The 71,559-nt window shown below is 46.8% G+C and overlaps 1 protein-coding gene across 2 annotated transcripts; it reads left to right on the forward strand.

Annotated features, from left to right (window-relative positions):
• Positions 1-11,596: 11,596 nt before the first annotated feature.
• Positions 11,597-37,078, forward strand: DNAJA3 (DnaJ heat shock protein family (Hsp40) member A3). Of its 2 annotated transcripts, XM_024215099.3 has the most exons (12): positions 11,597-11,787; positions 14,353-14,489; positions 16,181-16,264; positions 17,441-17,641; positions 17,965-18,117; positions 20,193-20,340; positions 21,557-21,621; positions 23,019-23,147; positions 25,671-25,786; positions 28,131-28,228; positions 34,565-34,687; positions 35,826-37,078. In XM_024215099.3, exons 1-11 carry the CDS (start codon positions 11,601-11,603, stop codon positions 34,672-34,674), a joined length of 1,428 nt encoding a protein of 475 aa, XP_024070867.1. In that variant the 5' UTR covers positions 11,597-11,600; the 3' UTR covers positions 34,675-34,687; positions 35,826-37,078. The 2 variants fall into 2 exon arrangements, with proteins under 2 accessions (XP_024070867.1, XP_024070868.1); XM_024215100.3 differs by lacking the exon at positions 34,565-34,687.
• Positions 37,079-71,559: the final 34,481 nt, after the last annotated feature.

Here is a 71,559-nt window from a genome sequence, read left to right on the forward strand (position 1 = left end):
CTGATGAGGTTCAACAAGGACAAGTGCAGAGTCCTGCACTTAGGACGGAAGAATCCCATGCACTGCTACAGACTAGGGACCGAATGGCTAGGTAGCAGTTCTGCAGAAAAGGACCTAGGGGTCACAGTGGACGAGAAGCTGGATATGAGTCAACAGTGTGCTCTTGTTGCCAAGAAGGCTAACGGCATTTTGGGCTGTATAAGTAGGGGCATTGCCAGCAGATCGAGGAACGTGATCGTTCCCCTTTATTCGACATTGGTGAGGCCTCATCTGGAATACTGTGTCCAGTTTTGGGCCCCACACTACAAGAAGGATGTGGAAAAATTGGAAAGAGTCCAGCAGAGGGCAACAAAAATGATTAGGGGTCTGGAGCACATGACTTATGAGGAGAGGCTGAGGGAACTGGGATTGTTTAGTCTCCAGAAGAGAAGAATGAGGGGGGATTTGATAGCTGCTTTCAACTACCTGAGGGGGGGTTCCAAAGAGGATGGAACTCAGCTGTTCTCAGTGGTGGCAGATGACAGAACAAGGAGCAATGGTCTCAAGTTGCAGTGGGGGTGGTCTAGGTTGGATATTAGGAAACACTATTTCACTAGGAGGGTGGTGAAGCACTGGAATGCGTTACCTAGGGAGGTGGTGGAGTCTCCTTCCTTGGAGGTTTTTAAGGCCCGGCTTGACAAAGCCCTGGCTGGGATGATTTAGTTGGGAATTGGTCCTGCTTTGAGCAGGGGGTTGGACTAGATGACCTCCTGAGGTCCCTTCCAACCCTGATATTCTATGATTCTATGATTCTATGAATTCTTCCTTTGACCTAGTCTCCATCTCATGGAGAGGTGGATTAATGACATCAATGGACATACCCCTTTCTGTCACTCTATGAAGCGCCTACACTACGGCGCAGTACTGCCGTAGTGTAGACAGACCCATAGATGCTTAATGTGCCTCCACAGGGCTCAGCTGGTTCTGAGTATGAAACGTGTACACGCAGTGTGCAGAGCTGGGTCCAGGTGAATTTGAGACTGAAGAGTGGTCTTTAAAGGGCACCTGTGCAGCAATGGGCAGAGGTGGAAGGAGACTGAGGAATGGGCAGGTACCCTCCCATCTTGTTCTCTCCTGGGGTGTCTCCATTTCCGTGAGAGTAACTGTTCCATATGGGGCCTTCGGCTCTTTCTTCCTGCCATCCATATCTCTGCCAGTGCCCAAGCCACAGGAGAGCGCATCCTGTAGAGATTCTGAGCTCCACTAAAGAGGGCAGCCTCAGGGATGGTCCAGGGCCAGCTCTGGCTTTTTTGCCGCCCCAGCCTCCGGCCGCGGGGGCCGGGGGGAGGGCGCCGGGGGGGAGGGCCGGAGCCCCGGGACGAGTGCGGCGAGCCCTGGCGGGGGCTCGGCTCTCCCCCCCCCGGCGGCCAGAGCGCCGGGGGCAGGGCGGCGAGAGGGTGGCGAGCCCTGGCTGGGGCTCGGCTCTCCCCCCGGCGGCCAGAGCGCAGGGCGGCAAGCCCCGGCAGGGGCTCGCCACTCTCCCCCCGGCGGCCGGGGGGAAGGCGCGGGGGGGGAGGGTGGCGAGCCCGGCTGTGGCCCCGCTCTCCCCGGCGGCCGGAACGCCGCGCCGCCCCCCTCCAGGTGCCGCCCCAAGCACCAGCTTGGGTGCCTGGTGCCTGGAGCCGGCCCTGGGATGGTCAGAGAGCAAGAATGGAGATCCCCCACTGACCAGAGTTACGCTGTAGCCCTGACATCAAGTGGCTCCTCCCTGAAACGGGCTGAGGTGTTCTGGGGCTTTTTGCATTTAAAAAAAAAAATCTAATTTTTGGCTGTGACAAACAGCCAGCCACACTGATGGGCAATTGGCTCTTCACATCACGAAAAGGAAGTGTGGTTCATGTATCCCTCATAGGCTGACGTTTGGGATCTTGGGGTCCTCTTGGGGACCCCAGTTCTGTCATCTCTCCTGCTGCCCCAAATCCCTTAACTACCTCCTTGTCCCAGTCCCTAGCCCCCATACTCACTCCCTTCCTAGTCAGGATGATGGGAATGAAGGCTGCTCTTAGCCCTCACAACCCCCAAATGATGGGTAGGGCAAAAGAGGAGGCCTGCAAGCCAGATTTTTCCTCAGAATAAGACAGCAAAAGCACACTGGTTTTCCTTTGATTGCTGGGTCTAACAATGTGTCTACACTACAGGGGCAATACCAGCACAGCTACGCACTATACTTTTGCCAGCATAATCCTGTAGCATAGATGCAACCCACAGTGACGGAAGGGGTTTTTCACTGGTGTAGGAACATCCCCTACTTGAACAATGGTAGCTGGTTCAACGGAAGCGTCAACCTAGCTGTGTCTACACCCGGGCTTAGGTCGGCATAGCTATGGCGCTCGGAGGATGTTGCTATGTCGACCTAACTTTTAAGCATAGACCAGGCCTCCCACTTGACAGTACTAGTGCAGCATCCATCAATGCATTCATCCAGTGGCAGGTCCCACAATGCTATGAGAGAGGCAGTGCAGGCTGGTATCTAAAGTGCTGAAGACTGAGGCCTGCTCCACACTTAACTTTGAAATGAACATAGCTGGGTGTGAAAATATCCACTCCCCTGATGCTGTAGCTTTGTCGACCTAACTCCCACCATAGACTCAGCTGGATCAACCGGAAAATTCTTTCATTTGACTTAGCTACTATTGCATGGAGAGTGAATTAACTACATTAATGGAAAAACCCCTTCGGTCATTGTAGGAAATACCTACACTACAGCACTATGGAAGCGTAACTGCAGCGCTGTAGTGTGTATAGTGTAGACATGGCCTATGGGTACCTGAATTCTAGTCCCAGCTCTGCCTCTGACTGGATAAACTACTTAGGGTTAAACTATTAAAGGGACCTCAACCCAGCCTCCATTGAAGTGAACACAGGATTAATATTTAAACATCTAAATACCTGCTTTGTGGAGTCTATTGGATAATTAGAAGCCAGCTATCTTTTGCATCTACATTGCAGGCAAAAAGTTGCAGTTAAAAAATTGGAGGCTGTTTTAATAAAATTAGGCCCTAAGTCGCTTTGTGCCTCAATTTCCCTATCTGTAAAGTGGGGATCAGCCTACTGCATGGGGATGCTAGGATACATGTACAGTGCTTTGAGATCCTTGCAGGGGGAAGGTGCTATTGGAATGCAAAGTATTCTTATATTTGACTCAGGAGTCCTACCCCACTTATCCCCATGAAGCATTGAACCATTCAGCTGTGCCTGTCATGAGTTCCAAAGTCAGCTCTTTGGCACAACCCACATACAATAGGTGACAGGATCTCACTCATGCTCCCTCCACCATCTGCCAGCTCTTCTCTGCAGTACGCTTTCCATGGATGATGTTCATTGCTAAATGTATGTTCTCTGCTCTCCCAACTAGTAATAGTTTCATTCTGAGTTCTTAATAAATCCATTTTGCTTTCAGAAGATCCTAAATTGTGGCCTGTGTTTGGCAACATTTCACTAACGGAGGCTAAAGAATAGGCCTTTATCCTGGGAACCTCTCATTTAGCCTGGAGTCTGGAACTGGTCGGAACAAACAGCTGCATTGCAAGTTCCTACAAGTGCCTGGCAGTGACCTCGCCCTTCCCCTGAAGGGGCAGCTGCTTCAGAAGGGAAAAATTAGTCTGGGCACTTCTCCAAGGAAGAGCCTGTCACATTTGTGTGGGTGCCTGCGGAGCAGGATCTGTTTAGGGTACGTTATTATTATTTGTATTGTGACCCTGCTGTGCTAAGTGCTGTGAAAACCTAGAACATAATGACCGTCCCTGCCCTATACAACAAGGATTGATCCTGAACCTTGTGATAAACTCTTCTAAACTGGGCTTCTACTTCCCTGGACTCCAAGGACCAGCAATGCAGTCTCGTGGCAAACCATTTAATTATAGGTGGGAATGGATACTTCCCATTATAAGACCCTGTTTTCAGTTGCTTATAACTTTGTCAATCGTTAGCTGTCTCTGCTGAAATTTTACATGCTGGGTGTCTGCCGCAGGCTGGGTATTTCTGGAAACTTTTAGCCAAAATGGTTCAGCCATTTCTGAGAACAATGCAAAGGAAAAATATGTTTTAACAGAGAAACTGTGACTGGCTGGCAAGGACTTTGCGACTGGAGCCAGGGAGTAGGGAGGCTGGAACTGATTGGGCACAGAGACTGGGACTAGAATGGGGGACTGGGAGACTGGTTCTAGGAACTTGTGAGGGAAATGTGTGTGCTAGGAACCAGTTGGTGGTGAGGGAAAACACTGAAATTAGATAAAGAGCTGGAGGGAGACTGGGACTGACTGGATAAGGAGATTGGGACTAGGAGCCAGTGCGGGGGGGGGGGGGGGGGACATATCTGGGGGCAGAGAGAGACCAATCTGACAAGGAGCTTGGGTGTAGGGGAGAACTGTGACTGACTGGACAAAGAGACTGGGGCAAGGAGCTTGAGAGCAGGTTGGGGTGAGACCTAGATTGGATGAGGGTCCTGGGGAGGGGGATTGGAAGCTAGTGGGTGGGGAAGAGAGAGATTGGACCAGGAGACAGGGTGGAACAGCAACTGGCTGGGCAAGGAGACTGGGACCAAGTGGGCAAGGAGACTGGGACTAGGACAAGGAGTTGGTGGTGGGCAAGGGAAGGTTGGAGGGGACAGGACAGAAGGGGTCAACCATGCAGGGAGGGGAATGGGCAGAAGAGTCTGTGCCCACGAGAGCACACTCCCTCCAGAGGCTGGACTGGAGCCCAAGATCCCTGAATCTCAGCATTCTTTTGCTGTCGGCAAGTATCTGTGAAACCCACCGGCAAAGTCCCTCTAGGGCTGGTCCATATAGAGGAAGACAACCTACTACTGCTATCAGCTACTCCTTCTGGCTCAAGTGGCAGAGGTCTGTGCCTGGCTCTAAAGGTTCTAATCCTCCTGATGGCCCAGGTGGGTGTCAATACGATGTTACATGATGGAATTTCTCTTTTATCAGTTTGCTTTTTTTCCTAACATGTAGAAAATCATCCACTCAAAAATGGCATTAAAAGAAGGTTGCAAAGTTGAGCACTCCAAAGTCAGGAAATGCTAGACTTAAGGATGCTAGCAGGTGAGTTCCTATCTGGCTCTCATTTCTTCCCATTGGCTCCTTCTTTTAAGTTTCTTTCTCTTCCATTCTTCAACTCGCCTTCACCTCCCTGACACAGTCCTTCTGACACCCTTTACTGTGGTCCCTTTCCTTGCTACATGCTCTCTCTCCTTTTCTGCTGCCGCCATGCGTTCTTCAGCCCCGTCCCTGCTTCCATCACTCCAGCAGTTTGGCATTAAAACTTCTCTCTCTATATATGAATTGTAATGCCTGTTCCCCCGGGCACTGCCAACTGTCACTTCCCAACACTCACTACCAGCCATCACTAAAAACTTCCCAGTGGCAACTGTTATTCCCAAGTGCCCAGTTTCAATTGCCCAGCCCCAGCTGTCAGACACCTAAACCCAGCTGTCACTCACAACTTCCTAGTTCCAAGTGTTCAATTTCACCTGCCACTCCCAACTCCCCCACTCTGACTTCCAACTCTACTGAAAACCACCCAACCAGGTCAGGAACCCCCCAGGGCCAGCTGTCACCCCACTCATAGACAGTTGGAGTTCCAATATACCATCTTTTCTCTTGGTAAGGGATCATCACCCAAAACCCATCTGCGCACCGTTTGAATAGCAAGGGAGAAAAAAGAATCACCCATGTGTCCCCTGTTGTACATACACTTACAGATAGATTCTGTAATAAATGACTCCTCCTTAGTTGTAAGATACAGAGGCTTATGGCTACAAGTTCTTTCCTTCTACCTTTTTCAGGCTCCTATTTCATGTGCTTTTTGTCTGTATACAATATACTCGCTCGCACAACAGATTGTAAACGTAGGGCCTGTATTAAGGAATGTAAAATAAAGGCGTTTCATCAGACATACTAGTGCAGTGTGTATTCAGTGTTTTAAAAAGGAAATTGACAGACAGCAAGAGCTTTTTCACCATACTAACAAGGGTCTTTGGAAGCTAACAACCCTAGATTAAGGATGGGAAAATGCTGTGTCCACTAGACACATCATGCATCTCATTTGCCAACAGCAAATTCACCCCTGCCCAGATGGCCAGTACACCGCCAAAATAGATCTTAAATTTGACTTAAGTTGAGCACCCCTAGAGGGAAAAGGCATCAAAGGAGGATTAACTGCCTGGAAGCCCTTATGGCACTCAGTGCTACTGGTCCCTCAAAATAACCACTCCCTATAATGGGTGCTGTATGTGTGAGACCTTAGGGCTACTTGGTAGCCCTGTGCTGTCACTTTTGGCTCCTTTTGATCCCCATACACTGTCCAAACCACGACCCCTGTGCACCATGTTGCAACACCACTCACTCAATTTTGGCCCCACCGTTCCCTCCCATCATGATGGAGGGGCTGTGCGGCCATCCCTGCATGGGCCATGGGGTGGCTTGCACTGATCCTTCACGCTGCTGCCATGGGGGTGGGCTCCCCCCACAAGGGTAATGTCCCATAGGTGCCGACTTCCTCTCTACCCGGGGGATGCTTGACCCTTCTCTGCTCCAGGCCTGCCCCCACTCCACTCCTTCCGCCACTCCACTCCTTCCGCCAAGGCCCCACCCCTGTCCCGCCTCTTCCTGCCCTGCTCCTCCCCCTCTCTCCCTCCCAGCACCTCCAGCACTCCATAGAACAGCTGATCTGCAGCTGGCAGGAGGTGCTGAGAGGGACAGGGAAGAGTTGATTACAGTGCAAATGAATACTTGTAATTAGGGCTGTCAAGTGATTAAAAATATTAACCGTGATTAATTGTGCAATTAATCGGACTGTTAAACAATAATAGAATACCATTTATTTAAATATTTTTGGATGTTTTCTACATTTTCAAATATATTGATTTCAATTACAACACAGAATACAAAGTGTACAGTGCTCACTTTATATTTAGTTTTGATTACAAGTATTAGCAATGTAAAAAAACAAAAGAAATAGTATTTTCAATTCACCTAACACAAGAACTGTAATGCAATCTCTTTATCATGAAAGTTGAATTTACAAATGTAGAATTTTGTACAAAAAAATAACTGCATTCAAAAATAAAATAATGTAAAATTTTAGAGCCTGCAAGTCCACTCAGTCCTACTTCTTGTTCAGCCAATCGCTCAGACAAACAAGTTAGTTTACATTTGCAGGAGATAATGCTGCCCGCTTCTTGTTTACAATGTCACCTGAAAGTGAGAACAGGCATTCTTGTGGCACTGTTGTAGCCGGTGTCACAAGATATTTACGTGCCAGATGTGCTAAAGATTCATATGTCCCTTCATGCTTGAACCACCATTCCAGGGGACATGCATCTGTAACCCACACACCTCCTGGGTGTGGTGTTCTGTCCCATCTAATGGCACTGAGACCACTTGAGAGAGAGAGAGAGAGAGAGAGAGAGAGAGAGAGAGAGAGAGAGAGAGCAATAAAATGACTCTGCTCTACAGCCTTAGCTAACTGCCAGTTGGCTTTTAGCTCATGCTGTAGAGGCTCATGCACTAAGCTCCAGAGATCCCCGGTTTGATCCCACCCAACAACGACGGGGGTCTGTTGGAGTTACAAGTGGGAGCTCATCTGCGATTTCAACTGGGAAATCTCTGAAGCTTGGGACGCCCTTCCTCAACTAGGGAAAGTACTGTCTATAACCCACACACCTCTTGGGTGTGGTGTTCTGTCCCATCTAGTGGCACCAAGACCACTTGAGAGAGAGAGAGAGAGAGAGAATGAGTCTGCTCTACAGCCTTAGCTAACAACCAGTTGGCTTTTAGGTCATGCTGTAGAGCAGTGGTTCTCAAACTTTTGTACTGGTGACCCCTTTCACATAGCAAGCCTCTGAGTGTGACCCCCCTTATGAATTAAAAACACTTTTTTATATATTTAACACCATTATAAATGCTGGATGCAAAGCAAGGTTTGGGGAGGAGGCTGACAGCTTGCCACCCCCCATATAACAGCCTTGTGACCCCCCCCGAGGGGCACGATCCCCAGTTTGAGAACCCCTGCTGTAGAGGCTCATGCACTAAGCTCCAGAGTTCCCCAGTTCTATCCTGCCCGCCAACAACTGGGGTCTGTCAGCATTACACATCCATGCTGATGACCGGTTCTGCTCGATAACAATCCAAAGCAGTGCGGACCGACACATGTTCATTTTCATCATTTGAATCAGATCCCACCAGCAGAAAGTTGATTATCTTTTCTGGTGGTTCAGGTTCTGTAGTTTCTGCATCTGAGTGTTGCTCTTTTAAGACTTCTGTACGCATGCTCCACACCTCGCTCCTCTCAGATTTTAGAAGGCACTTCAGATTCTTTAAACGTTGGGTCGAGTGCTATAGCTATCTTTAGAAATCTCAAATTGGTATCTTTTTTTGCGTTTTGTCAAATCTGCTGTGAAAGTGTTCTTAAAATGAACAATATGTGCTGGGTCATCATCCGAAACTGCATGTCCTCTGGAATTGTGGCCGAAGCACGAAGGGGCATACGAATGTTTAGCATATCTGGCACGTAAATACCTTGCAATGCCGGCTACAAAAGTGCCATGCAAATGCCTGTTCTCACTTTCTGGTGACACTGTAAATAAGAAGAGGGCAGCATTATCTCCTGTAAATGTAAACAAACTTGTTTGTCTTAGAAATTGGCTGAACAAGAAGTAGGACTGAGTGGACTTGTAGTAGGGTGACCAGACGTCCCGATTTTATTGGGACTGTCCCGATATTTGCTTGTTTGTCCCGCGTCCCGACCAATGTTAGGTCGGGACACTGGACAAACAAGCAAAGGCTCCGGAGCCCGGAAGGGCTCGCGCCCCCCGACTCCGCCCCCCCTTCCCCCATGGGCTCCCTCCCCAAATCCCTGCCTCTTCCCAAAGCACGCCATTCCTCCTCCCTCCGCAAGCACTGGAGGGAGGCCCGGGAGACGCAGGGGGAGCGCGGGGCCGGGGTGAGTGAGTCCGGCCTGGCCCCAAGCGCAGGCAGGACTCGGGCGCTACCTGGAGGGAGAGTAGGGGGGCAGCCCGTGGTGCCAGGCGGCGGCTGTTCTCCTCACCTGGGCAGCAGGAGTCGGGAGCAGCCGCTGCTGCAGCTCCCACTGCGGCTGCGGGAGGAAGCGGCCAAGCACGTGATGCTCGGTGGCTGCGGCTCTGGCGCCCGGGCCCGAACCCCCCGAGCTCGGGCCTGCTGCGGGGACCCAGCGCGCACGCTGCGCGTGCCCAGCCCCTGGCCAGTCGCATCTGGGCTGGCTGCCCAGCTGATGCAATCCCGTTCCCCTGCAGGACCGGAGCAGGATGGGGGGGCTGGGGCCTGCTGCCCCCACTCCGGGGCCGCCCATGAGATTGCACCAAAAAGGCACCCAAAAATTGGAGAAATGAAAATTAGGGGCCACTTTTGAAAACCTGGCTATGATTAACTTGCTGAAAGCCACATACTGAGCCAGTAGCAAAGCTAGGAACAGAATCTATGAATCATGAGCCAACTCCCAATACCTTGCTATAAACTCTAGGCCATGCTGTTGTCCATTAGTAAAGAACTCTGGGTCATAAATCCAGTTTTTAATTGGCCTATATCCGTGGTTTGACATGCATCCAAAACATCAGATGAACTCTGCAATAATATATGTACATTTTTGGTTTCACTGGAAATATTTCCTCCAGTTGGTATGCCTGTAAACCATTTATCTGAACAAATTACATAGCAGGTTAATAGACACTTTATGGCTCACACATAAAATTGAAATGGTTTAATTGCAAATTACAATTTGTTATATATAAGCAGGTGAGGAAAAGAGTCCTGTTTTAAGAACCATATTTACCATAACTGAAAAAGGACAAAATATGCTGCTTCTCATGAAACCATCTGTGGGGAAACATCTTCATAACCCCAGAAATTCCTTCCCCAGGCACTTAAATGCACATGTTGTTTTCAATTAATATAAATGTCTAATCTGGTGGTTTTCAACCTATGGTTTGCACTACAGACTACTGGAGGGCTGCAGACTATGTCTACGATTTCCAAACGGGTCTGCACCTCAATCTGAAATTTTTTAGGGGTCCCCAAATGAAAAAAGATTGGAAACCACTGATCTAATCTTTATTTTTACTAAGTTTTACATCTCAGTAATGAGAATACTCAGAGCTAGTCTACACCAGAACTGCTACAGTGGCACAGCTGCACTGTTGTAGCATGTCTGATAAAGATGCTCTATGCTCATGGGAGAGAGCTCTGTCTCAGCATAGTATCAGAGGGGTAGCCGTGTTAGTCTGAGTCTGTAAAAAGCAACAGAGGGTCCTGTGGCACCTTTAAGACTAACAGAAGTATAGGGAGCATAAGCTTTCGTGGGTAAGAACCTCACTTCTTCAGATGCAAGTAATGGAAATCTCCAGAGGCAGGTATAAATCAGTGTGGAGATAACGAGGTTAGTTCAATCAGGGAGGAAGAGGTGCTCTGCTAGCAGTAGAGGTGTGAACACCAAGGGAGAAGAAACTGCTTCTGTAGTTGGATAGCCATTCACAGTCTTTGTTTAATCCTGATCTGATGGTGTCAAATTTGCAAATGAACTGGAGCTCAGCAGTTTCTCTTTGGAGTCTGGTCCTGAAGTTTTTTTGCTGTAAGATGGCTACCTTAACATCTGCTATTGTGTGGCCAGGGAGGTTAAAGTGTTCTCCTACCGGTTTTTGTATATTGCCATTGACTGTCTCAGTATAGTAACTCCACCTCCATGAGCGGTGGTAGTAGCCATGTTAGTGAGAGAAACTCTCCCACCGCCATAGTGCTGTCCACACAGGCACTTAAATTAGTGTAATTTACGTCGCTCAGGGGTGTGGATTATTCACACCTCTGCGTGACGCAAGCTATACTGAAGTAAGTGGTAGTGTAGACAAGATCTCAGTCTTGTCCAAGTGACATTTGCAGGAGCGCTGCCAGCTTTTCTGCCGCCCTAGGCGGCGGAAGGTCCCGCCCCGAAATGCCGCCCCCCACAGAGGCAGCGGAAGGTCCCGCCGCTGAAATACCGCCGCGGTTGCCGCCCCCCAAATTGTAGCGCCCTAGGCGACCGCCTAGGACATTTGAGTGCTGATCAGCAGGCTACAATCTGGTTAATTAGGAAACACCTTCAGTGAGGGTTACACAGCGCTGCATAGGGGAGAATAACCAGGGATATCCAGCAGGTGAGGACCCATTTGATGTGCCAGCCCCCTGGCGCCAGGGTAGCCCCACATGGAAGTTAAGGAATCTACAGCCAGCTGGTATCTTAGACGCAAGGCAGGGCTCCCCAGCCACGTGTCCTGGCTGCGCAGCTGGCCCCCCACTGCAGTGGGGACGGACCCTGCTGGCTGCAGACTGCCCCGACCACGCCCCTAGGGAGCCCAGCTGAGCTTTGCCAGCTGACTCGACAGGGCACCCCGAGGGAGGGCTAAGGCATGCGCACTAAAATCTCTGTCTCGGGGGCATGGAGCTACTGCGCATGCGCAATGCTCCTGCTCGGCTCGGGCATACGCCTGCGCACTGGGCGTCCTTTGGCCGGCCGGGTTGCGCAGCCGCTCTGTGCCTCGGCATCCCAAGATGGCGGCCAGGTGCTCCTCACGCTGGCTGAGCGCGGCGGCCGGGAGGAGCCGGGGCCTCGGCGGGGACACGCGGTTGCTGGTGGTGTGGCTGGGCCGGCGGCTAAGCGCGGCCCCCGCCGCCTTCCCGCCCCGCGCCGGGTCAGGGAGCCGCTTCCTGACATTGAACGGCGCGCTGAGCCCCGCGGGTGAGCGGCTATGAGTGGGGGGCGGGGAGTTGGGAACCCCGTGCCTGGGCGGCGAGGCCCGGGCGATGAGAGGGGCGAGGGTGAGGGGTCAGGGAACCCGCGGTGGGGGGGGCTGTGCCTGGGGGCTGGGGGAGAGGAGTGAAAGGTCCCGGCCCTGGGGCGTGTCTCACAGAGCGGGGTTTTTGTGACCCAGCGATGCTGGGGACAGGTGGGAGGTGTTGGAGGAAAGGGGATTCCCTTGTCTGTGTGCCGGGATGGGGTGGGGGTACTTGATGGCCATGGCCCTGGAGGCGTGCTCGGGTTGCCAGCCCTGCGACCGGACCCTGTCATGCTGCTTTCCTTGAAAGAGCTGTGACACTTCTATTCCTTACATACGGGTTCTGGGGTGCCCATCACCCTGGCCCTTGGGCTGTGTTCTGTGAGGTGCAGGGCTGGCTCCAGGCCCCAGTGCAGCAAGCAGGTGCTTGGGGTGGCCAAGGGGAAGGGGCGGCACATCCAGCTCTTCGGCAGCAATTCGGCGGTGGGTCCCTTGGTCCCTCGCTTGGGGCGGCAAAAACACTGGGTCTAAAGGTAGAGTTATTAGCTTTCCAACAAGGGAAGCAGATTTGGTTCCCTCTCTAGTGAGGGGAAAGCTGGCCATTGTACTGAGCACTCAGCTTTCACCTTCATCCCAAGTCTGGCAATTCGCTGTATCTTCCAATGGCATAAATTCCATAGGCCTGGTCTAGCCACAGCAAGGGAGAACTCTGCTTCCAGCTTGTCTAACAACACTCCTCTAAGCATTTGGAAGGAAACTGTTTTAGCTTGAGGATAAAATAATTCTCAAAGGAGAGTAGTATCTCACTGCAGGCCCATAGCCTGTTGAAGGGGTGCCCAATCTGTCATACTCTGCATGATGGGTTTAAATAACCAAATTGCAACAGTGACCAGAAATGTTTCTCTGTTTCCAACTGGCAAGAAGATTGTGCTTGTCCCATTCAGACAATCTTCTAGTGGTGATACATGCCTCTGGGGTGCACTACTGTAACCTGTTCTACTGTGAGACTCATGTGGGACCTCAGAAAGTTGCAGTGCAGTTGCCCATATCCTGAGTGGAATAGATACATGAGAACCATTTGCACTCATGCTCTGCACCAGCTCCCATGCAGTCCCAGATCATTTTTAAGGCCTTGGTTGTCCTCAAATCCCTCTGTGACCTTCAGTATGTTTTGGGGAGCACCTTTCTCAGCAGCCTATGAAGTATACAATGCAGATGATGCAATTGGCATAGTCCAGTTTAGCGTTCTCAGGAGTCAAGTAAAGGAATCCTGCCAGTGGAATTCTTTCACAGGAGAGCGGGTTGAGTTTATATCTTGCTTATTTTAAAACACAGTGCACGGCATGTCTCTTTGCAGAGGTTTTCCTCTCAATAGAAGCAGACACAAATGTCCAGGGAATTTACTTCCTTCCCCTAGATCTCCTATGAAGATTTATAGTATCAGGGGGTAGCCGTGTTAGTCTACATCCACAAAAACAACAAGGAGTCTGGTGGCACCTTAAAGACTAACAGATTTATTTGGGCATAAGCTTTCGTGGGTAAAACCCTCACTTCTTCAGATGCATCTGAAAGCTTATGCCCAAATAAATCTGGTAGACTTTAAGGTGCCACTGGACTCCTTGTTGTTTTTATGAAGATTAATGGAATTAAGACTCCTTCAAGGAAGGAGCAGCAGAGAAGTTGATGGTTACTTGGGCAACACTAAGGCACTTTTCATAGTTCGTGTCTAGATACCCTGCTGTTAGGCTTAGTAGAATTATGTAGGTTCTCAATTTTTTTCTAGGGTGCACCATGTGTTACGTATCTCTTGGGCTACCCCTCCCATTTACAGTCACACACAACTTTCCTCCTGTTTGGAATTGCAGAAACATCCATGTGACAATTAAAGCTGTTGCTATTGGCTGACTAGCTGTTGCTACCACCCATTATTATTCTAAAGACTTAGGCCAGGTCTATACTACATACCTATAGCAGTATAACTGCTGTTACTCAGAGGTTTGAAAAATCCATACTCCTAAGTGACATAGTTATACTGACCTACCCCTCTGTGTAGTCAGCTCTATGTTGACAGGAGAGCTTCTTCCGTTGACATAGCTCCCACCTCTCGCAAAGGTGGATTAACTACGCTGATGAGACAAGCTTTCCTGTCAGTGTAGTAGTGTCTTCACTAAAGCGCTACAGCAGTGCAACTGCTGTACAAGAAGACAAGCCCTTAGTCTAAATTTCAGTATGTCTTGGGATCGTCATCGGTTCAGTAACATCTTTTACAGCGCATTCGTTAATGCAGTTTAGTAACATTGAAGGTCAAAATCAAAGTAATGAAATGGTTTTTAATAAATCTGCACCTTATTTACCTCTTACAGCTAAGGTGGCCATACGTGGCCTGTGCAATTCCATGACACAGCTGGCTTGATCCTTCATACAGAATAGTAGGCTGTGATCAATGGGAAACGGTCTTGGGAACATCAGGGGGAGTTATGTGTTCCTTTACAATTCTTCCTGACTCCTTTTTTTCTGATTTTTCTTAGGAACTAAATGCTCTCCTTTAATATGTGCTGCCTCATTTCATACCAGTTCTGCTTTCTACGCCAAAGAAGATTACTACCAGATTTTGGGAGTGCCTCGAAATGCCACCCAGAAGGAGATCAAGAAAGCCTACTACCAGGCATGTATACCTAAGAAAAACAAACAAATGGTGTCTCTTGGAATTCAAACTCACCATTGTGATGATGGTGGTGTTGGGGAGACGGAATTATGACCCATTTATCTTATTCTGATCTGTAATGCACGTGAATCAAAATTCCAAAAGGAACTCTTATGCTAAAGACAACATGGCAGGGTGGGGGCAGAGGGTTGTCAAAGGAACATAAATGTGGCGGAGCAGATTCAGAAGAATGGTCTATCTCAGGGGTCTCAAACTCAAATGACCACGAGGGCCACATGAGGACTAGTGCATTGGCCCGAGGGCCGCATCACTGACACCCTCCCCCTTGCTGCCCTTGGCCCCGCCCCCACTCCACCCCTTCCATGAGGCCCCGCCCCTGTCCCATCTCTTCTCCACCTCCTCCTCCTCCAAGCGGTTTTAATAAAATATATACACTCAGTAAAGCCCCCCCACTGCACTGGGCTGCACCACCACTCCACCCCTGCTCTGCCTCTTCCAGGGGTGGCAGGTTTGTAGAAATTTTGGTGGTGCCCAGAACCTGCCCCCCCCAAAACTCCGCCCCCACCTGCATAAGGCTCTGGGAGGGAGTTTGGATGGGAGAGGAGGTCTGGGATGGAATTTGGGTGCTGGGTGCAGACTCCGGGCTGGGGCAGGGGGTGGGGGGTGCAGGCTCTGGGATGGAGTTTAGGGATAGGATGGGGTGAGGGCTGTGGGGCTGGGGGTGAGGGGGTTGGGGCATTGGAGAGGCTCAGGACTAGGGCGGAAGGGCAGCCTGCCCTGGCCCTAGTGAAGGGGGGCACTAGGACCCTGCGGCAGCAGGTGATGCCGGAAGCTAGCAGAGCGGAGCCAGCCTGAGCTGCAGGCTCTGGGGGGCGGTGAGGGGGCAGCAACTGAGCTCGGGGGACACTCGGGGGAGGTGCGTGGGGACGGCAGACGGGGCCAGGGGAGAGACCTGGCCCCAAACATTGGGGAGCAGGGAGCTTAGCTGCCACATAAAATAACTCGGGGGGGGGGCAGGGGTGAAGGGAGTTTGGCAGCGACAGCAAGTAACTGGGGCGGGGTGTGGGGAGCTTGGCGGGCTGCGTGTTTGAGACCCCTGGTCTGTCTAGTCCTGTGCTGTCTTGGGCAGTGGCCAATGCCAACTCTTTCAGAGGAGGGCAAAAAGCTGTAAAACTCTTAGACATTTGTGAAATACTGTATGAATTTTTTTGGCTGATTGGCAGGAGGGAAGAGTCCTTTCTTGGACTGTTAAAATAAATAAACATGGCTTCCCCCCACCTATTAGAAAGCTTCTGGAAGCAAATTTTCAGTGTTAGCGGAGTAAGATCATAACTGTCATTGATCTGACATTATCGCATATGTCCAGGACCTTCTTGGAGAAAAAGGGTGTTCTCACCTGTATGTACGAGATAGCTGATCAGTCCACATCGATGCTTATGTGGAAAAGCTTTGCAGTACCATTTGTGAGAGGCTTTAATACCAATATAACAGGAAACTGCTTTTTTATGTCCCTTATATGGGAATGATATGGAGAGAGAATTACTTAGGAAATACTTTTGGTCTCCTCTGAATGTAAATGTTGAATGCTAGGGTCTGGCTACATTTTTTTCCCCTGACATGGAAGGTATACTAAGTAGCAGTGCTAACAGTGGACTTATTTCCCTCCTGTTTCTAATCATTCTTTTGCTTAGCTTGCCAAGAAATACCATCCCGACACAAATAAGGATGACCCTAAAGCTAAGGAGAAGTTCTCTCAGCTGGCAGAAGCCTATGAGGTAATGTGACTGATGTGTACTCAGTTACCCACTGTGGTAGGAAGGGAACAACAGAACTACAGCCTAGAAAAATTATACCTCCCCTCATCTCAGCATTTCTGTAAAAGAGCTGCTATTACTTCATTGGTAACAAAGTATTGTTTTCTAGACCTGTGTATGTATGTGCCAAAAATGATTTGGATATTCTTCAGTAAATGAACTAGTCAGAATACCTGACTGATTTATTCTAGGCATTTTTTTTGGGCCACTCATGGGCCATTGTGCTGTTCCTCAATACAAAATGGACTGGTTGAAAAGCTGGGTACTGGAGTGGACTTGTTAGTTAATAGAAGGACATCATAAGTGGCATCAATAATTGGCCTTTTGAGGACAGGGGATTAGTAGAATCCTGCTCCCTTCCCCCAATTTTACTCATCTTGACTGTCAGGCTTATTTAATTTGCTAGCTCCCATCCCACTAGTCTTTCACACTACAAGGTAAGAGATAATTGAAAGTCACTTTTGCTTACCTTCAAATAGTATAGAAACCCAGAGCTCCTGATCTCTTTGCCTGTAACTAATGTACTTATTTGGAAGCATCACAAGCTTATGAGCTTAACTGTGCCATCCAATATGCATTAGAGAAACAGAATGCTTTTCTTCCATGGTGTTCATTTCACCTTTTGGCATTATTGAAGGTATCTAGCTGTCCTAATACAAAGGAATTGAAGTTGGGATTCTGTAGTAGTTTCTAGTATTTTGCTGGTGATGGATGTAAACTCTGATTCACTTTGGAATGAGCAGATGTCTGAATACTTTGATCTAGTGCAGGGGTCAGCAACCTTTCAGAAGTGCTGTGCCGAGTCTTCATTTATTCACGCTGATTTAAGGTTTCGTGTGCCAGTCATACATTTTAACGTTTTTAGAAGGTCTCTTTCTATAAGTCTATAATATATAACTAAACTATTGTTGTATGTAAAGTAAATAAGGTTTTAAAAATGTTTAAGAAGCTTCATTTAAAATTAAATTAAAATGCAGAGCCCCCCCCTGGACCGGTGGCCAGGACCTGGGCAGTGTGAGTGCCACTGCAAATCAGCTCGTGTGCCGCAGGTTGCCTACCCCTGATCTAGTGGCAGCCAGGCTGCTCCAGTTCTGTACTGTGAGAGTCCTGATGGTACTGTGCTTTCCTCCCCCATAGGTGTTAAGTGATGAAGTGAAGAGAAAACAATATGATACTTATGGTACAGCTGGCTTTGACACCGGATCAGCGGGTGCGGGACGTCAGTATTGGGGTGGTGGTCCCACCATTGACCCAGAGGAACTTTTCAGGAAAATCTTTGGGGAGTTTTCAGGATCCCCTTTTGGAGATTTTCAGGGTGTCTTTGACCAGCCACAGGAGGTAAGGATAATACATGTATACATTGTGTTGCAAAGACCTCTGGGTGTATATAATGAAGATGTTAGTGCTTCGTAAACTGAAATCTGCTAATGTCTGGTTAATGAGTTAATTGAGTTAATGAGGCAAACTGGTTAATATAGATGGTTAATGAGTCAGGTGGGCCCCCTCCTTCTCCAGTACTGTGTCTGTTAGCATTTTAAATGATGTTCCAATCACAGTCTGAGTGGAGACCACTGGGGCTCTTAATTACAGCTATTTCAGTTTAGTGTCAGCCTATCAGCATATAGATTACAGCTGGGATTCCATTTCTTTCTCTTATCTAGTACATCATGGAGCTGACATTCAATCAAGCTGCAAAAGGTGTTAACAAGGAGATTGTTGTGAATATCAATGACTCTTGTCAGCGGTGTGATGGCAAGGGGCATGAGCCTGGTACTAAAGTGCAGCACTGTCACTACTGCAATGGCACTGGCATGGTAAGTGCTGTTTTAGAGTGTAACCCCGGTTTTCTAATGTTCTTTGACATTCTTGTTTCAGGACAGGTTAGTTTTTTCCTTACTCAAAAATGCCTTAAGTCATCAGTAAATAAGGAGGTGATTAAATGTAGGCTTTGATTTCAATTTCTGTGTATTTAAACATGTGCTGCTAGAAAGGGCCAGCTCACCAGCCTTGGAGAGCCAGAAACAGATCCACAGAACAGAGGCCACTAGGGAAAGGCTTGCATTGACACTGCCCATGCTGTTTCTCTGTGTGCTTCAATCCTTGAGGGATCACCTATAGGGTTGATAGGGTAGTTCAGTCTCCAGGACTTTTTCTAAGATTTGAAACAACTGGACCAAGTAGAAAGTCTGATGTAGATATTTGTCCTTATGACTGAGACCTAAGTACTACTTTTCCACAGAGACCAGTAACAAATGTGAACAACTTTTGGTCTCTCTGCGCAGAAGCCAGCCTGTGTTCTGCAGGTACTCTAAGAAACTCATTCATTGCTTTATTTATTAATGGTGACCTCCAAAGAAAAACTGGAGAAATTGTGATGAGGATTAAATATACTCAGTCAATTGAATTTTATTCCTAACCAATTCGTGCTTTTTTCTCCGAAACTTAAAATAGCCATGTGACGGTGCTGGATGCTATCTAATCACTAGTAAACAAGGTGTTAAGTCCAGCTCAGTTTTTCCCCCTCTTCTTGCAAAATGGTCAGGGGAAGGAATATTATTAATTGACTGCTTGGGAAACTGGGAGGAGAGGGGAGGTGGGGGAACCATCCATTTGGAAAGGCTGAGTTTCACACCGAGGGGTCATAAAACTGAATTGATCCCCAACCTGGGGGCAGTTTTTTGTTCTTGGTTTTTGAATGTTATCTTGTGTTGTTATAAACCTGGTCTTTTGAGAGACCTTGTTGACTCTAGTTTTTTTATGCTGAATCATTTCTGTAGTTTACAACAAGCTGGATTCAAACGTTTCCTTTACATTTTAAGGCACTGTTCATCTGTATAGTCTGCCACATTTATGTATTCAGTGTTAGTCTCTCCATGATGAAATCATATTTAGGGCTTTATTGCAGATTGGCATCCTCTGCCTTCTCATTACAAGGGTGAGGTTTGGTAGGAGAATTACAGAGATTTGGGCTTATTTGTGAAACAGATTTTTAAGGCTGTGTGGAGATACACATTGTGTGTCTTGGATTGGAATTAGGTGGTTGAGATGCATATGGTCTTCCTAGCTCCTGTTACTGAATTGCAGCTGAATTCTTGAAGTGAAAACTCTCCAGGCTCTTGCAGTCAGAGTGTACTAGTGAAATAAAATGCAACCTTTCCACATAACTCTGCTTTGTATCCTAAACTGCACCTTTTAATAGGTTATTGAGGTTGTGCAGGAATGATATTGGAAAGAGGTCACAGTTAAGTTAGGACTTCTGTTATCACAAAACTTCTGATTGACCAGAGATCTCTATCCACTTTAAGCTGTTAAGAGTAGTGGTTTCTTTCACTGAATAAGAGATTTTGGGTATGCTTCTCCATTGCCTTGCATCTTGGGTAGTGATTTTATGCCTGTGTATTGAGCGCCTGAAAGGGTACCAGTTAAAGAATGGAGAGTTTTGCACCCACTCTTCACAGGTGTACATTACTCCAGAAGGTGCAAAGCAGTGGAGAATCAGGCCTTCAGATAGGAAGGGCTTCTCTTCCCCAATCTTTTCTCAAGACTTCCTTTGTTCACCCACTTTCTCTGACACCCGGATGCTGATACTGACAGCATGAGCTCCTTCAACTGGCAATCTGGAAATAAAAGGAGACTGACATTTCTTGGTGGGTTAGACCTGGTTGAGGCACCTAAACTAGCTCCTCAGGCCATATTTTGACCCACCACTGTTACCCATATCCCACAATAAGGTAGAATACATTTCCTTGGAGCAGGTCATGCTGTGCATGTGTTGGACCATTGACTTAACAGGGATTGGATTTGTCATTGGGGATGTTTTACAGAAATTAGTAATACTTGTACACTATCAAAGGATTCCTCTAATCCCCCCTCTTTCTTCTTTTGCTAGGAGACAATAAACACAGGCCCTTTTGTGATGCGTTCTACATGCCGGCGATGTGGAGGCCGTGGTTCCGTTATGACAACACCGTGTGTGTTGTGTCGCGGCTCAGGGCAAACCAAACAGAAGAAGAATGTGATGGTCCCTGTACCAGCAGGTCAATTTCTGTATTTACATGCCAGCTGTATATCTCTTCCCATGTGAAACTCAGCTGAGCGTGTATCTTGTCTCTAGAGAATGGCTGGCTCTATGGAGTCAAAGCTCAGACACAGCAGTATGGAGAAACTTGTCTGTATCAAATCTGTCTTAAGAATAAAGAGCACTGATGGCTAGATGGCTCAAAGGATTAGTTATAAGATACAGACCTTTTCATCTCTGGGTGATGGCTTCAGGATGGTGGTAGCTGAAAACAATTACCATCTCATGGCTGTTTGGCTTTTGTGCAATGAATTTCTGGGTCTTAACTCTATTTCCCAGTAGAAAGATGTCTAAGGGTAAAATTTTCAAAAACACTTAATTGCCATAAGTTTCACCACATGAAGTGTTGTTGTAGCCATGTTGGTCCCAGGATATTAGAGAGACAAGAAGGGTGAGATAGTATTTATTGGACCAACTTCTGTTGGTGAGAGACAAACTTTCGAGCTTACACAGAGCTGAAGAAGAGCTCTCTGTAAGCTCAAAAGCTTGGTAAGAGAGACTACAGAAATTAGTCCAATAAAAGATACTACCTCACCCTCCTTGTGTCTCTGAATTTCACTGACATACATGTAGGTGCTTTTGGAAATTTTACCTTAGATCACAAATGCACCATCCCAATTGTCAGCTCAATAAAGAATATTGAATGAGTGTTGAAAGAACTCCCCACCCTCCTAGAAATGGTCCGATTGTCTGGGTAGCAGCTTGCATTGTCTCTATCTTTGCAGATAAACATAGTATGTCAGTCTCCAGTGCCTCTCAATCGTTTACCTTTCACCAGCACTGAATTCACTTGAAGAGAATAATACAATTGAATTCAGCTTGAATTGAATTAATGAGCTGCCCAGTGCTGCAGTTGTGCTTGGCACTAGAATGAGTGCATCCTAGGATAAAAACACCTGGTGACACCCCGCTCTTCAAATGCTGGGTGCTGTGGTCATCTGAGATGCCTCTGGAGAACATGAGTTACGCTGCTGCTGCTATAGTTTCTGCCAGTAAATCCATGGGTGTTTCTTCCTGGATGCAGAAAATACTGCTGTGATGACATCCAGTTGAGGTAGTTGTAGGTGTTCAGGCATTGGGTTAGACTAGGAAGGCTGTAGGTGCTTTGGTACATAAGGTGTAGAGCATAATATCAGACAAACAGTATAATATTCATGTCCTTGTTCTGATTGCAGGTGTGGAGGATGGACAGACTGTTCGGATGCCCGTAGGAAAGAGAGAAATTTTCATTACATTCAGGGTATGTGTGACACCTGACTGTACGCTGCTTACATTGGATCGTCTTCTGTGAAGAAGGGGTAGTGTGCCGGTAGCCTATCTCCTTTCAGTGTAAAGGTGGAAATTGGGCAGGAGGGTCATCTCGCCTAGCTGAAGTGATGTTAGCCCTTCCAGTTTTCTGAGATTGCGAAACACCTGCCTCATAGCAAGTGGTAAAATATTATTTAGCCTATTCATAGAACGAAAATGCACTGCTGCATATAGGGAGGTTGGCTCTAGGATACAGTCTGTAGCATACAGGCTGTCAGGGAAACTTACGAACTCTCTCCTAATTGGAATTCCTGGAAGTGATGTACTAGTATAGTATCAGCTGTCACTGACACCGATGTTCTGAATCCCTAAAGAGACTGCAGGAATGCATTTATGAGGTGCTGAATTTAGAAGTTAAAATGTTCTCTCTTGTAAATCGGCAGTGAACTCACATTTTTAATGCTCTTTGCAGATACAGTCCTGTACCCATGTGTATCATCTGTATCGTGTCTCTGTCAAGAGTAAAATTAAAGACCCTAGTGTTTGAAAGGATTTCATTCTCTTCTGATCATTTAATTGAGGGCCTGTTCATTAACACTGATCTCTTCCTCCGTTTTTGCTTATATTCCCCTCAAGAAGGATTTAATAAGCTCTCCAGAGCCTGTGAAATGCAGTCATCAAAACTGCCAGAGAGGTACTATGAAATACTGAGCGTGCTTCCTTCCCCTCTGCCATTCCATTGTCCTATGAACTGGATAGTACAATCTCTTTTCTACTCTCCAAAGAATCTTTACTGGTGGTGATTGACAAGCAGTGAAGAGCACAGTGTGATTCTCAGATCTCAGGCTGAGTATGCAGCCCTAGCAGTTAATTTTTTTCTTGTAAACTGAAAAATTGGGGGGAATTCATTGAAACAGGAAACGTGATATCTCTTAATGCCATTTTTAGTATCCTTCTTCAGAGGAGAGGCCTGCTCTAGCTACATTTCTACCTCGATATAACGCTGTCCGCGGGAGCCAAAAAATCTTACCACGTTATAGGTGAAACCGTGTTATATCGAACTTGCTTTGATCCACCGGAGTGCGCAGCGCCCCCCCCACCCGGAGCGCTGCTTTACTGTATTATATCCGAATTCGTGTTATTTCGGGTTGCGTTATAACGGGGTAGAGATGTATTAATATTTAGTGCCTGAGGTATTTGTGGTTAGTTTCTAAGAATAACTTTAATTTCGGATTTCCTGCTATGTAATTTTTAGGGGATGAGGGTAAGACTTTTCCTAAAATTATCAATATCAGCTTAAAATAACTTAACCTGTTATTTATCATGGAATGATGCATATACTGTACTGACATGACCTGTGCTCATTACTCTTGAACTATTTGGTTTTAGGTTCAGAAAAGCCCCGTGTTCAGAAGAGATGGAGCAGATGTACACTCAGACCTCTTTATCTCGATAGCACAGGCAGTTCTTGGAGGTACAGCCAGAGCTCAGGGTCTATATGAGACCATCAATATCACGGTATGTGGTAACAGTGGGTGGAGGAGCTAGGAGATACCTTAGCTTGAACAATAAGCATGCATTCTTTGTTTTCAAGAAGAGTGAAAGGTTAAAAGTACCAAGACCTTGCTGTCCTAGTCTTAGGCCTCTTGAGTACTGACTGCCATGTTGCTGGTATTCTGCTTCGCCCCATGTATGCAAGGGATAACTCCCACTTCCCTTTCTTCTGCCTCTGCATAAGCGCTCAAAGGGCTATGAGAGCTGTTGAAGAGACACAGATCATTGGGAAGGTCGGGCTAGCTGAATGCTGGCATGGTCCCCAAGCTGGGAAAGTCCTTGACACTCCTTTGGACTAATGTTGCTAACCAGGTTTTGTGTATATATGATTCTCTCCTGCCTGTTTCTGTGTCTTGTTTCTGCTCAGTTAGCCTACCAGCTTGTTAGATTTTGTATTTACATAGCTCTTTATTCAAGGAGGTGATGTTCTTCACACTGGGGCTATGCTAATTAAGTATTAACTGTTCTATGCATTGGAGAAGCGAGGTCCAGAGGTTGATTACCCCATGATGTCACAATGAATCAATAGCTGGGCTGGGAATAAAACCTAAGGGTATGTCTACACCCAGCCGCTAGTTCGGTGGCTGGGAATCGAAGTTCTGGGTTCGACTTATCGTGTCTTGTCTGGACGCGATAAGTCGAACCAGGAAGTGATCGCTGTCGACTGCGGTACTCCAGCTAGACGAGAGGAGTACCGCGGCGTCGACGGGGGAGCCTGCCTGCCGCGTGTGGACCGAGGTAAGTTCGAACTAAGGTACGTCAACTTCAGCTACGTTATTCACGTAGCTGAAGTTGCGTACCTTAGTTCGAATTGGGGGGTAAGAGTAGACCAAGCCTAAGAGTCTTGACTGTCCTCTGTTATAAGGACTAGACCACGCTGTGGCAGGGCTCAGTGATAAGTAATATATTAGGTTTAGGCAGGGTGTACACTTTAAGCTTTTGCTGGCAAAGCTGTGTCAGTGAGGGGTGTGTGATGTCTAGACATAGCTGTGCCAGTAAAAGCCCCTAGTGTAACCCACTTACACTGGCAAAATTGAGCTTTTTCCAGTGTAAGCCGCATCTAGGAGTGCAATGCCTATATAAGTCAAGGTCCAAATTTCTTGGTTAGGGTATAGTCAAGGTCCAGACTCTAAAGAAACACTTTTCGCACCGCAGGTTCCCTGTTCGATAAACAGATACAGTGCTGTGCATTAGTAATGTGCCCGATTGCACTAAAAATATAAGTATTAAATGAAAAATAAAATTGAACCACCGTATAACCTGAAAATAAGCTCCAAGAAAGATGATAGCTCAGATTAAGCAAGTAAGGAATTAAGGAGAACCAAGTATCAGAGAGGTAGCCGTGTTAGTCTGGATCTGTAAAAAGCAACAAAGAGTCCTGTGGCACCTTATAGACTAACAAACATATTGGAGCATAAGCTTTCGTGGGTGAATACCCACTTCGTCAGATGCATGTAGTGGAAATTTCCAGAGGCAGGTATAAATATGCAGGAGAACCAGTCAATCATTAATTCACAGTACAATGTATTGGAGATTGCATTGTGAGGGAATGAGAGGGTAAAAATAAAATGATGATGATGATAAGTAAATACAAAGATTTTGTGGCCTGTTCAAAAGCATCTAGTGGTCCGGATTTGGCCTGCGGTCCACTCATTGACTACCCTTGCTGTATAGTATAGTGATATAGCTGTACCAGCAAAGCACTTCTAGTGTAGATCTGTCCTTAATTACACGTGTCCTTAGTAGGTAGTTCACTTTAATTCCCAGTGTTGAATGCTTTTTCATTACTATTGAGTAATATCTGAGCACTACCTAGTTATCTAAATATAGAAATAAATCCCTCCTCCCTTACTTCACAGTCTGCAGGAGGAATAGCTTGATTAATGTATAGGTAGGGCCCTACCAAATTCATGACCGTGAAAAACTCATCATGGACCATGAAATCTGGTCTTTTGTGTATTTTTACCCTATACCATAGGATAAAATATACAAAAGTATACAGCGTTTCTCAAACTGGGAGTCCCAACCCAAAAGTGGTTCTCAGGCCGATTGTAGGGGGGTTGCAGTATTGCCACCCTTACTTCTGCTCTGCCTTCAGAGCTGGGCGGCTAAAGAGCAACAGCTGCTGGTTGCATGCCCAGCTTTGAAGGCAATACCACCGCCAACAGTACTGCAGAAGTAAGGGTGGCAATACCATACCATGCCACCCTTATTTCTATGCTGCTGCTGGTGCCAATGCTGCCTTCGGAGCTGGGCGTCAGGGGAGTGGCGGCTGCTGGCCGGCTCTGAAGGCAGCACCGCTGCCAGCAGCAGCACAGAACTAGGGGTGGTATGGTATGAACACATCTGTGAAATTTGCTATTTATGCCATGACCAACATGTGAAAAAGGTGTGATGTCTCTGTGATTTAAGTAGGCCTTATAGGTTTCTTTGCTGGCACCTTGGTACTGCAGAGCAATAATAAAATATGGGTCTTTTTATTCACAGATACCGCCTGGTATTCAAGCAGAGCAGAGGATTCGAATGAGTGGGAAAGGCATTTCCAGGGTTAACAGTTATGGTTATGGAGACCACTACATTCATATAAAGATCAGGGTTCCTAAGTAAGTGGAAAGTCTACTAAGATTTGGAGATGTCTTGTAGAAATCTGCAAATCTGCTGTGCAGAATGTGTTCTCGGGAGTGAAAGATCTTCACTGCTTTATTGATGTATGATTTGAGCCCTAGATAATTTAGTGAACAAACCAACTTCTGTTTTACTGTATCTTTTGTTGAACTGTACGTTTTTCCTTTTAACCAAAAAACTGCACTGATTAGTTTATAGCTTAAATTACCATGCTATGATATCTTGACTCTAACATCCTGGTTGCTCTGAGCAGATATAAATGTCTCAACCAAAAAAATGTTGCCACTCCAAATATATTGATCAGTATGCAAGGCACTGTCCTGTGTGGCATAGTAGTCTACATCCACACTGCAGACTTCTGCCAACATAGCTGTGTCCATCACGGGTGTGAAGAGGTGTGATCCTGGGCTGACATATCTATGCCACTGTGGATACAGCTGTGCCAGCCAAACTGCACTTTCACAAGTGTAGCTGATTTCACTCATGGGGGTGGTTTTACTGTATCGGTACAAGGCGCAGCTTTACCATTTTACTTGTGTCCACGCAAGGAGTGCTTTGTCAATGTAGTATACCTCTATTCCTACACACAAACAGCACTCCTAACATCGACACAGCCTTAGATCTGAACAGTGCAGCAGGATCCCTGGATTTATGTGGCATAGACCCTAATCTTAGTACAGAATCCTTTGTTTTGTTTGTTTTTGTTGCCCCCAGATTCTCAGTGTGCCACTGATTTTTGTAGTGGCCGGTGCTCTGCGAAGCTGGAGGTTTTTCACAGCCAGTTAAGGATGACTTATATGGAGGGCTTTTGGTAGTTAGGGATCTGCGGCATATGTGGCTTTAGGTTTTGATGCCCACATGGCAATTGAGGTTTTTGATGCTGAGCAGGGGATGCATCTCCTGTTTTTCACCATTTGGGACAGGATTTGAGATGACTTTACATTAGAGGAGAAGGAAGTTGGATTTTCTTATTCCCAGTAGCCTTTGTTAGCAACTAGCTCTCCACACCATTCTACCCCTCCCTAATATCTGTCATTGCTGTACTTCCAATAATGAAGGGTGGCTGCTCTTGCTTGATTCTGCTAGAATGATCATCAGCAAAAGTTAATATTTGTAATGTAAACTATCATTAGACTTATCAAATGTGTATTAACACTCCCATTTATATGAATTGCACAGTTGACAACTCTTGGAGTTGTTTCAGGCTTCCTGCAAATTCATACACCAATGCATTGGTTTACACTCCCATCAAGTTTTGAAGGTTATTGTAGCCAGAAGGATTAGAGACCTAATTTAAAAACAAAAACAACCCCCTGAAAGGTAATTGTGGCAATTAAAAATAAATCTGCAATTATGTAACTATTCTTGAGGCTGCATAGGTCCCGTGTTTACTGAGAGCAACTCTATGGAACCCAGAGTACGTATACTTTAGAACAGTGATACTTAGACTGAGGCTCAGGAACCGAAGTGACTCTTTAATGTATCTCCTGTGGCTCTTTGCAGCACATGATATTAAAACACTGTGAGATTTAATTACTAACCAATCAAAGTTATTAACCAGTCAGGATGCTTTTACTATGTTATAAACCAATTAAGTTATCAACTTGCACTAAGTTATTACTTATTTGCTGTGAAAATAATATATACTATATATATTAAAAACTAAATATTTCCCTGTCCTACTGTTTAAATATGAGTATAGAGTACTAGAGTAAATGAAACAATGAATTCATAGTACTGTGGCTCTTTGGGGTAATGTTGATTGCTAATTTGGCTCCTGAACCACTGAGTCTGAGTATCACTGCTTCAGAAGGATGAGTTTACCCTCCTGAGCTTTTAAACCTGTTCTAAGGAGCCTTAGGACTGGCTGTCTAGACCTCTAAGCCATCCTCATAACCTTGTTGCAAGGTAAACTTTAAAGCTTGAAAAGTCTCCTGTGTTTGTGTCATGCACTCAAGTGGGAACTCCATTTCTTGAGTGCTCTTCTGCCAACTTGACATTCAGATGTAGCTTCCAGTTTGAGTCTTTGTAGTTTCAACCCTTTAAAATGTTTGACTTACTCTTCTGCAATCAGATGAAATGCAGTGACTAGAATCTTCCCTGTTCCCCTAGAGGTTTCCATTAGCAAGGCGTATTCCTTTCTCAGGTGCTTATTTTAAAAGGGTCATCGGGATTTTGAAGGCATCTCAGTTATATTAGCTTTGCATTATCAGTAGCACCCCTTCTATGTGCTGCTTGGTGGAAAGCTGCTTTGGGCTGCAAAGGTATCTATCCCTAAAGTGAATACTGACTGAGATAGCAACACTATACTCTGACCTGCAGGAGGCTGACAGATCGCCAGCGAGCCTTAATGATGAGCTATGCTGAGGATGAGACGGATGTGGAAGGGACAGTGAATGGAGTCACAAATACATCTGCTGGTAAGCTGTGTGTGATGTACATTACTGCTACTTTGGTGACAGGCTGCAGGGAATGCTTCCTGTAGGTTACAGGGGAGGGACCAGGCCTAAGGTGGCTTTTGGAGCAGGTTGTGTATGCAGAAGCCTTTTTTCATCTTGTCTGAGGCTAAGTATTTTTTCTGTTTTAAAAATAACTGTTGTTAGTGTGATGTTAATAGAGTTTAATACAGTAAGTAGGAAGCAGTAGCCTCCTGCCAGAAATCATCAGTCTTCCCCTCTCTCCCTAGTATTTACTGTGCATATAGATATGCACTGGTGGCATGAGTGGAGAGCACCATTATCTTCAGATGCTCCTATAATACAACTGAATTTTGCAGTGAGCCTTCATTTCCATTGTAAGATTTAACTCCACCACACCTATGGTGGATCTGAAATTCCTTTTAATTCCTTTTTGAGTGGTGATAGAGGGGCCAGTCCTGTTTCCATTGAACCAAAAGGGAATTTTGTCAGTGCCTTTAAGGGGTGCAGGATTGGGCCTAGACTGTCTATGTAGGATAAGTGCCTCCCATATGTTCTTGGTGCTTTGGTTACTTTGCATTACCCCAGTAGTTCTGATTTGAGTCACTTTTTAAAACTCTAAATGAGTGGAAACTTTTCTTTGTAAAGCTCAACCTTTTAATTTGCATTTAGTAGATATAGGAGATTCTCAAAAGGAGACTGTTTGGTGTATGCGGAAGCTGCCAATCTGCCCTGTCTAGCAGGGTAGAGCAATTTAAATAATTGATATTAATCCTAATTGTATCACTTAAAAAAAAAAAAAAAAAGTACATTGATTTAAATCAGATTGAACATTTGTTAAACTAACCTGTAAATTTGTGTTATTTCAGTTTTAGATTAAAATGTATAAGGAACTAAATTATAAAGGCTTTTTAAAAATGCCACTGTGGGTAGGGTATCTTATTTGAATTTTACAAAACTGCAATAGGTGCAAAACATTGAAAATTAAGGCCTGATCCTGCAAACACTTAAGCAGCTAGATAACTTTACTCACATGGATAGTCATACCTACTTCACTGGGACTCCCCGTGTGCTGAAAGTAAATCCGTACTTAACTGTTTGCTGTATCAGCAGCTAAAGTTTTATTTTTATTTAAAACTTTTTTAGTGGCATAAAATCTCACTTCAAATCAAAATTGCTTCAAGTCTTAACAGCAAACTAAAAGTTGTTCAGACTTTCAGTACATTAAAAAAGTTCACAATTTTTTATTCCCACCGGCCACATTTTTCAAAAATAGGAGCCTAAAGTTAGGCATTTAAGGGTGAGATTTTCAAAAGCTCCTAAGTGATGTAGGAGTACAGTCCTATGATTTCTCACAGCAAACCCAGATAGAGGATAGGCTGGTGAAGCATTTCAGCTTGACTTGAGGAAGTTCTGTATATTGGAAGAGGGCATGGGTTACTGGTTTATCCATTTTGTTTGTGGTGTTCTCACAATAAGCATGTTAAATGAGGCCCTTGGCTTGCCTTTTCCAGCATGAATGAGCATTTGAAGTGAGACTTCTTAGGAGGAAAAAAATCTGTAAAACCTGAAATGTTACAATTAAGAAACTAAGGAAACAAGTACAAAACACCCACTTTAGCAATTTAAGAGTAAAAATGGCATGGAAGTAAAGAACTAGCAATATAAATCTGAATTGAAATCAGAAAATCTACTATGATTTTTTTAAATCATGATTTTTATCCACCCTGTGGTCTAGCCTTCCTAGAAGTGTTTATAAACACACTACCCCCAAAAGGGTGTTCTCCCTCGCAGGAAGTGGATCCTGTGGAGTACAGTACGTCTGCGGGGAATTCCACCGCAGGGTCATGTTTCACTACCATTGCATCAGTCTGACTCTGACTTCTGGAGTAGACGCCAAAGGTGGACTGCGAAGAAAGGTGCTCTTCCTTTGTTGGCCAATTTATCCTGTGTAAAGAAGGCCTGAAAAGGATTTCATGAGTTTTTTTCTACTCATTTTTTATTATAGAAATAGCAGAAATAGCCAGACTGGCCTCCTTTGTTTTTGCTGGAGGCTGTTCTCAAAGGGCCAGAGAACTGGGGTGGAAACTTTATCAGGCTTGTCTACGTGGGGAAAGTTTTACCAGTTACACTGATATAATTCTAGCAGTATAATTAAACCAGTTATATTGGTGTAACTCCTGGTGTGGACATTTATTCAAGTATGAGAGTGCCTTTTTTGGTGGTCTTGCATTGCTTTGGAGGGGTTTAAGATAAACTGTAAAAAAAGCCACGTCCACACAAAGTTATATAACTATCTGTTTAAATTCACACTTTAGCTTAAACCAGTGGTTCCCAAACTTTAACAGCCCGCGAACCCCTTTCACTAAATTGTGAAATCTCGTGAACCCCCTCCTAAAAATGAATATTTTCAGGGATTTAAGATTAAATTTCCTCAGTGTGATGGATGCCCCAAATGCCGGCCCCGCTCTTCCTGGGGCTCGGGCTGGGGTCCGGGCTGCCGGCTCCCCCGCTGACGGGGGCAGGGCTCAGGCTGCCGGCCCCAACTGCCCAGCCCCGCTCTCCCTGGGGCTTGGGCTGCCAGCCCTGCGCGGAGCGCTGGGGTTCGGGCTGCCAGCTCCCCCGCTGGCCGCTGGGACTCGGGCTGCCAGCCCCAACTGCCCGGCCCCGCTCTCCCTGGGGCTCAGGCTGCCAGCCCCCCGCGGAGTGCTGGGGTTCGGGCTGACGGGGCAGGGCTCAGGCTGCCGGCCCCAACTGCCCGGCCCCGCTCTCCCTGGGGCTCGGGCTGCCAGCCCCGCACGGAGCACTGGGGTTTGGGCTGCCGGCTCCCCCACTGACCGCCGGGACTCGGGCTGCCAGCCCCAACTACCCGGCCCCGCTCTCCCTGGGACTTGGGGTGTCTGCCCTGCAACCGGGTCCCACCTGCTGTCTCCAATACCCGGGGTCCTCTGTCCGCCATTAGTGATTTTTTTTCTGGCGAACCCCCTGTAACGTTCTGCGAACCCCAGTTTGGGAACCACTGGCTTATACCGATAAAACTTTTCCATGCAGAGAAGCCTTTAGTCATCAGTTGTAAGGGTGGTGGTGGAAAATCTTTTACCAAGACATTTTTCCTAGCTGTTAGGCAGACATTTGAGTTAATGGATATTAACAAATGAAACCCTCCATTTTTAACCAGTCTCACAAAAAATTCCTTCCAACCTCCATTAATCAGGTTTCCCTCCCTTGGTATATGTAATGCTCTCATGGTCTGCCATAAAAAGAGTGTCCACATCTCAGTTCCTAACATAAAAAACACTTTTTAGGTCTTCCTTATACTTTGTAAGGAATCAAAAAGGGCACAAACCTATTTTTTCCAGATGCGGTTCTGCATCAGACAAATGAAAGTTCCAAATTTCATACAGCTTTCCATTGTTATAGACCTTCTGATGAAATGGCAGGGTGGATCACTCCAACTGCAACAGAGAACACCAATACACAGCTGTTTCCTTCCCATAGATCATTTTCTTTTGTCAGCAGCACTGCAGAGAGTTGGCTTTTGGTGGCAATCTTCCATTTATATGGCACCTCATGTTCACAACCCTTTTGGGTGCCTCCAAATGTAGCAAACAAAACATATCTTAAAATAAAGACAGGCCCAGTGACTTCACATGTAGACAAGTCAGTAAGTTCCCTACGCTGTGTGGTTTTTATCCTCACTGGCTAAGATACTGATGTCTCTCCTCTTGATCTGCACACTGATGGAGGAGAGATTGCAGGTCTAGTGAGTTGGTTCCCTCCAAATGCATGTGGTGACTTTCCTAAGGATAGGTCCAGCAGCTGACTTTTCCTCCACTTCCTCTAGCTGAACTTTCCATCCCCTTATTTACAGTACGGTACAGGAATCCATTAGAAAAATGAGCCTCATCTCTGATACATGGGTAATCATTCTTCATTTATGGTAGCGTCTGTCACGCTTCAGGGCAACTGTACTTGTATTCCCTCTGTATGGTCCACCAAGGGCACCCACACTCGGGCTGCAAGGTCGCCAGCCATCACACCCCTCGCTCACTCCTGACCGGATTTTTCCAGGCTGCACAGGTCCCTGCCTACACCTGTATTCCCAATAAGCAGACTGCCTGTCTAGGCCAGCGTCTGCACTTTGATTTCTCTCCAAAGGCTATGAACAGTGTGATTGCCACCAGTCACACGTTACCACACAGCGCTTTCTAAGCAAGCACAGTAAGCTGAAAACATATTAAAACAATAAAAGAACCTACATACATGTGGAAAAGCTTACCAGAGACCACCCCCAACTCCAGCCTAGGGCTTAGGTAGGAGTCTCCATCAAACCCCACACAGGTTTTTGTGTGGTTACACGTTCGTAAGGCCTCAGCTCAGAACAAGCACCCGCAGGAATAGTTCAGTTTTTCCTTTTTACAGCCCAGGCCTTTGATCTTGAAATTACCTCCTTTTGCATGTCAACCAAAGAGTAGGAGACACAGGAAGGAGACATTAGAGCAGGAAGACACTCCAGGGCCTGTTTTTATTGGTCCATTAGTACACACGAGTCAGGTACATTGAGACATAACAGCTCTCTTGAGCAGGGACCATCTCTCTAATGTGTCTGTATAAAGCTAGTACAAAGGGGCCCTGCCCTCTAGATGCTACTGCAATACATATAATAAATAACAAATCAAGTGGCTAAACAGTGCATGGCCTCCCTGAAAAAAGCACCTATGCTGAGTGAGGGTGCAGCCGAGGGAGGCCATGTAATGGTTTTGTCCTTCTCCACCTGGGCTGTTCGGTGATGGCATTCTGCATGGGATTAGTTACTAATGGGAAGTGTGATTCGATAGGTATGGCATGGGGTACTCCAGTATTTCCCCAAGTGTGAGGTAACTCCTTGGGAGGGCACCAAGTGGGACCAGTTGGCAGGCAGGGCCTGTCCTTTTGTTCTGTTTGTGCAGCACCTAGCATAGTGGGGTTTAGGTCCCTGGATAGGGCTCCAAGGTGCTATGGTAATACAAACAAATACTTTTCCATCCTCGGTTTCATTTAAAAGTCTCTAGCTCTCTTTGTGGGAAAACCTTTGAAATGTGACATGAGTGACACCAATGCAGCAACATCTGCCTGAGTTACTGAGATCCTGAAAGGATAGCCCTGAGAGGTGAAGTCTCCCATTCATTTCAGTGGCTGCTCGCTCAGATACCAGTGACAATACTTTAAATGTAACGTTGCTAATTGTTTTGCTGCTCATCGAACCATTTGAGAAAGGAGAGGAAGGATCTTATTACAAGGATCTACACCAAAATGAGGGGTGCAGAAGATGTAAGCATGAAAATTGATAGGTTTTTGCCTCATTTTCCTGAAGGGGGGCCCAGCTATCAAAAGTTTGGAAAAAAGAGGGGTACACAACAGAGGCGAAGGATGCACTAGATAGGTGGCTAGAGGAGACACCACTCTCTGGTGCTTTTAAAGAGTATCCTTCACAAGTGTTTCAGAAACAACTCAGATTATCAATATTAGGGACACCTGAAAGCTGCAGCAAATACATGTCTTCAGTTCAGTTTTAAATGCAATGACAGACTTCGTATCCTAGAATAATTGCATCCATCTGTAACTTATATGCAGGGAGTTGACGTGCACAAGTCTAGGAAGAGCAATGTAAAGAGAATATGTACTTAGATTGCTGGACCCAGGAGGCTGTACTAGTGACATGGAGAAGCTAAGCATGAGTTGATCAGAGCTCTGATAGTCTGTGTTGCATGTGGCTTACTTGCTCTCTGAGAGGATCGTTCACGCTACGCCCTGATGCTCACACACAGCATGTTGCCTGTTGTTACTAAAAGTCGAACTAGCTAATGATTTTGTGCCTCTTATCTACTAATATCTGTTCACATTTGAAACTTGGTTGGCATATAATAAAACTCTTCTTAAATCTGGAGTGTTTGAATGTCAGCGGGCTGGGAAGGGTGGGGGCAGAGGGGAATGAGTGGTACTCTAGGTTAATGCACTTATCTTTCACCTCTGGGGCCCAGATTTTTCACTTTGATCACAAATGCAAATTATAGTGCCTGGTCTCATTGCATTCTCTCAAGCCACTGCCAAGTGATGCAAAGGAGGAACAGCAGGTGGCTTGTGTGCAGTAGCAGATCAGTGCAGGGATGTTTACTCAGCATCTGCACACATCAGCACTGGTGAAAGCCAGGCATATTGTGTTTCACTTCACAAGCCCCAAATTTACTGTCTAAAATAGTTCCATAACCTTATCTAGACTTCTGAATGCTGTTCCAAGATGTGTGGTGACTGGCACAGATTGAAGTGTACCCTGATAGCAGCTCTGCTGTTTATGTCTAGATGGCAGGGCCACGGATAGCTCTGAAGCAGGCGAGGATAGGCCTGAGGCTGAGGCGGGGGAGAACAAGGAGGGATTCCTTACCAAACTTAAGAAAATGTTTAGCTCCTGATATCCCATCTGAGGTAGGAAACCTCTTGTACTTTACTAATTGTTCTTTCCTCACATTAAGCAGAACATGCATCTCTTCTTGGGAGGTAGATTGGCGAGGAAGCAAAGAAATTGCATTGCTTTTTACTTAGCCTCAGGCCTTCCAGCCATTAGTATTAAAACCTAGTCATTTTATTTTATCCCTAAGCAATAGCAGAACCCAGCAGTGTAGCTGCTAACTAACTAGATATGCAGCATATCTACTCTGAAAAGTGAAAATAGCCCCGCTTTAGTCCCCAGATCTGCTCCCTGGGTGTATTCTGAGAAAGATCTGCTCACTATAACTGAAACAAGCTTAGTGCTTTAAATCCTGCTAGTCAGCACAGCTAGATGATGCAAACCTAGGGTGACCAGACAGCAAATGTGAAAAATCGGGACGGGGGTGGGGGTAATAGGAACCTATATAAGAAAAAGACCCAAAAATCAGGACTGTCCCTATAAAATTGGGATATCTGGTCACCCTATGCAAACCATTCTGCTGCTGATGCACAAGGAAGAACAGAATGCAGCTTGCCACGTTTGTTGGTGACACCTTGGCAAGCCTGTTGAAGGCAAGGGGATTGCACAGATGTCACGGGGGGGGGGGGGGCACAGTTGGGCCTGTCGAGCCTTTAATACTGGTGAGGAGTGCTAGGATGGAACCTAGTTTGACTCAGTCCCAGGCTGAGTTTGCAGGGCTGGCAGTTGGTGCGAGAGGAATTTCTTTACTTATAAACTGAGCAGATTAGATCTAGAAATCCATGATGTGCAATAGTCACGAGACCCAATGCCATTTTTAGTCAACTCTGAGTAGAAAGCACACTTTAAACACCTTGTTTGTGAGTGTGACAGAGCAGTGCACATGGTAAGAATACTTGGACTCCAGATACCCTGCAGTGCAGGCTGAGGATTCCCAGCCTCTGAGGCCCAGAGTTTGTCTTCCTTTTCTTACCGAGTTAAGATTCCTTCCGTGTCAGTTCCCAGGGACTAATGAAGTGTGCTCTCAGCTAAAGGGGGAACTTTTCCTTGTTACTGAGGCATTTGCCAACAACCTTTGAGTGCTGTGTGACATTCTTAGGCTTGGACATGAGTAGTTCATGAAATGCTAAATATTCTCCCCATCTTTAACTCCAGGGAAACGTTCTACTGGAAACTAGACAGTGGGAAGCAGCAGTAGATCATTCCTCCATCCGGGGGGGAGCCATTCTGTCTTCTGGCTGTGGGCCTTGGAAATGAAAGGATGTCACTTAGCAGCAAACTCACTGCCAGCCAGCAACGCCATGAACCACAGAGGCACCAACAATCACCAGATCAGGAGGAATTAATTGCCTTAGTAAATGGTAACAAAGGCATCTGTAAAGGTTCTAGGTTTCCTAGTGCTGGGAGCTCATTTGGATCCTTCTGGCCCTATTTACAAAATCAAAACTTGCATTATAATTTAGAGCCAAATGTGGTGGAAATTTTAATGGTAAAATGAAAATTTTATTTCCAGTGGAAAATGAAGCAGTTTGCTATACTGAGCTTTCAGCTACCTGGCTTCCCACTCAGCGTGCAAATGTCTTGACAAGCCCATCCACTTGGTCACCTTTCTTCAGTGCTAGATCTGCTTGGTGCATCCTTTCCTAGAAAGCTTGGTTTGTCAAAGGCCATAATCCTGTCTTGGACGGTAAAATCTGATGTGAAGAGGCCTTGGCTCTAGACTTGTGTAATACATTCTCTTAAAGAGGGATATCTCACTTCTGCTGAGATTGAGTAACAGTGAAGGAGCATAATTGCATGTGGTCCCCCACAAGCTGTGAGGATGAGTATGGCTTTCCTTGTCTCGTTAGCCTCTCCTACAGACAACACTGATTAGAATCTGCATTTTGCATCAACTGTTCCCTTCCTCTCCGAGGTTAACTACAAGTAGCAAAACAAGGTAGAACATTGCTGTTTCTAAACCAGTACAGATCTCTCACCAGCTCTTATGAAAGGCTCTGGGGCTGTCAATTGTTACATTACAACCGAGCCCTGTTAGTCTCCAGAGAAAAGGGCTTTCTTATGTTGGTGGTGATACAAGCAATTGTAAATGATCAGCGTCTAAGAATCATTGTTTCATTTTATATAAGTGTAAAAATACAAATGAATTAGTTTACACTCTACTGCTGGAATTAAGCACTAGTGAAGAGTATTTTCATGGTTACTGCAGCCTGCCTTTTAGTTGAATACTTTACAACTACCAACAAGCCCATGTGCTAGGAATTGACCAGTTAAACAGGAGTTGTCTTAGTACATCCCTTCTTAAGTTGCTAAATAAAGCACCTGTTGCCTCCTGATTATATTGTCTGTAAAGTGATTCTGTATTGATGTAAATAAGATGATCTAATCATAAAGATATTTAAAACCTGTTGTGTTGTGCTGCTTTCCCCTCCTTACAAATCCCCTGGAAGAGTACTTTGAACTGCAGGCTGTGAAGGTTTTTTTTAATTTTTAGTCCAGATGCTGGGGGAGGGGGGAAGGTACTTGTTGCTCAGAGAAGGGGGTTGGAAAAGTGTTTCAGAAAGAAGTCTCAGCCCTCTTTCTTCACTCTCTGTCCCTACTGTCTTACTGCGAACTGGTGTAGAAATAATGCCTAAAATTCTTAGCACCCTATCCTGCCTGTGCTAGTGCTTTACAGGTCATTCATTTACTGCTCAACGGAGAGACGCTTCAGCTTAGTGTCTCATGCAGTCCCATTTTTAGCTTTGCGGCGCCTGAGTCAGACTAAGGCTTTGTCTATACTACCAAGTTTTGTTAACAAAACTTATGTCGACACCCAAAAGTCGACAAAACAAAAATCGCCAAAGGGAGTTCACACTTGCTCCCTCTGTCGACAGATCATGTCCACATTGTGGGCACGATTATCGACAGTGTGAGCAATGCACTGTGGGTATGTATCCCATAGTGCAGTGTTGTGGGAAGGCAGAGCTGATCGCTGTGCATCTTGGGAGGATTCCCTTCGAGTTCTCCCATAGCCTCCTCAGCTGCTGGGAGCAGCATCATGAGTAGTTCTGTGAGCTCTCCATGCTGAGGAATGTCAAAGCAGCACACCAGTCTCTCCTCCTTCCCCCTCCTCGCGACACTGCCGCTGTGTTCCTAGTGCAGGGCAGAACAGGAGCATTCCAATGATTTGCTCTTTGTTCCTCAAATGGAGCAGCACACTCAGCTGTCAGATACTTCCTGCAGCTTTGAAAGGGGAGGGGGTGCATGCCTGCAGGGCAGCAGAGATCAAAACACTGAGCAGAGCGATCATGGCAGGCATTGTGGGATACTGGCGGAAGCCATACTTATGGTGCTGTGGCATCTGCGCGGGTAACCCAGGTTTAGGAAAAAGAGCACAAAAAAGACTTGATTTCTTTGCATTGATTTCTGGGAGGGAGGAAGGAAGGGAGGTAATTACATCATGGGAGGCTAACGCCATGTTCCCATAACCGCTCATGCAAATGTTTTGGTCCCATGAGGCATTGCAAACCCAACCCAACATTCCACTCGGCTCCATGCACTGTGGGATAGCTACCCACAGTGCAGCACTCCATGCGTCGATGCAAGCCCTGCAAGTGAAGATGTGCTCTGCTGACACAATAGTGGGGACATGCAAGATCGACTTGCTTAAATCGGAGGCTCCATGTCGACTTACATAAAATCAACCTAACTTTGTAGTGTAGGCATACCTCGAGTCATGTGTAACACCCATTCTAAGGGAAAAAATCCCTAACCAGGACACTGCTTTTTGCCCATTCACCAGTAGGTGGCACCACAGCCAAATAAGTGTTAGTTACAGTTTGTCAGGCAGAGGTACCCAAGACAAGATGACAGGCAGCGTGAAATACAAGTGTGATGATATATGCAGTACTCTTGGAAAGAGAGAGGGAGCTCCCTCCAGTGGGTGAGGCACATAACTGGGCGTTAGGATTCCTGGATTCTAGTCCGGGCTCGGAGGCACAGATGCCATAGCCTGTGCAACCTTGCATAAGTCACATGCAGATGTTGTTCCAAGAGGGGCAGGTTCAGATGCCTGGGGCCTGATCTTTAGACATGAGCAGCCCCACTCCTCTGACCACCTGAGGCATCCGAAATCAGAGGCCATGTCTGAAAATGTTAGCCATAACTCCATGCCTCGCTTTCTCCTGTCTGTAAAGTAGGGCGTTGGGTACCTGTACCATGTATACTGAGTAATTGCTCCATCTATATGTGAAATGTTTAAGATAACCCCCCACCCAGCTCTTTTGGGGCATTTGCTCTTTCGACAGCTAACCTCTAAGCTGCAAACTCTCCGTGGCAGACCTATGTTTTGTACTGCACCAGACGTGCCTCCCACTTCACCGACATTCAGCGATTAACCCTTCACAGCCCTGCAAGACAGGTAAGCCATCTTCACTGTGGTGCTCAGACCACTTTCTGACAAGAAACTTGAGAGGCATGATCTGCTGTCTCTGGCCACATGACACATGGACGGACGGATGGACAGACAGACACTCTCCTGCAGTCCTGACAGCAAGGAAACATGGGAGCCAAGATCTGCAAGAGTGATTGGTCACTTTGGGTGCCCAAACCAACACCCCTTAGAGGAGCCAGATTCTCAGGAAGCCCTGAGCCCGTGGCCCTTTAAAGTGGTCTCAAGCATCCCAAACCTCAGTTTCCTTCACAGAAAGGAGACCAAAGTAACGAAGGGAGTTTCCCACCTTGGCAGCTTTCCTGGTCTTCCCGATGTGCTTGGACAATGTGGCCGCATACTCTCCTACAGTGAGCTTGCAGGTGCTGAGCCCAATGTCTTTGCCTGTGTATTCCTCTGCAGTGAACCACTGCAGGCCCCAGGTGAGCAGCAGCCATCCAGTCCAGGGGAGCCTCTCCCGTTGGTAAAGCTGCATGGGATGGAGATTGTGGAGCAAACTGGATCTGTTCAGAGACTCCTGCCCGCACCATCATGTTTGCGTTACCCCAGTGGTTGGCAGGGCCACCGCTGGAGCGCTGAGAGCCCTGGAAATGGGTGTGCCTCTTTACACACAGACAGGGCCAGTGGAGAGAAAGACCCAAGGGAATGAGAGGAAAGGCAGCGAGCCCCATACGGACTGACTTGAGCCATATTTACCGCAAAGGTTAATGTGTCCCTGTTGTCAGCCGGTGTAGTGCGTAATGCTCAGACCCTGGCACACAATAGCAGGTTGCTTTGCATGTGCATGGTTCCCCGCAGAGGCTGTAGGAGATTTGTCTGACTAGTGTACAAAGCTTGAGGGGATGGAAGGGAACCAATGCCCCTGGCATCCCCCAGATTAACCCCCTATGCCCATCTCTGCTCCAGTCTGCCACAGAGTTGGCAGGGGGGCTTCCCACCTTCCTTCCAAGGGGAGGGGAGAGACCATTACTCCCCTATGAGCAAAGCCCAGCTCAGCCTAGTGGCTCACTTCCCTTCCCCATCCCCGAGAGATCAGAGGAGAGCCTCTTAGCAAGGCTTCAAGTATCTGAAAAAAGTTGGGGGGGGGTCTCCTATAAACCCAGCTGAAATAAATCGTCATCCACTGTACAGACCCTTTGCCACTTCTGTACACGTGTATGGCATCACCATGGCATTCAGATTTTAGCTCATGAAACTATTTATACCAATGTGCTGTTATTGTTTTTAAATAAGGCAAAAGGGCTCACCCAAATGAAGAACATAAAAATATATCCGGTGAGTTTGAAGTTCAGTGAGATTCAATGGGGCTGGGGGTCTGTCGGGGAGGGTGTCTCAGAGTACAGGGGGCTGCGGACTTCTCAGGGATCTGGGGCTGCAGCAAATTTCAGAGGGTTTTCTCTGGAGTTTGGGGGTCTCTGGGGCATAAGTAGGTACTTGGGGCCAAAGCCCAGTGCCGGAGGTATCGCCAGTGCTCTCCTGTCCCCACTTCACCCCCTCCCAACTCACAAAGCTGTCCTGAAAAGGTGGTGGGTGGCCAGTGGGAGAAGGTCCAGGCCCCCCTGCAACTCCTCCTGTCCCCTCCTCAGCTTCTGGGCAGCGGTGGGACCAGGGCTCCACCAACGCTGCCGTATCTGCCACTCCCCGGGCATGGCTCCATTCTGCTCCCCACCAACACAGGCACTGCTGTGACCCTTGGCAAAGGGCCCCGTCCACTACAAACACCTCTCACCTAAGACCTGACAAACTCATTATAACCTAATGAGCTTGTGAGCTCACGTAAAGCTCAAGTGGCCAGACTTCTTCTCTTATGCCATCACCGCATTAATAAGGTACCTTCATGAGCAATTAGTCTAAAACCATATTAAAATATCAAGTGCCTTAATTTGCCTTTGAGCCATTTTTAATGTGACTGTAGAAAGTTCCTTTGCTTCTGCTCAGCCCTAATCTCAGCCTACATCCTTAAGTCTGGAAATTGTCTCAAAGCTTTTTTACCTGCGTGGAAGAAAAAAGATTAAAGAGCCTGCATGATGCTGCTCAGGAAAATGAAGAAAGGCCCTCCAGAGATTCAGAAAACTGCAAGCATCAAAGATTTTAATACTGGGGGGGAAAAACGGTAATGGCACTTGTATCCTAGCCTGACACTTTGCTGTTGTAAACTGTAATAATGAGGGATAACACTGGGTTTTTTCAGGAGTGTTGAAGGGACCACATTAAAGCCTGAAGGACACAAGTGTGTCCGAGCTGTGTAACCCCCCCTTTCGGCACTGACTTAGTGCCTGTATGATGCTGTGATGGGGTGTGCTCCCCACGCTGGCCCTGCAGGACCTGAATTAGGCCAAGTGGGCCCAATCAGCCAATTAGGCTGTAATCTGGGAGGATTAAGCCTGAGTGGAAAATCCTGATTAGAGGAAACTCAACTGTGTGGAAAAGGCAGGAAATTGGAAGCAGAGGGACTGCAGGGAGGTAGGCTGCAGTAAGTCCCTGGCAGGAGGGAGCTAAGAGGCTGGTGGATGCAGGGGACTGGGGAGGCCCAGGCCCAGGCCCAGGCCCAGGCCCAGCACTAGCATTAAAGAAGAGGCTCAGGGAAAGATGGCAAGGTGAAGGAGGGAACCACAGCTTGGTTGCTGTTTAGAGGGTCCCTGAGCTGGAACCCAGAGTAGAGGGCAGGTGGGTCTGGGTTCCCAGAGGGGATGGCCTGGGGTGGTGAAGGGGAGGACTGGTTGAGATTGTGGGTGAGCAGGGACTTTGATACATGCCCCCTGGAAGAGGAAAACAGCCAGTGACCTGGCTGGAGGGCTGAGTCATGGAGAGGATGCTGAAGTTTCTGAAGGGAGAGTGGGAAGTGTGCTGGCTGGAAGGGGCACTGGCTATAACTATAGGTGAGGGTGTGGTTACAGACAGGCAGTAAAAATACTAAATGAATAAAAGGATGAGTGATATTAATAAGTCCTAATGACTAAAAGCTATGCCAGCAGACACTTTTGTTCAGGAACACTGGGAGAGCGTATAGTCACCTGACCTAGTGTGTATCTTCCCCTCTACCCCCAAACAGTGGTCATGGGGCTGGGAGGCCAGGGCCCCCACTTTTTAACATGGGTGTAGTTTGGGGACAGGTGGCAGCGTTGCCCTCCTATCCCAAACAGCAAGCCTCTGGCAGGCACAGGCAGGGGCTGCACTTTGCAACAGGGGAGGTGAGCTGCGCCTGCTTGAGGCTTGCACCCTGCCCCCCAAATTCTACCCATGTTAAAAAGTGGGGGGCATAGTTCCTGGCCCCCTGGTTCCAGTGCCAATGCCCCCCCACACTTCTATGAAGGTTCTGGTGCTCTGGCCCCAACATCTCAGGTACCCGGTTGCTGTACATGGGGAGGGACGTGTTGCAAGCTGGTGAGGAGACACTGTTAGAAACACATGTTATCGTACTGGGAATTGGCAGGGTTTGATGATGCAGGTAGAGGAAAGGCCTGTCGGAGATGCAAGGTCCCTTAATGGTGCACGACCGAACCCGAGCCACTGGTGTAACTATAACACAGGGTCCCCACGCAGAGTCCGTTTCTTGCTGAGCCGTCAGGAGCCTGGTGCAGGCCAGCAGCTTCCCTGGGGGAGCATGGGAAAGGGACTAACCACCCGCCCCATTTTGGAACAGTGCTGACAGTTGCAAAGAGGCCTGGTCTCCGGATCCAAACCCCTGGATCTGTGGTGGTGGGCTGCTGCAGGTGATGGGGGCGGGGAGGGGGGGCTGTTTTCTCCTGGTGCCGGCAGGCTGGTGGCAGGAAGAGTGGGTTGTCCCCTGCTGAGGCTTTCCTGCAGGCTGGGTTACAGACAGGCCAGTGCAGTGCTGGCCAGCTGCAGGGAGAGCCCAGGGAATGCTGGGCCATTTACAGCCACCCTTCTCCTTTCCTGGGCTCTGCACTGATCAAACACTGCTTCCATCTGCCTGGCTGTCCCCTGCCCTCTGATGGGTTGAAGGAGAAGGGTCACCAAGGTGACTGTGGTGTTGCATCCCCTCCCCTGCTGCTGGGGAAGTCATCAGTGCAGGGCTCTGCTATGGAGCCCAAGGGGCCCAGAAGGGGTGTCTCTCCCCTTGGGGCACTGCCCCTGTGCTAAGGGGTGGCGGGGGCTACACCTGTGTATCTCAGGGTATAAAATACCAGTATTAACAAACACATTGCAATCCCTCCCCTTTCCTCTGCTGCTGTGGGCAGACGCCATTCTCCACCCACAGGCTGTCACCACACGAGGCAGAGCTAGGGTGGCATACTGCAATGGAATCAGCCAGGCCAGCCATGGCCTAGGGGATCTAAAAGAATTCCACAACTAAACACCTTAGATTTCCCTAACAAACCTGTGATTTGATGGGTGGAAAAAATGTTTCCAAGGAGTGATGGAGATTAACCAGGGCCCTGACTAGCCCTAACTAGCAACGTATGCAAAACTGAACCAAAGCAGCCCAGAACACACAGCAGGAGGGAAACCTATTTCAAGATGATGGGGTGCATTCTGTCCCTGAAGCAGTAGGAAAGGCTGAAGCAGCCCCCTGGGGAATACTTATTGAGTGTTATTGCTGGAGCACCTAGGGGCCCCCTGCGTGCTGCCGACTTGGGTGGGATGGGACGGGCTGGGGTGGGCCAGAAGCAGGAGAGGATGTGTTGAGGGATGAACACAAAGGTCTCTGTTTATTCTGCGTTGCAGAGCAGGCAACAGGCAGCCATGTGAGGCTGGTCTAAATCTGAGCAGATCCTGAGATTGCTTCAATTTATGCTGCTCCCCCCTTTGAGCAGCCCAGTATTAGGCTGGTGTGAAACCGGGGCGGCTCCAGGTACCAGCGCACCAAGCGCGTGCCTGGGGCGGCAAGCCGCGGGGGGCGGCCTGCCAGTCGCTGTGAGGGCGGGAGTCAGGCTGCCTTTGGCGGTATGCCTGCGGGAGGGCCCGCTGCTTCAGCAGCAATTCAGCGGCGAGTATGCCGAAGGCGTGGGACCGGCAGACCTCCCGCAGGCGTGCCGCCAAAAACTGCCTGCCTGCCGTGCTTGGGGCGGCAAAATACATAGAGCCACCCCTGGTGTGAAAGCCACCCCCTCTGTTTCCCATCTCCTAGGCTGTGCTGTCTGCACCCTCTCTTGAGAGGTGCAGTACAGAATTTGGACTGAAGCCTTGGCTACCCAAGCAATTTATCCAAGAACTGGAGTTGTCACATGCTTTTTCCCCGAGCCATCATTAAAGTCCATTAATTGGAAAACATATGGAAACAATGGATCTCCCCTTTGTTGTGTATCCCATAACTCTCTCTCTCCAGAGAGGCAGTCTGCGCAAAGCAAGCCAGCTGGTGGGGAAGCGTGGTCTTTCGAATGCCCTAAAATTATCCTCTTCACCTCTTGGTAGTCTAGCTAAGCCATATGCAATAGGCTCAGAGACACTTAACCCTTCAGGTTCTGGATTGATGAAGTGTGTGTCAGTTCCCTTTGCTGACGGAGCTAACAAAGTTAGTTCTGTAGCTCCCAGAGCAAACTGTCCTTTCTAGAGCTCAAGGTCTCTTGTACCATCTCTTATTATTCTTGTATGTTCAGCATAATGGACATAGATCCTTATGTCCACGTGTTCTAGTCTATAGGGTGTATTGGGACTACAAGTATGACCATGGCATTTAATGACCACAGCAGATGGTGGTGATTGTGGTATTGCGGAAGCCAGGGACCTGTGCCCCAGCTTTTGAAAAGCAATGTGCTGGCGACAGCGAGGATACAAGCAGAACACAGACCGAGTTCTCCACTGCCCCAGGAATTCAATCTCTGGCCATCTCTTGATTGCACGTGAAAGATTGCTCCCCCTACTTACGCACGGGAGATATTGCGGGTTGCTCAGAGCAGTGACCCGTGTGAATCTGGCCCCGGCGCCTCCTTTAGAAACTCTCTTGTGTTCTTTCAGCATGACAGGGGAGGGCTGGTGCATTTGAACCACTTGAAAAACCTACACTGGCAGATGTAAGTCTCTTTCTGCCTCTCCTTTTATAGTAAGTGACACACTGAGCACTCCTGCTCCAGAGACGTGTGGTTTCCTGCATCCTGTGTGCAGTCTGTTTTGGGGCCTGTGATCTCATGAGGCAGTCTGTGTATGTCATCGGCACTACAAAGAAAAGACAAGGAAGCCATTTTCGGGGGTAAATAATAATAATGAATATGCTTTATGCCCAGCTAGCACTTTCCATCCAAGGCTCTCCAATCAATTAACACTGAGTTCAGCCTCACAACCCTTCTGGGAGGTAGTTTGGAACTAGGGATAAGGAAACTGAAGCACACAGAAGTTTATCGATTTTAAGCCCACAAGGAGCCGTTCTGATCATCAAGTCTGACCTCCTGATAGCGCAGGCCAAAGTAATTTCTGTACAAAGCCCATCACTTCTCTTTGAGCCATGTTATAGCTTTTAACACAGTACCCAGCCTCAGTTTAAAGAGATTGCAGCAGGGACCCGCTTCCCCAGCCTCTTCCCGTAGCCAAGGACCCACTCCCCATCCACCCCCTAGGACTGGTGGGTACCCCACAAGCTTTCCCCTGGAGGTGCTCAGCTCTACCACAATGGACCTGTGTATGTCTGCACCCCTGGCTCGCAACTCCCGCCTGCCCCTGCCAACCTCCACCTCCCCCACAATCCACTCCCCACCCCTTCCCAGCTGAGCTCCTTGCAGTTGGGCTCATAGTGCTGGGTGGCCATGCTGCAAGGCAAGGGTGGTGGCTGGGCCCCGTCCGGGGGTGCTGCCCAGGCAGCAAGGCCTGCGGGAGCTGGGCACGGAGCAGATGCTGTGGGGTGGGTGTCAACATGGAGTCGGATGGGTCGCTCTGCTTGTGGTGAAAGGCCTGGCAGCGCTGGTGGCATCGCCAGGAACAGTCCTGAGCCCCACGGCCACCATCTTACCCATGCCGGGGGGTTGGGGAGGGGGAAAGCAGCTGGGGAGGGGGCAGAAGCATGTCAGTGGCAGCTAGCTGGAGGCTGATTCCTGCTCTTTTGGGCCCCTGGGGAGAGGGCAGAAACACTTCCCTGCCCCTCCCTGGGCAGCCCTACCATCATCATGCCCCACTGCCCGGAAGAGACTGAGGGAGGGCCCAAAATCTGCTGCCCTAGGTAGCTACGTAGCTTGCTTCTGCCTAGAGCAGCCTCCAACCCCATCCCTAGGTAAGCCACTCCAGTGGTTAACTACTCTCATTGTTAAACAAAACAGCCTTATTTCTAGCTTGTCTAGTTTCAGTGTCCAGCTACTGGATCTTGTTCTGTTCCTTCGAGCTGTCTGCTAGAAACTGCTTCCCCACTGAGGTACCTGTACACTGTAATCACATCAACTCGGAACCTTCTCTTGGGAGAACTACATGGATTGAGCTTCTTTAGTCTTTACTGGAGGGCTGGGTAGACCTCAAATCGTTCTGGTAGCTCTTTTCTGAACCCTTTCAAATTTTTAAACATTCTTTTTGATGGGTGGGCACCCAAACTGGACCCAGCATTCCAGTGATGGCCATATTTGAGCCACAAGTCCTGCATCTTGGCAAGGGGTTAGACTAGATCTAGATGACCCCTGTGGTCCCTTCTAAGCCTATGGTTCTAGATACAAAGGTAATACTACTTCCCAACTGCCACTTCATATTCTCCTGCTTATACATCCAAGGCTTTCTTCTGCCATTGTAGCTACAGCATCACACTGGGAGCTCATGTTCAATTGATTATCTACCATGACCTCTAAGTGCTTCTCCGAGTAATTACTTTCCAGGATACACTTAAGTGCGAGCTGCATTCTTTGTTCCTAGCTGTGACCTTGCATTTGGCTGTGTTAAAACATGCTGTTCAAGTGAGCCCACCTTGCCACACAGGATACACATACAAATCAATAATTCAAATATATTAACTAAGATAAATGAATTATTCTGGCTTCCTGCTGCAGCTAGGTGAAGGTGGACCTAGGAGAGAGGGGCACAGTGGATGAAGTGCCCATTAAACACCAGTGGGAGTGGAGACTAGGTCTATATGTTAGGAATGGTGTTATAGAACTGGGTTTATTTTCTGCATGTCACATAGTCAGTTGCAGCTTAGAAAGGATATTGATGAATGATGCGAACACCATTTCCTTTGATTCTTCGCATTATAGAAACAGGGCAGCGTAAGAAACTTTTAGGGGCCATGAGACTCTCTGAGAGAGCAGAGATTAACCCCTCAGAAATCAGATATGTAGCAACATCATAGAGCTAGATTCTCCTAGTCAGGTGTATTGCATATACCACACTTTAGTGGTTAGAGCAGGGGATTGATAGTCAGAACTCTAATTTTTTATTCTTAGCTCCACTGCTTTGTTTGATGTGTAAACTTAGGCAAATCATTTAATCTCTCTGTGCCTCCATTGATTATCAATAAAATGGCACAATAATTCTTATTTACTTCACATGGGTGGCGTGAGGCTTCTTTAGGTCTTGTTTGCAAAGCTCTTTGAGATTCTCTGATGAAAGGCATCAGCAAAGGGCAAAAAATCATTAGCAGGTTTGGTAGTGCCCAGTGGAGAAATACTTTTAGTTTTGGGATAAAAGTCCCTTCCGAGTCCCTTGGACCTGCTCAAAAAAACCCCACAAACCACACCGGCTTTTGTTTTTGATAAACGTCTCCTGCAGATGGACGCATTGTGTGTAACGAGCCCCCATATCTGATTGGCCAGGCTGTGCAAGCTGCTCTGAGCAAACAGCAACAATGCAGCTCACCCCAGTGAGCCTCTGAGAATTAAATTGAGCTGATCTGGAGAGCGAGGGGAAGGGAAACCCAGGTGGTGCTAGTGGAGGGGCTGGCATGGAGAACAGCATCAGCATAACTTTGCATTTCGTTTCTGTGCATCCTTTTGGAGATGATTGTTGCCTCTCTTTGGCCTGGTCTACACTACAGAGTTAGATATAGGCTGCCTTCCGTCGACCTACCTAACTCTGTAAGCATCTACGCTAAAATGTATCTTCCACTGATGTAACTCGCCCACTACACTGACTTAACTCCACCTCTGCTAGAGGCATAGCGCTGAGGTTGATGTAGTTAGGTCAACACACTGTCAGTGTAGACGCTGCATCACTTATATAGACAGTTGCTGCTTTTCAGACACCGTCCCACAGTGCCCCACACTGACAGTTCAATCCGTGCAAGCACTTCTGGTGAGGCCGCGCACTGCTGACCACAGTGTGGACATGCAAAAGCGATGTAATGACTGCAGTGGCTGTGCATTGACGTAACTTAGGTCGACTTGATTTTGTAGTGTAGACTTGCCCTTTGACTCTGCATCCTTTTCAGGAGTCATCTACTGCAATGCTTCTCAAAGCTGGTCCGCCACTTGTTCAGGGAAAGCCCCTGGCGGGCCGGGCCGGTTTGTTTACCTGCCGCGTCCACAGGTTCGGCCGATCGCGGCTCCCACTGGCCGCTGTTCGCTGCTCCAGGCCAGTGGGGGCTGCAGGAAGGGCGGTCAGCACATCCCTCAGCCTGCGCCGCTTCCCGCAGCCCCCACTGGCCTGGAGCAGTGAACCGCAGCCAGTGGGAGTCGCGATCTGCTGAACCTGCAGATGCGGAAGGTAAACAAACCGGCCCGGACTGCCGGGGGCTTTCCCTGAACAAGCAGCGGCCCGACTTTGAGAAGCACTGATCTACTGCCCATGTAGAGGGGAAAAGACATAGACCCTGTGTGTGATACATCTGATCACATGCATGTGAATTACAAATAATATATATTAAACAATTATCCAGCTCTAACAGCATTTTACAATACAGCTGAAGAGCTGTATCCCTCAAACCAGACAGATTAGATTGTAAGGACTCTGGGGTAGGGACCTTGTCTTCATAGCTATTAAACACCTATCTAGCTGTTAGCACTTTACAAGTAATAAGTAATAGTAACACTCAGACAAAGGTTAATTAAACACTTTCTAAAATGACTGAGCTCAGTTCCTCTCTGAGCTCCCATGGGGGCTAGCGTACTCTGTCCAGCCCTCCAGGTCTTTAAGGCACTGTCTAATTTCAGAGCTATTGGAGAGCAAGAAAACCCTATGTCCAGGGCCGGGTTTACAGAGTTGGAAAAGCAAAGAGCTAAAGTAGAGATGAAGGTCAAGGGCTTAGAAGTGTTTGGACTGATCGGTATCAATTGTACTGCTCAGTAGCAGCAGTTCCTTCATGAAAGGAAAGGATCGTGTTTCAGGAGGAAAGTTTGAGAAAGGAATCTGCATTTTTACATTCCTTTATTTGATATAGTGGAGGAAGCTCAGGAAGAAATATGAGGAGTTTTCTGGCATGGTTAAAAGAATGAAACCCAGCTGACTAGCTGGCGTAGGATCTACTTTAACATAATCTTGCTGCTGCTGGATATTACTGAATGGGACACATCTTAGAAGTCTAGCAGAAATTAGGGCTGTTAATTAATTGCAGTTAACTCACATGATAGACTCAGAAAAATTATCATAATTGCAATTAATCGCAGTTTTAATCACACTGTTAAACAATAGAATACCAATTGAAATTTATTAACTACTTTGGGATGTTTTTATACATTTTCAAATATATTGATCTAAATTACATCACAGAATAAAAGTGTACAGTGCTCACTTTATATTATCTTTTATTACAAATATTTGTGCTATAAAAATAATAAACAAAAGAAATAGTATTTTTCAATTCACCTCATACAAGTACCATACTGCAATCTCTTTAGCATAAAAGTGCAATTTACAAATGTAGATTTTTTTTTTTTGTTACATAACTGCACTCAAAAAAACCCAATGTAAAACTTTAGAGCCTACAAGTCCACTCAGGCCTACTTCTTGTTCAGCCAATCGCTAAGACAAACAAGTTTGTTTACATTTACGGGAGACACTGCTACCAGCTTCTTATTCACAATGTCACCTGAAAGTGAGAACAGGCATTCGCATGGCACTTTTGTATCTGGCATTGCAAGGTATTTACTTGAGGGTAAATTGTAAAGAATTAAAAAGGAATGCAGGGCAGGGTGCCTGCTGGGCACCGCAGGCCATGAGGGAGTGCTCTGGGGTGGCACCTGTCCAAACTGTACTCCCAGTGTTTCTAGCCCATTTGAAAGCAGAGAGTACCAGATGCTAAGCTTATTCTCAGGAGATTTCCAGGCCACTTTTCAGGCTCAGATGTGAGTGAGCACCAGATCAACCTCTCAACATTTGGGTTCTCTTCTAAATCTAAACTGTGATCCTACCGAGGTTCCTGCGTGGCTACCTAAAATAAAGTGAGATCTTTTCAACAGAAGTGGGCAAAAAATGTGTGTAACAAAATCCAACATCTGGAAGTGAACTTGGTCCACGTTTCAATCAGAACTGAAAATAAGGAATCTCTGGGTTCCAAAGCCCCTGTCCTTTGCATGATTCTGCTCCACACCAAACTGACATGACTGGGGCTCGAGTGCAACCTTTGCAGGGGCTGTTGCTTTGTTGAAGGCTGTCTCCTGAAAGGTAATAAATTCACCCATTGTTTATGATGAAGGCTCTGTCTGCAGTGGACTGGACAGGACAAGATGCTGGTAATTTTGATTAGCTGGGAGCTTGGATCTGCAGAGCACAAGTAAGAGTTCCAAAGGCCTTAAAATCCAGGATTATTTATACCCAAAATGGTGCAAGATCCTTGATGCCAGTCTAAAACAAAACCACATACACTGAATAGAAAAGAATGACAAACTTGTTCTTTGTTTAACTTTATCCCCCCAAAATACAGGGCCTGTTGGGTTAGCAAGGTTACAGCTCTACTAATATTGTCAGGTTTTGTAACAGAAACAGAGAGTTATATAGTAGAGGCTGCTTCATTACGGCAACAGCTCGATTCAAACTCATCCCAAGAAGCAGATGTCGAACAGGATGTGCTATTTTCATTTGCTTTCACCTCCTTCACTTGTTTACACTGCTTCCTTCTGAGCCCCTCCTGCTAGAGAAACTTGCAGTGTGTTTGTTTCATTCATTTTGTTACAGTGGAATGAGACTGAGCAATTGGAAAGAAAACTGATGTAGTAGCAAACTGCATCCTTTCACTGCAGGTAACCATCTCACAGAACATTGCACTGTTTAAATGAAATGTATGAACACTATTTTACATTATGGCCACATCTCTGCATCTGAATTCATTCAAATGGAGCATTTGTGAAACGATAGTGTTTAAAGTTGCTCAAAAAAAATGGTGTGGAACTCCTTGGTTATTATTTCTCCATAACTCTTGATCAAATTTGCTCCATTTTCATGTAAAAAGATTTTCCAAAGTGCCAGCCCTGCACAGTTATCTTGAGATCTGCAAGTTAAACTTCTTTCTAAAGAAAAGAAAAGAAACTGGACCTGACTACAAGAGGCTTATCAAAACTATTTATCTGAAAGAGCAGAGAAAAAAGACTGAAGCTTGCTCACACAACCTACTCCTCCAGCCAACTTCGAGCGACCACCACGGTGCTGTGACCAGGAAGATCAGAACCACTGACGGTAGGGTCTCTGAATCCTAGATTTATGAGGACAGTATTTGTTGATGAGCATCTCTGCAACTGGTTCAATGGCAAATGGATAATGCTGGAGTAACACTCATCATAGCCAGGAAAGTGACTGTGGGAAAATCACACTTTGTTACTGATTCTTTCTGGTCTCTGTGTCTTCAAGACATAATTGTTTAATTTTCTGATAAAAATACCATATGGGTTTACTTCTGTAGCTACAGCAGAGCCAACATACTCGCAGAAGAGTGGACTGGATTCCAGCTGATTTCCTGAGATTTCCACTCCATTTTAACCTAAGTTCTGAGATCTTGTTGGTGACGACGTATGCAGCAGAAAGAATACAGCTTGACTTTCAGATTCCAGCGTGAGCTGACAAGTGCTGCTGCTCCTCAGAGAAGGAACATTTGGTCTGGTTTGAAAACTGTTCAGATTGAATGTGGACATCTCTGAGGGAGAATATGCTGTGATTAGAGGACATGCAGCAGAGCATCACATGCAGCAGAGCATCACCACCACTTTGCTCATGAGAAGGAGCCAGGGGGTGGCTGTCTCTGAGTTGGAAAAGGACTCGCGTGACTATCAACTGATTCTGGGCCACAGGTTTTCTCAGTAGACGCTGGCATGCATTTGCATATACTGCAGTCTGGCAGCTTTTGAAATTGACAGGAAGGAAGATCAAGTAAGACCCACAGCACAGGAAGAGGTGAGGAGCAAAACTGAAAGAAAGCTACTCAGCTGGAACTGCAAGAGCGAGGTGAGGCAGGGAGACTCGTAATAGTGCACGGTGGCGGGTGAACTTTGCATCTGCATCACTTTGGTCTAAGAAGATTCCTGATTTCCGTACAGTCTTCTGAGTCCTCTGAAAGCTCTCTTGAGGCTCCTCAGGTGGGGAGGAAGCTCCCTCAAAAATGGAAGAGCGCCTCTTGCATTTTCTTTTGTGAACTTGGACGTCTCGGCAAAGGAGTTCCAGCTGCGTAGAACAAATGGTCTCAAAATCCCTGGGCTTGGCTTAAAAAGAACCCTAGAGCTGATGGACAAGCTTGGGTATTGAGGTGGCTGTTGGACTTGAGGGAGGCTGCAGCAAACTGAGGTAAGTTTTGGAGGGATCCCTTGGATCATTTTTCTTCTTGTGGATGGGGCTAATAGAAAGAGGGGAAAGCTTTGGCACTGTGCTAGGGATAGGAGAAGTGCCACAGCCTGCAAGCGTTGTTACCCCAGTGGTCAGTATGGACTGTCATGGAAAACCTGGCATGGGATAACTATATTGCCCTGGGGTAATCTGCCTGGGCATGGGATGAACATAACGGTCGAGGAGAGACAAGCTGACATGAGATAGCATAAGGAAGTCCATCTGGTGTGCAAGAACGGCTCAGGTCTGAGATCTGTACAGACATGAAAGAGTTGCTCTGGCTGGCCTGGAATTGATGGAGCTGCCTCAGAACGTTACAGTCCTACTGACCTTTGAATTTTGTTTAACTTCATAGATTTCAGTTTTCGTAATACAGACAGTAACAGAACAGAGAGGGAAAGGTCTGAGAGAGCACTGATGGGCCTGGACAGGCTCTGAACAGCCCCAAGTGTCACTCAGCCCTTCTCGTGCTGCATCATGTCTGCGTAGAGACCATAGGGGTGAGTTAAAGATGGAGAGGCAACCTGAAGTCTGAATGTCTTTGCTTGCGTGGCTTTATGTGAGCTTCCTGCCCCTACATTTTGAAAATCACCACTAAGTTTCTAAGATTTTGCCATACAGGTCCCATATGGTAAAGACCTTTTAAACATTTCATCCTGTCCGTCTTACCAGTAAGGTGAAACCCTAATAAAAAGGAATGAAACGAAGCTCTACACCAGTATGTGCTGCAGAGTGTGTACCACCGGTACAAAACTCAAGCCAAGTCACAAGGTGACTGCCCCTGAATGAGGCGTTCTCACCACCAAAAAGAGAGCAGCAGAGTTTGGAACCCTTCCGTGGTTTGACGTATTGACACCTTATAAGCTGCAGGTGAAGTTCCTTTTAGAAAAAAAAGTCCAAAATTCTTTCCTGTGCTGCAGCCCCAGAGATAATGAAATCTTTAAAGCAGAAATCATCCTGTCATGTGCTTTGATAGGGCCTTTCATCCTGAAGGATCCCAAAACACTTTACATACAACCCATAGGACTCATGTCAAGAAATGCAGAGAACACTAGGGAGGAACATGGCAAGTATTTCACAGGTCCCAACAATGCAGCACAGCAGTTGAGAGTGTGAAGTCAATGCTGAACGCAGTTAAAACTACACAGGGAATTGAGGTATCAAGTTACTTGTGCTGGAATTTATCTAGAACATCAGGGTCTATCCCACTCTTACTGAGAGCATCATAAGATCTTTATTGATCACAAGGCACCACTACTTCCTTGTACCATGGGGGTGAGAGGACATTGGTTCGTTAGTGCCACCTACTGAAACACCAACCCTACTTGTTGCAACACCTCGGTATTCCAGTGTCCTGAGCAAGAACTAACCAGTTCTAAATCTGCTTCCCTTGTGGGAATCCACTGAGCTCCCAGCACAAGAACAAGTGTATGTCTCCTAAGAAGCTGCCTGACAAGTTTCCTTCTTGAGAAGTTGAATTGGCCTGCTGAGCTTCAACTGCTGTGGCTTCAAACAGGTTCTTGCTAATTTAAATGCCTGGAAAGGAGTTGCCGACAGGCCATTACCATGAGCAGCCTGGCTGGGTGCTGTGACAGTTCAGTATTAATAAGCCTCAAATCATTTCCAGGTTGGCAGACAACTGTGATATGGCTAACAGACAATGATGACTCTAGTTGCAGGCAGAACATTCAGCAGGGTTTGCCTCCAACTAACCTACTGGAGAGAAATGCAGACCACACAAGACGGAAAGTAGATTTGCCACTAAATTAAATGCTTTTTGCAGAGCTTTGTCCTTGGGGCAGCAGCAGCTAACTCAGTAAATATATAACTCTGAAGATTACCTATGCTGTAAATGCAGCAGCTGGTACCTTTCTCTGTGAGGTTAGCCTTTTTTTTTTCTGTCTGGAATGATCCATAAACTAGATCCTGATTTAGCTGAGTAGATTTGTTGTTTGGATGAACAATTTTCAGCTACGGGTTGTTCGTGAACTGTTCTCTTCCAGTATTTGCTATTTGTTATTCATGACCAGTCACCTAAATCAGATGATGAGGTTTCTGCTCACTGACTGGATGACTGAAACAGGGAGTAGCAATCAATGCACTTTGCAGCACATGTTTTTGGATGAATAATCATCCCTGCTATGCATCCGAAGAAGTGAGGTTTTTACCCACGAAAGCTTATGCCCAAATAAATCTGTTAGTCTTTAAGGTGCCACCAGACTCCTTGTTGTTTTCATCCCTGTAAAGTTTGTGAAACTTTTGGAATCTCAAACGTTTTCCCCAGTGCCCAGCTTGCGTCTGAATCCTCATGAATGAGGATAATATGAACCTACAAATAGCAGCAGAGCTCATCCCATACATGTGTATATCTGTATTTCCATTGTTCAGCCAGCTCTACGCACTGCTCTGTAGAGTGTTCCGAGATGGAGGGTGTATGAAAAGGGCCATAGGAAACAATAGGCTCCTCTGTTGATTAATGGAAACAAATGTGTGGTAATGTTTGCTGAAAGGGGACTGTTCCTCCTCTGAGGGGCTGGCTTCTCCCCATAGGGAGTGGTTCTGTGTCTTTCCCCTCTGAGATTCACCCACAACACTAAGGTCCTTCCCTGCTCCCGCTTCTCTCTTCTTCCCCATCCCAACAGACTTCTCCTTTCAAGTTTGGTTTCTCTCCCTGCTGAATCGGGTCTGTAGCAAGGCGCACAGCTGGGCCTCTCTGGTTTTGGCCCCTGTTGCCCTCTCCAATCAGTCAGGAATGCCTCAGCTTCATGCAACACCAGTGTTCTTTATTTACAGTTGTTTTCCTGCTGCCACTTTCCACCTTTGTACAGGTTTCACAGCCAACTTTACCAAGTGCAGGCCTGGCCAGCAACAGATGACCAGAAGGCTCCCTCTTGCCTGGCCTTTCTCTTCCTCCTTTCTCCCAGCCTTTATAGCCCTGGCTAATGAGGCTGGCAGGTGCTGCCCGTTACCAGGCAGACACAGGTCTATCCAGCCAGCCCCAATCCATTTCCCTTGATTGGGGCTGGAGTGGCAGGGGCTGATTAAGTGTTTCTCACTCAGCACCCTGTCACAGGATCCCTTCCCTTTGGGGACGTTGCCCATTCTGCTCCCACCAGGTCTGTTTCAGTGCCTATGATCAGCATTCCTCTCCCTGATTTCTGGGAAACTGTTACTCGGGCTGATCCAGGACTGGACCTGCAGTGTGGGGCAGAGACACTCCCATACTGCAGTGTGGCCTTGCTCCCCGGTGGGAGGGCAGGATGTCTTAAGTGTGGATTGTCCCAGAAACTGAGGAACCTTGTAAGGGCTCCAAGGGACACACTGGCACCAGGCCCGCCGACAGCAATTCCGGGCCCCAGAGCAGATCAGTCAATGGGCCCCATACGATGCGGTCTGCCTGACATTTGGGCGATGCTGCCGGCTGCGCTGCTGGCATTTTCCCTCGAATTTTTTCCATCCATGTGAGCAATACATTTTGTTATGTAACCGAGGTATGTGCGGATGTGCACCACCAGTAGAAACAAAAAACCTAGATATGATATATATTTTTAAAAAGTTACCATAGGGATAATTACTCCAGCCAGGACAGGTTAGGCATTTTAGAACTCACTACTCAAAGAATTAAATTTAAGTGTAAGAGAAATAAAAATTTTGAAATGCGTAGTGCAGTCAAGACACTAAAATAACACACTTTGAAAGAATAAAATTACAGAGAATATATGTGCATTGCAGGAAGTACCAAGAAGTAACAACAATAATAATACAAGTATGTGTTGGGAGGTGAGTATGAAAGAGACTGTGTGTGTGTGTGTGTGTGTGTGACAAAGAGACAGTGTGTGTGCTGGCTGCTGGGGAAGTTTCTGAGAGATGCCTGCGCTGTCTCTTTAAGACACTCACTGAAAGCTCTCCTGCTCTGTTCCTGAGTCCTGTTGTCTCCCCTCCACCTCTCTGCAGAGATGGGGTACATGGGTGGGGGGGGGGGAGGGAGAGAGAGAGAGAGAGTGTGTGTGTGAGAGAGAGGCAGAGACAGACAGTGTGTGTGAGCTGGCTGCTGGGAAAATCTCACAAACAGTGCACTGTCTCCTTAAGAAAGGCACTCAGTCACACACTCAGGGTTCAGACCTCAGCACCTCTGAGTCCACCTGAGCCAGGCTGTATCCTCTCTTCCCTGCTCCGCAGAGATGGAGTATGGGGAGGGGACACCCTGACATCAGCACCCCCTTTCCCCCCACTCTGCACAGACAGTAGGAGGGTCCCGGGAGCAGCTGCAGCAGGACAGAGCAACGTGGTGTGAGGGGCACCTGAACACACAGAATCATAGAATATTAGGGTTGGAAGAGATCTCAGGAGGTCATATAGTCCAATCCCCTGCTCAAAGCAGGACCAATACCAACTAAATCATCCCAGCCAGGGCTTTGTCAAGCTGGGCCTTAAAAACCTCTAAAGATGAAGATTCCACCACCTCCCTAGGTAACCCATTCCAGTGCTTCACCACCTTCCTAGTGAAATAGTGTTTCCTAATATCTAACCTAGAGCTCCCCCACTGCAACTTGAGACCATTGCTTCTTGTTCTGTCATCTGCCACCATCCTCTTTGGAACCCCCCTTCAGGTAGTTGAAGGCTGTTATCAACTGCCCCCTCACTCTTCTCTTCTGCAGACTAAATAACCCCAGTTCCCTCAGCCTCTCCTTGTAAGTCATGTGCCCCAGCCCCCTAATCATTTCCTCTGGACTCTCTCCAATTTGTCCACATCCCTTCTGTAGTGGGGGGACCAAAACGGGACGCAATACTCCAGATGTGGCCTCACCAGTGCCGAATAGAGGGGAATAATCACTTCCCTTGATCTGCTGGCAATGCTCCTACTAATACAGCCCAATATGCCGTTGGCCTTCTTGGCAACGAGGGCACACTGCTGACTCATATCCAGCTTCTCATCCTCTGTGATCCCCAGGTCCTTTTCTGCAGAACTGCTTCTTAGCCAGTCGGTCCCCACATGCTGCCGGCTGTGCGCGCTCTGCTAATCAGCTGAGCGGCACTTGAATCTTTCCTGTGGCCCGGCCTGCTGGGCAATTGCCCCCTTTGCCCTGCCCTTGTTGGCGGGCCTGACTGGCAGTAGCTGGCAGCACAGTAGTAACACAGTGCTATTGTCAATATGTACCACTCCCTCGCTCTGTTGAATGGACTTAGAGCAGCTCAGCTGGGTGTGTGAGGCTCTGGATTGCCCATGGAGGAGATTCTTCTTTATCACCAGTGGTAGAAGCTTGTGCATTTTGGAGCAAATGGACCAGAGTTGTATCCCTGCTGTTACCTTGAAATCCCAAGGGACCATGGTGTAGCATAGTGACAACCAAAGTCCCAGGTGGCTTGTTAGAATAGACTTTTGCAAGTGATTCTGGTCGCTGACAGCGAGCTGGTTTTACTGTGGGATCATTAGTACCTATCCCTGGCACAAATCTGACCGCAGAAAACCCAGCAGGTCTATGCAGGCTAAGCATCTCTTCTATCCACTGGTAGCAATGGGGCTTTTCTGACATCATTTACTCCCACAGTAATGTCAAGGAAGAGAATTCCTGACAATTGTTAAACTAGGAATAAATAAGTGTGCAAAGATTTGGAAAGATCAATTTTTCTTGATTATATTTTACATGAAAGTTAAATATATTAACATAATTTAGGATTCTGTGATGTGCTTCTGCAACTTAGATTGGCTTTCCCATTTGGATTTAGGAAGGAAGGCTAAATGTGGTCTCATAGCTAGAGAAGAAGGGAACTAGGAGTCAAGATGCTTGCATTCAATTCCTGACTCTGCCACTCTGTCTGACATTGAACAAGTCACATCAGGTCTCTGGGTCTCAGTTTCCTCATTGGCCCACCTCACAGGGTCATAAACGAATGTATGTACAGTGATTTGACAATTCTGGATGCAAGATGCCATTGAAGTGCATGGTCAGTATAAAACATTAACAGTGCTAGAAAAGGACACTAGATGTGTGGGACTGGGAATGAGATTTCACTCATTCTCCGAGGCTGTCAGTGCTGCTACAGGCCCAATGCCTCTGACAGCATGAGGGGGTAGTTTCCACCACTGTGTAGTTGCAATGTAGCAATAAGCTGGTAAAGTGAGTGAATACATTTCATGGGGATTATTATGCCATGTCTTTGTGCCTTAAAGTTGTGGCATAATCACAAGGAACGAAATGATTCATTATTATTGCTGTCCAACCCTGCACAAATGAATGTCTGGGAGCACCAAGTCTGGAATGGTTGCTTGATGCAAACATGTTCCTGCCCCTCAATTCCATTGAGTATTCAAGAACATTCATGCAAATAGTCTTTTGTTTTCAGAAGTGTTTGGGGTTTGTCTGCTCTTTGTGTGAACAGCCATAGCCTCATGTGAACAAGACTATTCCTGACCTGTTCATTCATTGCCATTCATTATGTTCCTGCTTAAAAAGTTTTCAACATCCAATTATGGCACAGAAACAATACCACATGACTTAAGTGACCAATCATACACCTGTAATAGGGTTGCAACTCTTCCCTGTTTTCATAGGACAGTCCCTACATTCAAAGGGCTGTCTCACGTTCCTCAGACCTGCAAAGTGGGACTGTCACAATTCATGCGTGCCTGCATGTGCCCCACACTTCCTTTGATCTAGGTCCTAGGAGAAGGTGCCTTGGGCTGGAAGCTAGGACACCAATGATCCCGGTCTCACCACTTCTACTGACAGGTTTTCATGTAATCCACAACCCTGCTGCTTTAGGAGGCAGGCAAAAAACAGTCTTGTGTTTTAGAGATAAGTCAACTGCAAGGTTGCACAAGGTCATTTCTAGCAGAGATGGGATTAGAAGTCTGGTCTTTGCTATGACAGGCCTAAATCTCATCCAACTAGACACACAGCCTTTCAGGTATCAGATCTATGTGCCTGGGGTTTCTATCTGTAACCATTGCTCTAATTACTAGCATCCGCTCCCTTTCCAGAATCAAGAATAGCACTTATGGCTCCTGATACCCAGCACTTTTCCGCTCTCTTACAAATAGCCGTGAGACCCACTGACACGTTGTGTGCCGTGGCTCTTTCTAGGGACATGTATACGGTAATGGCTTTCTTTCGTTGTGGGTTTACTCCTTTTGCTCAAGTGGTTGAGGTCTGTGCTATGAATCTCAAGGTCTTGGGTTCAAACTCAGCTGAAAAAATGGGGAAAAAACTAGTATGGATCATGCAATGAAAGATTGTTTCCTAATGCATTGACACACAAGGGGGAAGAGTTATGGTTGCATGAGCAAACTTAATTCTGCCATTGCCTAAATGTTGTTAGTACTTGACTTTGCAACTTTATTTTTGTAAACATAGGCAGATTGTTTGATATGTAATATATAGTTGTTGAACCCCCCTGTAAGTTAGCACTTACCCTGAGACATCCAGTCCCGGAGTATTGCTAATGGGCTGCAGAGCCTTTCATGTGTAGGCCACCAATTGGACTCTAATCCAGTTTAGCCGGGATTGCGAGTTGTTCCCATCTGATGGATGTTTGGTGTCCTCTATTTGAGATGGGTTTCGTGGCTCTCCATTCAAGCTCCCACATTACAATCTGGCTATGAGACTTTGTACTAATTGCCTGGGTGCCACATGAAGGAGGCTGCAGGAGCTAAGCCTCTGCAAACCTCCGCTAATGCTCCCCACCATGGGGAGCTCAGGGCTCCTCTGGCCCCAGTGGGTGAGAGTGGGGGCATGGAGTGGGGGCAGGGCCTCAGGCAGAAGGGGCGGGGCAGGAGGCTAGTCTCCCCGAACGGGGGGGTTCATGCACCGCCCATGACTAATTGGCAGAGTCATCAGAGGTCAACTACTGCATGGGCCATAGAGACTGAACTACTTCTGTCACCCCTAGAGAAAGCCCCGGCCCCGGTCAGGACGAAGGCATGCTGGCAGGGCAATGTGTGTTGGCTGGCCGTGTGGCTGACTTGTAGATAAACAGAGGGCTTTAGTCACCAGCCCAATACTTTTCACCAGCACTAAACCCATACAATAATTTTAAAGCTAAAGTTTAGGGTTCTATGCTGATTATTTGCAAATATACAAGTAGACTCATTAAATAATTTGCATAAAATGTTCATGTTACAGTGAATGTGTCCCTATTTTTTTCCCAAAAGGTGGCAGTCTGAACCGTGAATTCAGGACAGTCTAAGGAAACCAGTCTGCGAACACCTAATGGGAAGGAAATTTGTTTTCATAAGCAATTCAGCAACTATTAATTCTCAAATGATTTGTAAGCAGGAAAAAGGGCAAATTTTGCCCAATAATGTTTCTACAATGAAGATTTCAATCCTCTCTCCTCCAGCATGCAGCACTTCACAGCAATGTGAGGTCAGAAGCAGACCCTCTGTATATTCAGAGTCAGATCTACTGACTTTAGTGGCAAAAATAAGGGTGTACTGCTTTGGGGTATGTCTACACTGCAAAAAAAGATGTGTTCACTAACCCAAGTTAAGAACACAGATTAAAATAGCAGTGAAGCCATAGCAACTTGGTTTCCCTATAGGCTTGAATGAACTACAAACCAAGTTAAAAGCTGAATTGCTGTGTCTTCACTGCTGTTTTAACCCGAGTTAGCTAACCTGAGTTAAGAATGTATTTTTTTTGTGGTGTAGACAGATCCTTTCACTCCAGTTTGCTTTGGAGAGCCAACGTGGCTCTGGGACAAGAAGCTGGACTGTAGCCTGGCTTACACATCAAATCGCTAACTAATTTGTGAGGCAAAAGAACCCAGGTTGGCTTCAGATCCCAGGGGGAAGTGAGTGGAGTTGAAAGCGTGTAGCTGAGTGGAGAATTTGGCTCAGACTGTAGTGGGGAGAGCAACAAACACAGGAGAATTTGTTCCTGGGTCCTGACTGACACTTGGGTATGGTGCTGGGGAATCATTGAGAGATGATCACTATGAAACCCTTTGATGTCCTGTCTATAGAATCAGGGTATAAGTACACATTTAATCTAGAGTGTGGCATTAAATGAAGGTTCTGTGCTGAAGGCTTTGTGAAATGCTACCATCCAGGCGGCAGTTGTGGGAGACAGACAATGCCTCCTGGAGCTCTGGGACACCCTTTCTGCTCTGCGTCCCTTTATGACCAGAGAGCACAGAGCTGCAATTGTGATTGTCCCTGCAGCGTGGGCCCCAACGAAGTAGACTTCTTCCATCTGCCTGACGCACCCTGGCAGAGCCCCAGGGGTCCAGCCATAGTCTGGCCCTGAGTCCCCTAAAACAGATTGCTAGGCTGGAGCTCAGAGGAGCTAGAATGCCAGCTGTTAGCTCTCACTTTGATAAGGTCCTACAACAGAAATCAGAGATGGGATAGCCAGAGATGAACTGGGTTTTGACATCCACTGGATAAAAATGGCCATGCAGCTGAGAAGAGCTAAGTGGAAAATTGTGGACCACCTCCCATCCTCCTTTTCAAGTTAAGTCAATGCCAAATCACTGGTAAAACAGGAAGTAGGTTTTGAGCACAGTGTCAAATCTTGACTAACTACTGTGCCATGGAGCATTATGCATGTCTCATGGGAATCTGATGTCGTGATACAGCAAAGAATATAATTCCAACGTTCCGACCCTGGTTTAACTGTCTGCCCTTAATAAGCCTGGACTGCGTCCCCTTGTGCAAATGTTATTAATGGCTGACATTTATCCACGCCTTCCAGTTAAAGATCCCACAGTGCTCTACAAACTTCAGTTGGAATCCCCTTTTCACTACCGAAATGCTGCCCCTGGAGCAGAAGGTACTAACCATTTTACAGTACAACAGTGTAGGACAGGAATTGAAGAAGGATAACCGTCTGACACCTATTAATAGGAATTAAAGGGCAAGAATTAGACCTTTATATGGGCATTATATTATATGCTAATATCTAATATTCACTATAATATAAAAACGATGGAAAACACTGCGTTACATTAGGGTAAATATTTTTCATGAATATACAGAATACTCCTGTTTATCCAAAACCCTATTCCCCAAACCTCCGCATTGTCCAAATCCCTTCCTTGTCCCCTAGCATGAGCTACACGATGCACAGGGCATGTCTCATGCTGGACAACAAGGAAGGGATTTGGATAATGAGGAGGTCTGATTAATAGAGCAGAGACCCCAGGAGGATGAGCCCATTGCTGAACAGCTCCTGCCTTCTTGATTATCTGAACACAGTTACTGTGGCTTATCTAGAAAACTCCAGGCTGTATTGATACCCACCAGAGCTTTGTTCCAATCCAAATGCTTCCATCGGAATGGCACAGGGAATGGCTTCCTATACTGTAAGATAGTGTAGTATTCCCATCTTGTGTACAGAGTGCATGCAATGAAGGTAAATCATGTTATCTTGTGTTTTGAAAGAGAGAGCTCCTGGTGAAAATGTATGGTGCATCGTTCAACCAGGAGGCACACAACTCAGCTTCTCACACTGGTACTCTGAGAGCAGCCCAGGCACTTGGATGCTGATTGACAGTGAGAAAACATTGGAAATGGAAATGTCCTGGTTATCATCATCATCATGTTCCTATTTCGCCTCTGGCGTTTAGGGCAGTGACGAAGCTCCTCCACTCCTGTTTGTTTCTGGCAAGTCTTTCAATAGTTTCCCAGCTGTGCCCCAGGTTTTTCAGCTCAGCTTCCACAGCTCTTCGCCATGTTGTTTTCGGGTGGCCTCATTTTCGCTTGCCTTCAGGTGTCCATCTTATTGCTACTCTCGTGATGGAATCACTTTCCATCCGAAGCACATGACTGATCCATCTCCAACGCCTCCTGGCAATGATGGTGCTCAGATCCTCTTGGCTGCACTGTGTCAATAGATCTTGGTTTGAGATTGTTCTGGGCCAAAAAATACAGAGGATTTTTCTGAGGCAGGTTGTATGGAATGAAGACAGTTTGGACATGTCATACTTTCCCATTCCCCAGCATTCTGCACTATAAAGTAGTATAGAAAGTACGCAGCTCTGATAAATCTTAAGTTTGGTTTTGGTGTTGTATTTTGATGATTTCCGGACTGTATTTAAGCTCCTGAAGGTATTCCTGGCTTTATTGATTTTGTTCTGGATGTCCTGGCTTGTTCCACCATCCTGGCTGATGGTGCTACCCAAGTATGCGAATGTTTCTACATTGGTGAAACATAATCCTTTATCCATACTGGTGATGGTGAAGCAATATTAGCAGTCATGATATCTGTCTTATTGTGGTTGATTTTCAGTCCAATTTGCTGGCTGAATGTGTTGAGTCGAGTTGTTTTTCTTGTATATGGTGTTGGGTATGTGATAGGAGAACAACATCATCTGCGAAGTCCAGGTCTTCAAGGGATGAGAAGAGTGTCCATTTAATGCCTCTTAGCATGTCTTCTGTTGTACGCCGCATTACCCAGTCAACGGCAGTGTTGAAGAGGATTGCAGACATGACACACCCCTGGTGTACTCCTGTTTTGACTTCAAAACTGAGCTCACTGTGATCAACACTGCATGTAAAGTTGAAATAGAAGCTTTTGATGAAGTTGATTATACGGAAAGGAATTCCATATGCCCGCAGAATGCGCCATATGCTGGTCCTGTGAATGCTATCAAAAGCCTTCTCAAAGTCTATGAAATTTATGTACAGTTGCCATTGCCATTCTAAGCACTGTTCGATTATGTTTCGTAGAATGAAGATCTGGTCTGTGCAACTAGGCCCTTTCCGAAAACCAGCTTGCTCTTTTCTGAGAATGCTATCAACTGCCTCTGATATATGCTGGACTATGATTTTACACAATACTTTGCTTGGCACAGATAAAAGTGTGATGCCTGTTATGACAATCACTGAGAGTTTATTTCTTTGGTATCTTCACTATAACCCCATTGGTCCACTCATCTGGCACTTTTTCCCTTTCCCAGACTGATGTAACTAGAGGGGCCAGGATAGATGCCACTAATTTAGGATTTACCTTGAACAATTCTGCATTCAAGTTATCCTTGCCGGGAGCTTTCCCAGTTTTCAAGGATTTGATGGCTTGAATGATCTCTTCCTTAGTTGTGGTGTCTGTGTTGATATCAAGATCTTCTTCTGCCTCCTGGATGTTTGCTTCCTCTTTAGGTGGCTCCCTGTTCAGCAATTCTTTGAAATGCTCTGTCCAGCACATTTCTTGTTCTTTTTTGATTGTTAGTAGATGGCCTTGTTTGTTCCTGATGAGAGTGTTTGTTGGTGTCTGCCGTTTACCACTGATAAGCTGCATCATTTTGTAGACAGTTCCTTGATCATGAGCAGCTGCATCCTCTGCTTGTGTTGCCCGATTATCAATATAATGCCGTTTGTCTGCTCTCAAGAGGTGTTTGACCTCCCAGTGAGCCTTGCTATACTGCTCATGGTATTTGTTCTTTAGCTTCTGGGATTTTGTGTCTAAAACTTTTTTCTTCAGGGCTCGTCTGGTTTCTATGGCGTTCCATGTGCTGGGTGTAATCCACTCCTTCCTTCTCTTCTGCCTGTAGCCTAGACAGGCTTCACTGCTCTGTTTATAAATTGCTATTACTTTGTCCCACTTCTTGTTGATCTCCTCATCTGCATTCCCCTCCTCTCCATCAAGGTCTGCAACTGCCTGAAACCTGTTCTTTAACTGCAGAATGAAGGCTTTCTGTATTTCAAGGGACTTTAGCTTGTCAATATCATAACGTCTATGTCCTTTGTTTGGTGGACCCACACTTCTCAGTTTGAGCTTGATGGAGGCTGTCACAAGGTGGTGGTTGCTGCCAACATCTGCACCCCTTCTCACTTTCACATGTGTCAGTGAGCATCGCCATTTGTCATTGATCATGATATGGTCAAGATGGTTCTTATCTCTGCCATTTGGAGAACTCCATGTCAGCTTGTGAATTTCATGATGTTCAAATAGGGTTGTGCCGATGACTAGGTCATTCATATTACCGAAATCAACACGCCTTTCTCCATTTTCATTCATGGTGCCACACCCATATCTTCCCATTGCTCTGTCGTTGTTTGTGTTATCCTTACCGACCTTGGCATTCAGGTCTCCCATGATGATAGTTAGGTCGTGGCGTGGTACTCTCTCTAACTCCTGCAGTGTAAAAATTTACTTCTTCATCGCTGTCATTTGTTGGAGCATAGCACTGAATCAGGGTGATATTATTATGTTTCCCTTTCAGTCTGGCTCTCATAAGTCTGCTGCTGATGGATTTCCATTCAAGCAGGGAATGCTCCACTCCCTTCTTCAAAAGGATGGCAAAACCCTCATGGGGTTGTCCATCATCTCGTCCAGAAAACAGCAAAGTTTCTCCTGAGGCTGTTGTTAATCTTCCTGATCCCGTCCATCTGCTCTCGCTGACACCCAGGATGTGTAAGTTGTAGTGTCTCATCTCTGCTGGGACCTGAGTTAGCTTCCCTGTTTCGTACATTGTCCGTAGGTTCCAAAACCAAATTTGTTTTTTGTCTTGATGTTGAGCACTTCAGTCTTCATGCCAGTGGCTTCCTTTCAGCTTTCACCACTGGCAGTCATACAGGTCATTGACTCCTGAAGGCCATCACACACAATAATGGTCGATTTCTCCGTCGCTGTTTCTGTAACATATTTTGTTTTTTATGGGACAGGGTTGTTAGCCCTGTGCCTAACCCTCAACCTGGAGGACCAGGGTGTCTGTTTTGTCTGGCCCCTCCCCCACAGACCAATCCAGCATGGTTTAACCTACCAGGAGCAAAAAGCCCCCACCTACACAGACTCTGGGGATCATTAGAGCACGGAAGCTGTCCCGCCACGACAAGGCACGGACACCAGAGGACAGGTCCTAGTTATAGTGTACGTTAAATCCCTCAGTGGTGACCTTTGTATTCCATGGTTACCTTCATCTGAATTGTTACTGTGTATTCCTTTACAAACATCTCTTTGGAGTCAATTCTGCCATCCTTACTGAGCATGAATATTGATTTCACTGGGGCTCCTCGGCTTGGAAGGATTCCACCTGAGTAAGGGTGGCAGAATTGAGCTCTTAGGATTGAAGATCTAAGGGCTTGTCTACACGTGAAATGCTACAGTGGCACAGCTGTAGTGCCTCAGTGTAGACGCTACCTGTGCCGATGGGAAGGGTTCTCCCATCGCTGTAGTTAATCCACCTCCCCGAGAAGTGGTAGCTAGGTTGATGGAAGAATTCATCTGTCGACTTAGCGCTGTGTACACAGGGACTTAGCAGCGTAGTTAAGTTGACGTCTGGGGTGTGGATTTTTCTCACCCCTGAGCAATGTTGTTATGCTGACCTAATTTTCTAGTATGGAACTGGCCTAAGTCCAAGAGATGCAGGTAGGTGGGCTGCTAAGGAGTACGACCTCCTGGCACCAGTGGAGGACTGCAGCTGGAGATGTACAGCTCTTGAGTTACCACCTGGTTACGCCTCTGCCTTTCTTGGAAGGATGCCACTGACATCCTGATGATTAATGATGTCGCTATCTTTAGCCTTACTTCTTGTGCGTAACGCTATCTTCCCTTTGAAGTGTTGGATGGCTGCAGGGCATAAAGTGAACAATGTCTCCTTGGTGGAGCTGATAGAGTTGGCTTGGGGGACCATTAAAAAACCAGAAATCCATCACTTGTTTTGACTGATGCATGACACAGCTCTGGGCTCCACTGGAACTCTGCATTAGCTGTGACCTGGTTTTTAAGACACTTTCCATCTCCAAATCAGTTTCTATCCAGTAGCCAGTCGACCAAATGTTACTGGTTGTGGATGGGGAAAAATGCATGCTGTACCAACAAAGTTTCTATCTTTTTCTATCACTGCTTAAGAAAATAAGAATGGCCATACTGGATCAGACCAATGGTCCATCTAGCCCAGTATCCTGTCTTCTAACAGTAGCCAATGCCAGATGTTTCAAAGGGAATGAACAGAACATAGCAATTATCGAATGATCCATCCCCTGTCGTCCACTCTCAGCTTCTGGCAGTTAGAGGCTTAGGACACCCAGAGTATGGGGTTGCATCCCTGCCCATCTTGACTAATAGCCATTGACAGACCTGTCCTCAATTAACTTATCCAGTTCTTTTTTTGAATCCAGTTATTCTGTTGGCCTTCACAATGTCCCCTGGCAACGAGTTCCACAGATTGACTGTGTGCTATGTGAAAAAGTACTTCCTTTTCTTTGTTTTATACCTGCTACCTGTTAATTTCATTGGTGACCCCTGGTGCTTGTGTTATGAGAAGGAGTAAATAACACTTTTCCCCTACACCACTCACGATTTTATAGACCTCTATCATATCCCCCCTTTGTCATCTCTTTTCCAAGCTGAACAGTCCCACTTTTGTTAATCTCTCCTTGTATAGAAGCTGTTCCATCCTCCTAATAATTTTTGTTGCCCTCCTCTGTACCTCTTCCATTCTGATAGATCTTTTTTGAGCACACAGTATTCAAGTTGTGTGCCACTGTGGTATCTAAGCTCTCTACAACAACATACAATAGCACTGACAGTGCCCTACATGGTAATATTATCACAGCCTCTGCTGTTCCCCATGTACATGTCAAAGTGTTTGTAGCTTTTTTTCTTCCTCCTTCTTTTCGTCTATTTTGCTTTCAGTCTCCACCACTGTGGGTTAGTCCTGGGAAGATGTCTCTACTGGCTGAGCATCTCCTCAAAGAGGAGGGTCGTGCATGTAGGCCTGAACATAGTCAGGGTCAGATTTGTCCAGTAGTTGCTGCATGAGCTTCTGCTGCTCAGGGGCAGTCACATGTGTCCTCAGCTACAGCTACAATAATGCGCTCTGGAGGAGGTGAACGTGTGGGTCACAGGGGTGGGGTCTGCGCCTGAGCTGAGACAGTGTCATTCCCTGGCCAGCCAAAGGGTGGCTGAAAGGCAGCCACCACTGCAGTGTGTGTCCAGTGGCAGGGAGGAGCCAACATGCTCAGCAGGAACTTCAAGTCCTGTAGTGAGCACTGACATTCTGCAGATTTTCAGCAGTCATCCTCCACCCTTGATGATTGACCAGCAGCCAGGATTCCCCAATGTTCTGGAGCTCTTCCCACCTCAGCCTCCAGTCAATCTGCTTCCAACTGCTATTTCATCCCATCTCACAGCTTAAATAGGGTCAGGCCAGATCAGGCTGGATCTGAGAGTCATCAGGGGAAACCTAGGGCTTTGTAGGCCCCCATGCTCCTCTCTGAGCAGCTGTCGAGCCAGTGGCATAATTAGGAATGGAAATGTGGTTGGGCCCCAACTTGACGGTGGGCAGGCACTGACTACAGGCCTGACCCCACAGCAAATCATTTATATTGCACATTAATAAATTGACTTAAACTTGGCATACACTGAGGCTCTGATCGGAGTAGGCTTGGGTGCTGATTGGGTGGGCCATAGCCCACTCACGGCCAACCGTGGCTAAGCCCTTGTATTGAACCAATGCACCAGGATGGTGAAAAAGGATACTGTGCTTCTGGAGGTGCCACAGTGAAGTGCTTCTAACTGGGGGCTTTGGAGAAGCTCGTCGTGATGAGTGACACAGGCACCCCAAACCCAAATTACAAGCAGGCTTGGAGGGTTGGTGGGATTACTCCCGTGTGCTTCTGGGGGAGAAACTACATTTCAGTGGCTATTTCTTTCCTGTCTTGTGGCTTCTGTCTTATATTTGGTTTTATAAAAATCTACATTGTGTAGCTTTAAGTAGACAAACATTAACTCCAAAACAGCAAAGCAGGCCAGATTTCCAGACATTGGGAGCATCCAACTGTGCACTGAAATTAAGCACATAATTACTGTGCATGCTCAACAGGTTATGATTTGTACAAATGCGTCTAATTAGCTATTGGCGTGTACAGCTGCCCAGTTTAAGTGTGCAATTGCAATAACAGTGCAGTTGCATGCCTGAGCTGTTTGATAATCTACCCATTGTATTTGGTTTTGGAGCTGAGCAATACCGTTCTGTGTCTGTGGTATTTGCAGGAACTCCTGACTCAGAAGAGAGAGAAAATAATGGTGTGTCTTTTCTGATCACTTTGGTAACATATAGTTCAAAGTTTAAAACAGAACAGGGCATGCTGGACCCTGTGGGAGGCACCTGACTGGGCTCGGGGCTTCAGCACCGCTCATGCTGAAGCCCTGAGCCCTGGCAGGTGCGACCCACGGGGCTGAAGCCCCAAAACCCTGCTCCCCACTGGGTAGAAGCCCCAAGACCCCCCTTCCTGCTGGGCAGAAGCCCCTACTGCACCACCTCGTTGCAAGGCAGAGGTCCCAAGCTCTCCCCGCCCCCAATCTGGTAGGTGGAGAATGAGGGAGGCTTGGGGGGCTCTGCGAGCTGCACTTTAATGGTAAAAGAGCCGCATGTGGCTCACGAGCCACAGTTTAGCCGCCCCTGCCATAGACCAATAAACGCTCTGTGCTGCTCCAAGTGCTGTGCTGACTGTGGGTCTTTTTTCAATTCTTGTGCGGGCGGCCTGCACGAACAATTGCATGCTGCACTGATGCTGCAGTCTGGGTGCAGGAAGAGCCTTCAGGCCGGGCATCACACACCATCAACCACTCAGTAAGAAAGAAAAATGAGTCCTTCCTGGGGAGGATCACTGAGGTACAAAAATGAGAGCTGGAGTATTACAGGACAATTACATGTCTGCTCTGGCACCAAACTGCACCAGAACTATTCCTCAGGTTTAGACACTCCCAAAGTCTTTATTTTATGACCAGGTGGACACATTTACATAATTTAAGTGGAAATTGGCTCCAGTAGCAAAGTTTGGATCTGGAATTGGATCCAAATCTGCATTTCCTTAAGGTCAGGATGTTCTGATCCAAGTCCTGATGCCTGGATTGTGAACTGGATCTGAATTTGATTTTCCCAAAGGGAAAAAGGTGCATGGATATTTGATCCTTGGATGTGTGCCCATGAGTATGGTCATGGATGGTTTTGGATCCAGTATCGTGGATGGGGCCAGTCTCTCAATTGAAGCACTGGAATGCCAAAGTAGCCCTGTAAGTGAGGTTTAGCTTTGATAACTAGGAATGTTCAAATAGTCTCATTAATGACACTCTGTTGATTGGTATTTATTTAATTATGACGTCGAGTCAAAGCTCCATTCAGGAATTGGCATGAAAGTCAGTGGGAATTTTCGGAGGGAACACTTTTCCATTGGAAAGGGCTGATTTGTCAAAATGTAAACGTTCTGTGGGAATGTATCGATTTTTAATAAAATTCCGACAAACGAAACAGATTTCCAGCAGAGCCCTTGCATAGGTTTCTAAACCTGCCTGGTTTCCTCCCAGTTTGCCTGCCCAGATCCTCAGAGCCCAGGCTCCCAAGGTTCCTAGCTCCAGAGCAGCCCACCAGGAGAACTTTTCCCAGACCCGGGGCTCTCCAGGGCTGCTGACTTGCCAGGGAGCTGGGCAGCTGGTTCTCTGCCTGGCTGCCATCCTGGAAGATAGATGGGCAGGTTGCTGGCCAGGCAGCCGGGGAGTCATGCAGCCATTGAGTGAAAAATTCCAAGATTTTTTTCTTCCATTATGGAACAACAACAAAAATTGGAATTTTTCACAAAATTCCTGCTCAGTTCTACTAGGCATCTGAAGGAATGCATCCATAGAGGAAGCAACTTAGTGAAGAGCTGCCTCTGTCTTGTCTAGCTGTTCCTGTCTTCTGTGACATGAAGAGAATAACAGAACATAGTGTCGACTGCACATCCCAGTGGAGTTGATGTTGGCTTAATAACTAACGCCACCTGCAAATACCAAGAAAGCAAACTGGTAGATTTTAGTTGGATGAATATTCATGAATACTTTGGGGCTGCACTTTCCTGGCTCTAACAGCTTGCTCTGGCAATGTACTATGATCTCTGGAAATCTGGGTTCTCTTCCCAACTCC

Source organism: Terrapene carolina, unplaced genomic scaffold (assembly GCF_002925995.2).
Source record: "Terrapene carolina triunguis isolate 2854851 unplaced genomic scaffold, T_m_triunguis-2.0 Scaffold695, whole genome shotgun sequence".
In the NCBI taxonomy this organism is placed as follows: Eukaryota; Metazoa; Chordata; order Testudines; family Emydidae; genus Terrapene; species Terrapene triunguis.

What these genes read in the sequence shown, in the direction of transcription:
- DNAJA3 (XM_024215099.3), top strand. Translation starts at nt 11,601, where the DNA reads ATGGCGGCCAGGTGCTCCTCACGCTGGCTGAGCGCGGCGGCCGGGAGG. An exon ending in AGCTGGCAGAAGCCTATGAG is followed by an intron (nt 16,265 to 17,440) that starts GTAATGTGACTG and finishes CCTCCCCCATAG; the next exon opens with GTGTTAAGTGATGAAGTGAA. An exon ending in ATAAAGATCAGGGTTCCTAA is followed by an intron (nt 25,787 to 28,130) that starts GTAAGTGGAAAG and finishes TCTGACCTGCAG; the next exon opens with GAGGCTGACAGATCGCCAGC.